Source organism: Spinacia oleracea, chromosome 2 (assembly GCF_020520425.1).
Source record: "Spinacia oleracea cultivar Varoflay chromosome 2, BTI_SOV_V1, whole genome shotgun sequence".
Taxonomy (NCBI): Eukaryota; Viridiplantae; Streptophyta; class Magnoliopsida; order Caryophyllales; family Amaranthaceae; genus Spinacia; species Spinacia oleracea.
The window spans coordinates 46,321,199-46,382,146 of record NC_079488.1 but is presented as its reverse complement, the minus strand read 5'-3'; the positions used below and the strand labels follow the sequence as shown (position 1 = coordinate 46,382,146).

General features: G+C 37.6%; 2 protein-coding genes across 2 annotated transcripts; both read right to left on the bottom strand.

The window, feature by feature from the left end:
- Positions 1-15,454: 15,454 nt before the first annotated feature.
- Positions 15,455-16,526, bottom strand: LOC110785018 (uncharacterized). Its single transcript, XM_056835896.1, has 3 exons — positions 16,483-16,526; positions 15,784-16,300; positions 15,455-15,688 (listed from the first exon to the last, which is right to left on the bottom strand). The coding sequence occupies exons 1-3, from the start codon at positions 16,524-16,526 to the stop codon at positions 15,455-15,457; spliced, it is 795 nt and encodes a 264-aa protein (XP_056691874.1).
- Positions 16,527-22,659: 6,133 nt separating this feature from the next.
- LOC130467393 (uncharacterized) lies at positions 22,660-23,091 on the bottom strand. Its single transcript, XM_056835895.1, has one exon. It carries the CDS (start codon positions 23,089-23,091, stop codon positions 22,660-22,662), a length of 432 nt encoding a protein of 143 aa, XP_056691873.1.
- Between the last annotated feature and the right edge of the window lie 37,857 nt (positions 23,092-60,948).

Here is a 60,948-nt window from a genome sequence, read left to right as displayed (position 1 = left end):
CTTGGATTTTGGATTGAATAGTCCTAACTTGATTCATTGTGTCCTCTATCACTTGGGGACCTAGTACAATGGTTTCACTGATGTCACTCCAACATAAGGGACTTATACATTTTCGCCCATACAAGGCTTCGAATGGTGCCATTCCAATACTGGCATGATAGCTATTATTGTATGAAAACTCGATCATATCTAGGCTATCTTCCCATCCACCTTGAAAATCTATCACACAAGCTCTTAGCATATCCTCTAAGGTTTAGATAGTCCTTTCGGTTTGTCCATCCGCGGCTGGATGGAATGTTGTACTCATTTTCAATGTCGTACCAAAGTTCTTCTGTACACTTTTCCAGAAATTCGAAAGGAACCTAGAATCTGTAATACCCCATATTTTTAGGCATTTTATTAATCATTTTATGCATTTTTTAATACATATTTGATATTAAATTATTTTGGAGGGAAAAATATTCAAATATTTTGGAGGGAAAATATTCAAATGTCTTAGAGGGAATATTATTTTCAAAACTGAATTTAAATTATTATTTTGGATTTTATTAATTCCTAACTCTATAGGAATCAATTTTGGAGAAAAAGAGTTTTAATCAACTTAAAATTATTTTATTAATCCAAAAATTATGTTTAGTATTTTATAAAATCAGTTTTATATTATATGATATTTATGAGAATATATTTCGGATTTATTTTGGAAAAATAAGATAATTCTATTTAAAATTGGATTTAAAGAGTTTTACCAATTCAAAATTCCCTAAAAATCCGAATTCTTTGAGATAAATTATGAAACTTTTAGGATAAATCTTAATTAATTATTCAAGACTCTGTTTAAAATTTCGTGATTTTATCTTTTGTATTTCTATTTTAAACAATTTTACTCTAAACCGAATATCACCAAAATCATGACTAGATTCAGAATCCTATCACAGCTTGAACACCAATCACGGCCATACCCCTTAGGGTTCCATTTTAACCCTAAAACTAATCCTATACCTATAAATACCCCCTACTTCATTCATCATTCCTCACACCAAAAGTTGAGATCTTTACCAAGCCCGCTCTTAAACTTTTTCTCTCTCTTTGGCTCTAAACCTTCTTACCTAATACCCTTATACAATCACCACGACACCCCCGTCGTGCACTCCTTGCCGCCGACGTCTACCTTTTGGTGGCGTGACTTCAACACCCCCAATTGTTTTCAAAGCCTTATTTTTTTACGGTTAGTTTTTACCATGTAAACTCTTCTAAATTAATGTCGTAATTTTTAAAAGAGTATTTTTAAACCATGAGTTCGAAATTTTGATTCATAATGCTGTTATTATGAATGCATAACTCATGAATTAAATTTAAATCCATTAGATTTATTTTTATTAATTTAATTGTTTAATCATGAATTAATTAGGGTTTTATTTATTAATTGTTAGGAACTCGTGAGTGATCCGTAGCAGGATCAAACTAATATTTGTGTGAGGTGTTATTTAATCAAGGTACGTGTATGTGGCTAGATTGTTATAGATTTAAATCTATGTATGGTTTGATTATTAACTTAGAATTATTAATTGTTTTCAAATTGAAAATTGTGAATTAGTGATTTTGAATTGTTTCTTAATTTGTGAAAATTGTTTGAGGATTTTTGAAAGGTTAAATATTTTTCTTGATTTTAATATGATGATGGATTTTTTCAAGTTGTGTTTGAAATAGTTTGTTTGGTTTTGATGAGTTATAAATCTTTATTTCAAAATACATTGTTTTCTTTAAAAATACGTTTGATTAAATAAAAGGAGGATTGTTGGTTTATCATATGGTTGGAATTTGATAGTCTTTCATGACATTATTATACTTTTATAAAGTATCAATGTGGAATGGATTTCATGGAACTTTTATGTTCATACGCATCACTTGTTGTGTAAGTCGAGGGTCACTTGTTGACTATTACTTGGTTAGCACCCCAATGTAAAGATTTGTGATGGAATACTAGCTTGGGGGGTGTGCACATTTAGGAAGGAAGGGGAGATAAGAAGAGGTGTTTTGATTTCCATATTCTAATTGGAATCTATTTTTGGAAAGTTTCTACTTTTGGAATATCGTTAAATTGGGAAAGTTTATATATTTTGAATATTTCTTTTCATGGAATGTTTCTATTTTTGGAAAGTTTCTATTTTGGAAATCTTAATTCTTGGAATGTTTATACGTTTGAAAAGTTACTATTTATGGAATGTTTCTAATTTTGGAAAATGAATCTTCTATGATTTCAATTAAGCAAGTTTGAATTAAATGGTTTGTGAAAGTATGTTCAAATATATATAAATGTTTTACATGTCTTGCATATATTCTTACTTAGCTTTTGCTAACCCGTATTTCCTATTTGTTTTGGCTTGGCCCTGTTCACCTTTCGGTGAGCAGTTTTCAGGAACTTGATGTGATGATGTGACATGCTTGCATACGGGATTAATGGAGAGTTCACTGGTTAGGATTTATTTTTCTAAGTTGGTTTCATTTGAAAGTTCAGATTTTAGTATTTTAATTTCAAGGGTTTATCGAATATACACTATTATTATTTCGATTATTATTATTCAATAAAGAAAAGTATTTGAGTTATTCCGCTGCATTAGTTGAGTTAATTAGCCTTTAACGTAATCACGTGGCAGTAATACTCCTAAGTTTCTCTCCATGTTGGTTTTATTCAAATAAATGTTGGTTTTAAAAAGAGAGAAATTTGGGGGTGTTACAGAATCCCTATCTGATACGATATCCTTTGGAACTCCATGTAGTCTCACTACATATTTGATGTAAGCTTTGGCAAGTTGTTCCATTTTCCAGGTTTCTTTCATTGGTATGAACAATGCCGACTTAGTCAACCTATCCACTACCACACAAATGGTGTCATTTCCACTTTTTGACTTGGGTAAACAAGTGACGAAGTCCATTGAGATACAGTCCCATTTCCAACTCGGAATTTCTAAAGGTTGGACCTTTTCCTGAGGTCTCCTATACTCAATCTTAACCTTCTGACAAGTCAAGCATCTTGCCACAAATTCAGCCACTTCGTTCTTCATTCTTGGCCACCAATAGACCTTTTTCAGATCCTTATACAGCTTATCACCACCCGGGTGAACAGAATATGGTGTATTGTGACCTTCTCTCATTAACTTTTCCTTTAGTTCACTACACTTTTGAGGCACGCACCATCATCCTTTCTACCTCAAACTTCCATCATCGTGGATCTTAAAATCCATCTCTTTTCCTTGCGAAATCTTTTCCTTAATTCGCTCTAGCTTAACATCTCCAGCCTGATTCTCCCTGATTTCATCAAATACAAACGGTTGGATAGTTAAGGTATTCATCATTCCTTCAAGACATTCTCCATTCACTATCTCTAGATTCAAGCGTTGCATGTCCTTGCACAGCTCGTTAACAACTACTAACGCATTCACACTATGACTTGATTTCCTGCTCAAGGCATCTGCAACTACATTGGCTTTTCCCTCATGGTATTGAATATCCAGATCATAATCCTTGATCAATTCCAACCACCTTCGTTGGCGAATATTCAAATCCTTCTGTGTGAAAATGTATTTCAAACTCTTATGATCCGTGAATATCCTGCATTTCACACCATACAGATAGTGTATCCATATCTTTAATGCAAACACTATGGCGGCTAGTTCTAAGTCATGGGTAAGGTAATTGGATTCGTATGGTTTCAACTTCCTTGATGCATACGCAATCACCTTCCCGTTCTGCATCAATACACACCCTAATTAAGCTATTCTTAGAGGCATCATTGTACACATCATAGGTACCACTCTCATCTGATAAGGTTAACACCGGCGCGGTTGTCAATCGCGTCTTCAAAGCTTGGAATGCCTCCTCACACTGGTCATTCCACTCAAACTTCTCTTCCTTCTTCATCAAGGTTGTCATTGGTTTGGCGATTCTAGAAAAATCTTTCACAAAGCGTCTATAATAAACCACTAAACCAAGAAAACTCCGAATATCGGTGAAACTCTTAGGTGTAGGCCACTCACTAACAGCTTTTATCTTTGCAAGATCCATTGCAACTCCTTCCTTAGACACAAAATGTCCTAAAAACGCAACTTTCTCCAGCCAGAATTAACACTTCGAGAATTTGGCGTACAACTGGTTGTCTCTCAGGGTACTCAACACTAACCTTAAGTGTTTAGCATGATCCTCCTCACTCTTGGAGTATACAGAATGTCATCTATGAAAACCACTACAAACTTGTCCAAGAATGCATGAAATACTCGGTTCATTAAGTCCATAAAAATTGCAGGCGCATTGGTTAATCCAAAAGGCATAACCGTGAACTCATAATGACCGTATCTAGTCCAAAATGCATTCTTTGGTATATCGCGCTCTGCGATTCTCAACTGATGATAACCTGACCTCAAATCGATCTTTGAAAAGATTCCTGCTCCTTTCAATTGGTCAAACAGATCATCTATCCTAGGCAAAGGATACTTATTCTTGATTGTGACTTTATTGAGCTCCCTGTAGTCTATACAGAGTCTCATGCTTCCGTCCTTCTTCTTCACAAACAAGACTGGCGCTCCCCAAAGCGATCTCAATCTAGTTGATCTTTACTTAGATCAATAGAGATTGGTATATGTTCTTTATGCCTAAAGTCATACGATACGTTTCGGCGATCCTCATATTATATCATACATGATAAATTCTTTTGCAGAATAATTCCCAGTTGAATTCTATCCATGTAACTTTAGCTCATTCAGTTTCAGTAGATGCTGAATCTAACTACATTCTTTGACATATAATATAGGTTTAAGAATCTCATTTTGACTCTTTGATGTTTAACTTAGTAAATGCTTATACATAGTTCAAACATTCTTTACTTAGATTTATTCATATGGGTCGAATATCTCCAATGGAGTCTTTCGTGTTTGATTTAGTAAATGCCATTACTTAATTTAAAACAATATTATAAGATCTTTGTAAATAGATCTTAATACCTAGTATGTACTAAGTTTCGCCATGTTCCATCATTGATGAATAATTTCAAATCTAAGTCATTAGCATTTGAATGTTATTTCTCAATAGAGAGATATGTGTGTGATACACATAGGACCAATTAAGTTTTACGTACTCCCACTAAACTTCTTATATATCTATAAGAATCATGTACATTTTATGAAACTAAAATACTTATTTGCTTCACTAAAATACAGTTCCAATTCCCAATTGCTTGCTTAAATCTGTACTTAGATTTCATAAGCTAGATTTCCTTTTCAAGCATTTATTTGGATCCACAAATTCTATGACATGCCATGTACATAGTTTATTACAACATTTGATTGAGGAATACGTTTTGTCATCCAATTTCCATATATGCCAATATGCAATCATTGCTTGATTTATAGACTTGAGCGTTACGATTATGCATGAGGTTTCACCACAATCCATGCCATGAATTTGCTTGTAACCTTTAGCAACTAATCTAGCTTTATGCGTGAACACAATTCCATGTTTGATGGTTTTTATCCTTAAAACCAATTTGCAACCAATAGGTGTTAACCTATTCTTGCAAATCAACAAAATTTCAATTTTGTCATCAAAACATTAGTTGTGTTTTATGGCCTTTAACCATCTAAAACATTTGAGTCTATGTATGGCCTCTAACCATTTTAGGGAATCTATATTTTGTCATAGCTTTCTTACAAGTCACAAACTTATTAATCAACATGATAATAGTTTGACTGCAAGTTGTAGGTTTCTTTACTATCTAATAGAAGAATCTCATAGTTTCAATGACCTGAACTCTATGTTTCTTCACTATCTAATAGAAGAATCTCATAGTTTCAGTGACTTGAACTCTATGTCTACTTGGGTATAGAACATCAAACAATAGAATATCAACTGGCACTTTGAGAGTCCTTTGAATATCCTGTTCTCCTTGAAGCACTTGTAAAGTCTTCTAAGAGATGTCTATTCTTTAAAGCCACTTCTAAAGTCCTTAAAGGATAAGTGTTCGGATTTTCTAAAGAACTTCGAAAATCCTCCGGAATGTCCGTTTATGTTTGTTGTTCGCCTCAAAGACTTTCAAGGTCTATTTTCTCCCACTTGTCATTTTGGAAACGAATATCCAAAAGGACATTATTTCGAGCATACAAACATTATGTTTTCAAAAATTCGTGGTAGAAACAATACCCTTGTGTCTCATTTGAATAAATCACAATGAAACATATATCTACACTCGGGTCTTAGTTTGTTGAATAACAAAGACTAAGCTCCCACTGAGTTTAGGATATATATTGTGAAAAGATATTCTGAAATTACTTTTCAATAGCTTTGACGAATTTGGTTTAGTTTGGTGGTAGTTGAGCATTTTTGTTTTAGAATTTATAGGAAAAGTCTTTATGATTCATCATTGATCGAATCAAGTACTAATTGACTTTGATCATTCCAACTTAGATATACCATATCTTATGGTGCTCGATCGTAAAATTATAACACACAATCATTGATGATCATTCTTGACTTAAGTAATCATTAACATGATCTAACCTAGATCTTTTATGATTTCTTGCCAAGTGGGTTTTATACTTCTGAATCTTTGAACTAGCCAAACAGATTCAAACTTATATCACATTTGAGTAAATAAACCTGTATTCACTCCTATGTGAAATAATAAAGTCATAAAATCTTTCTTTAGCTTTGAACTCTATTGTCTAGGAGTCCTAACAATAGTTCATATCTTTTGTTACTTTCAACAAGTAAGACTAACATGTCTTGAATGATCTAGAAATCAATCAACTTTCAAAAGTCTATCAAAATAGAGCTTTAGAACGTTAACTTGTTGATATGGTCTAAGTAACAATGCCAAAGATTTGTGGAACTCAAATCAAGAGATTGAATTGAACTTAGTAAAGTTCTTATTATTTAAAGAGTTGTTTGTTTTTAACTTGTTTGATATGGTCTAAGCATATTGACTCAATCGTAAATGACCATTTCATTCAAATGACAAACAAACATTGTTTTTGTCTTTCTTGAATGTGAGTCTTTATGTGTTTGAAGCAGAAATTTAGGTATGATGATTATGGAACAAAATACACTACTAGAATTAGCATCTTTAACAACAAATTCATAACGACAAACTAAAATATCTGTCGTTAAAACTATTAGTTTCTGCTTATTAACAAGAAGCATGTTGTAGGTCGTTAATGAATAAGCCTAAAACTATAAACATATTGTTTTTTAATTCCAACGTCGTCGTTAATGCGTTCAGCAAAAAATAAAATTTAATAAAAATATAACTTGTCGTCGTTATTCCTACAAACTGGGAAGCGGGATTTGATAGCGGGTGATTTTCACCAAAAACTCAAAAAAAACTCGGAAGATACCAAAACTCAAAAAACCTCAGAAAGATACCAAAACTCAGGACCCTATTCGCAAGCGTCAATACCAAAACTCAGAAAAGTCGAACAATTTCTCCTTCTCAATTTCAATTCCTCCTAAATTGAATTGGGAAAACTGAATCTTCAATCCTTAACCAGATTTGACGATTATTGGATTCGAAGGTTGAAGAATTTTCTTGAATTCGATTGGTATGGTTTCCTTTTCTCTATTGTTTCTTGAGTATGTCTCCTTTTCCTTTTCGAAAATTCTGATTTTCAATTTTGGGTGAATTTTTTTGGCCATGAAATCCCTTATTTCTAAATTTACGGTTTCTTGATTTTTGGTTTAGTTATAGTTGATGACAATTCAATTCAAATAACGTGATTTTTTTTGAATCGCATGCTTAATTTTCATTATCAGTTTGTTTGAGGATGATGATAATGTAAATTCAACTCTCCAGGTTACGCGTTTGGAATTTTGCTGCTCTTGTGTGCCTTCTGCCCGCGTGCCTTCTGGTTTGCTTCAGGTCAAAATTCTTGGCCTTTTACTATCCCAAAAGTAATTCTATTTCTTCTTTTATCTGCCTCTTTTATCGGCAGGTAATCTTGTTTTTCCCGTCAAATTTGTTAACTTTCATTTAAATTTTCGTTCATAATTGCAGAAGATTATGCAGATTATGTAATTAGGATGCTTAATTTGAGTTTAATTTCAGTTAGTACGAGAATCTGATTAATTTCTCTACAGTTCGTCAGGATTTTAAGTGTTTTGCTATCGATTTGAAGTGTTTTGAAGCTTAATTTTTGGTTGCTAATTGTAGAAAATATTGACACTTATCTTTTAGTGTTATTGAAATAGTTTCTTAATTCCATGCTAATGAAATGTGTTAATTATGCAATTATATGGCTGGGAAGATAAGAAATTACATTAAAAATTTCATGGAGAAGCTTCAAATTCTACTGATATTGGTTCTAAATCTGTAAAATCCACATTTCATGGAGTTTCGAATTTTGTTGATTGGTCTACTATTCCCTCTGGCCAAGGTTTGATGTTTCGGGGGGTCGTATTTCTCGGCTTTGAAGGGTGGGAAATAGGTCAAGGTTCCAGTTTACCGGGGTTTAACTGAAGAACTCTGACATATTATTGTCTCTGATCTCTGAGCCATGAATAATTGAATAGGATAGTTTGCAATAAAGCAGTAGAGCTTCTCCTGCCATCTTGAACATGCTTTGTCTCTGATCTCTTAAGAAATTCTGGTACCTCTATTTTTTCGGCTTACCAAAGTGTATGAGAATATTTGTTTTTTTTGGCTAATTGCTATGGATTACGACTAACTTTGAACTAATTTATCTGTCTTTAGTCTTTAGTCTTTACCCGTATGATTATAGGCGAGTTGGTGTGAGTCTATTGTGTGTGTGCGCCTACGTTTATTTAGCTTTGTTGGTGAAGTCTTTGGAAATCGTGTTTGCCATTTCGCTGTCTTTGCACTCTAAATACAGTCAAAACTGGTTTACTACTCGATCATTAGGCCAATTGTGTTATTTGAGTGACCAGTTAAGAAAAAACAACTGTGAATTGGTAATTTTTGTGTAAATGGTATCTTAAATTTTGTATTGAATTCTGCCTGCCTTAGTCTAAGACTCCTAGCCCTCTTCCCTCCTATGCTCAATTAACCAAGTAACAGCTGACCCGGCCCCAAGTACGCAACACTTGAGCCAGTTGTTGTTGTTGCTGCTTCTCTATTTTCATGCTGAATAGTTTTTGTACATTGAATAGTTTTCAAATCTCAGTATTTATTTGCTCGAATTCGTTATATGGCTCATTAATCTGCCCAATCAGAACTCTATACATAGATGTTTAGACTAGAGTTTCATCAAATTCAATTTGTTCAGGAGGTGTTGTGAGGGGAGGGGGCATTATATTGCCTGTTTTCTATTATTCTATATTGTATTTTTCATACTACCTCAAGTTTTTGCCATTTTACACAGAATGGCAGTGTTACAGCCAAAGACTTATTGCCTCTGGATATTAGTATTTTGTGTTGGAGGTTCTTTAATTAAGTGAAATTCCAATCCCCCATTTTTGCACGAATGTAGGCATTGCCTCTAGATATTGGGGAATGGAAAAACCCTTGCTAAAATATGCTCGCCAACTCCTCAACAAGGTTAAAGTAATGTTCCTGTTTCACATCGCATGCCCCATCCTTGTGTCCATATAGTCTAGTTTCATGTCTTAAACTCAGTGTGGGAGGTTGGAAAAAGAGGCTTGTAGTTATGATTATTGACTTGGCAAAGGTCAGTCTTTGATTATTGACTTTATAAATGACTACTGTAATTCTGTAAATAATACTCCTACTATGATTATAGGTTTGTAGTTATGTCATTGATTAGGGTAATTTTCTGTGTAAGCATGATAAGACCTAGGTTATTTCTTTGCCATGTTCTTGAATTGAACTAAAATAAGTGCTCTCATGTTCAATTTACAACTAAATTAAGTTTATTTAAGTTCAGATAAGCAAAAATTAGTTGAATACTTCGTAAAACACACCCTTAACAAGTAAAATTGAGTTTTAGTCAGTAGAAACAAATTAGCTAATGGACAGGACCAATACAACATGGAATCAATAAATTAATTCATCTGTAAAAATTAAGCTCAATTAGTTTGAATTAGTAAAAAGCAGTAAGAGTTTTTGAAGTTAAGCTAAATTAGGTGAAAAGAACAAAACCTGAGTATATTTGATTTTAAGATGATTATACTATTTGTTTCATACTAGTTTTAAAATCTCGAAACTACAACTGAAGATGACAATGATACCGAATAGCCCCGGTTTTGGCTTTTTGGTTATTCTGATTCATGTTTGTAATTGTGTAATATGTTGAAACAGGAGTGCAAGCAAGTTGAGAAAGGCCAAACCTTCTATGATTTTCAGTTCAAAACAAGACTTATCAAGTCCACAATTGTGCATTTTCAGGTAAATTTATGCCTTCTTTTTCGTTCTTGACATCAGGATAAAGCACATAAGTATTATGTAATCCTAGTTAGTGTTAGGGAAAACATGTACAATTGTAGCAGCACTGTGCCTCAACGATTTATGTTAAAGTAGCCCTTTTGTTTGAATCGTCTTTGGGGCCAGTTACAATCTGTTTTTTTTTTTTTTGGTTTATTGGATTGATACACTACTAAAAGCTTATAAATGGAAAATTTGGCGTCTAGTTTGCTCGTTGAGACATCTGGTTATTGCTATGGTATGCCTGAGAATGTTGTGAAAAGAGTTCTAGAGGTGTCTGGTTTCAGCAGAAGCAGTCTTCCATTTCAATACCTGGGTGTTCCTATTAGCTCAAAGAGAATTTCAGCTGCACAGTGTGGGGTGTTAGTTGAAAAAATGACAGCTAGAATAAGAATCTGGAGTTCAAGAAATCTCTCCTACACTGCAAGGGTTCAGTTGATCAATTCTGTTCTTATGAGTCTTCATATGTATTGGGCTCAGATTTACATCCTCCCTAAGTGTGTGCTGCAGGAAATTACTAAGATTTGTAGATCCTTTCTTTGGAGTGGGAAACCATTCAGTCAGAAACCTAGTAATGTAGGCTGGGATAGTACTTGTATGGATAAAAGTGTGGGTGGTTTGGGGTTCAGGAATGTGTTTCTGTGGAATGTGGCAAACATAGGGAAGTATGTGTGGTCCCTTGCTACTAATCAGTTCAATGTCTGGACAAAATGGGTGACATCTGTGTATTTAAAAGATGGGGTTTGGTGGGACTACCAGCCTAGTGGTTCCGCTAGCTGGTACTGGAAGAAGGTTTGTGCCACTAAAGAGAAGTTGAAGCTGCATTTCTCCTATGCTGAATTGTGTTCAATGCAACAGTATTCTGTCAAGCAAGTTTATGACAAATTGGTTGGTAGTAAACCAAAAGTACACTGGGATAAAATGGTGTGGAATCGTTTGAGTACTCCAAAACACAGATTTATTTGTTGGCTTGCTGTTCAACAGAGGTTGCAAACTACAGCTAGATTGGCTAGTATTGGGGTCAGTTCTTCTTCTGATTGCTTGCTGTATGGGAAAGGGATTGAGAATCATGATAATTTATTTTTCTCATGTCCTTTTAGTAGTAGATGTCTGGCTGAGTTGAAGATTTGGTTGGGCATTCAGCTACCTGTTTGTAACTTGCAACAGATTATCAAGAAGATAGGGTGCAGTAAGCACTCAAAATTCAGAAAACAGGTGATATTTGCTGGCAGCTTCTGTTTACATCATCTGGAAGAGTAGAAATGATAGTTTTTGGAATGGAGTTGTTCCAACTGTGCAACATTCTGTGTCTAGGCTGAAGCAAATTGTTAGAAGTAGAATTCATATGGTTATGCCAAAGTCTGTAAGTAGAAGGGATAGTCAATGGTTTTTTACTTTGTAATTAGTGGGTTTGGTGTCTGCTTGCTCTAGTCCAAAATGGTCCAACCTAGTTGGTTTGTTTTGCTAGAGTTAGCTTAAGTTGTATCTTGTTTTGAGCTAATATATTCCTTACTTACTTAGCAAAAAAAAAAAAAAAGAATTGTTAGGCGGCAATGCACAAATTAACCAACTTCATTTTGCATCACATGGTTATATAATTATCCAATGTTGTATCTGGTGGCAATAAGCCACAGGGTTGTATTTACTCTATCTTTTTGTGCATATAAGTGAAGATTTAATTTACTGCTGCTTCAAACTAAATTTGCAACTGTTTGAACTTGGCCATTCTGGTTTGTAGGAGTATAAATCAAGCCGGATTCTTTTCTGCTTCATTTCAGAAACCATCTTCTCAACTTGGTCAGGTAAATATTCGGTTGTCTTTAAGTGTGTCAGGTAACCTCACAAAATAATCTTCCGCACTCGAAACTCCATGAACTTTGGCAATTAGGTCTAGTTGGATAGTTGTGTCACTGCTGGTTATTCTGAACCTCTCTATTCCTTTACTCATCCATTCATAGACCTAAGATACCAAAATTTCATTTAGTTACAGTTAGCCTATCAAAGTTTCTAAACATTTGAATAAATTTTATAATTTTTCAGTTACAGTACTTGTTGAAGGACATTTGTTACTAGATATGACTTGTAGTTTTCTAGATCTTACTCTATGACTTCGGCGTTGCTTTGTGCTTTTTTTTGGTGGACAAAAAGATATGGTACAAAGAATTTTCTTGTATTTAAAGCAGGTTCAAAAGCCTTTGCGACTGGTGAACTAGTCATGATATGTTGGATTTTTTTTGACATAAACTACCTACTCCGTAGTAGATATGCACTTGGGGAAACAACTACCTTTTCTTTTTGTTTTATTTTTCCCAAAAAACTAACCTAAAAACTCAGAAACTTTGAGTAGCACTACTTAACAGATTTTAGCTAACATTTCCATTTCGGTAAGAACCCTAAGTCTCCGGTTTAGGTGGAATGCTAAAATTGCATTTGTTTAGATATGTAAGTGTAGGATGGTAGGATGATTTAACACGATTCAATTAAATTGTAAGCAACCTGAATCCCCAAAACAGAGTAGTATGAATGAACCTTAAATACGAAACCCTAATTCTAGCAATTAGGTAAATCTAAAATACGTCTAAACCCTAACTTCACAATCGCAATGCTTAACCAGTTGTCATAAGGTGTTAGAGTTATTTAACTTCTTTTTCCAATTCTTCTTTTTAGCATAGGGATCATTATCGTAAGAAATATTTTTCATAGTACGACTTTATGTATTGTTTTGAGGGCATCTTGTCCACTAGTTCTCTCTTCTCTATCTCTGTTATGTTTTTTCACCTATCTGAGTTAATGGCGTTAAGGTTCTTGTTTTTTAACTAGTTCTCTCTTCTCTCTTTCTGTTCTGTTTTTTCACCTATCTGAGTTAATGGCGTTAAGGTTCTTGTCTTTAATAAGTAAGACCTCCTTTTTCATTCTGATCTTTACTCCATGCCATCAAAGTCACCAAACTCCCTCTCCTCTCTACCTCCACCCAACTAGCAGTTCTTTCTCTCGAATATTCCCCTAAGCTTTCTCGGGCAGCGTGCTGTCTCACTTCCTCAGCTAAATAACATATGTAAAGAGGCTACACTTGTACTAATTTTCAATATAGTGAAGCCTGGTACTTCTACAATAGTATTTTTTTCAAATGTGTTTAAACTGATTATCTGTTGTTTTGTGCCTTATGTACCCATAAATAACAAAAATGCTAATAACAAAGTTGATCTGAAGTTTTACTTGAATAGCTAGTACCTCACCTTTCCCCTTGCATGTCTATGTTCTCGTTGTTTATTCTTGCACTCCCCACGTGTGCCCAGTAGTACCCTAGGCTACCTGTTTGTCGGGAGTAACGCTGCTAGGGTGAGGCTATGATATAGGGGGGGGGGGATGAGTAAATAGAAAAGTGCAATGATTGTCTGACGGGAAGATTGACACTTTGGTACATTAGAGAATTGAGAGAGGTGTGTGTTGTCTGTGTAGAAACAATATTAGCTCAGAGCTTTAAATTAGAATGTTTATTCAAGCCAAAAGTCATGTGGGTTTGAATTTGGAAGTCCAATTCTGGACCCAATGCAAATGTAGACAAATATTAATCTTCTTCCTAATTAGCTTCTACGCAAATCACATTATACCAAGCTAACAACCTACTTCTGTATACTCGACCTATTACTCTGGTGATGTGGAATAAGCTAACTGACTAAGTTTATGTGGAAGCTGCCTGTGATGAGCTGAGTGCAGTGACTTAACAGTTATCAGAGATTGTTATTTCAAATGGTTTATACTTTATACTGAACTGAACTTATTTTTGCTAAACTGATTTAGGTTTTAGAGGTTTTGCAGATTTGGATACAGATTGCACAAATTTCTTGTTCTTTTGTTTTTTTCCGATGATGATGATGATGAAACTTCTTTTACATTAGGATGTCTTCACTAATGAAAGCATGGACATTTACAACCAACATGTCCTTGGCCATATGAGAGAGTTATGGACAAACTAGAGGTCAGACTTGTTAAGGAATAATGTCACTAAAAAGGGAATCAACTTAGAAGCTGCATACAAAGGTGAGCCACCTAGTGGACTTGGCGATAAGGATTGGAAGTGGCTTATAAAGGAGGTTTATTCTGACGAAAAGTTAAGGTAAATTAACTTAACTACATGATATGATTTTTTTCTTATATATGCAATGATGATAATATTTAAATAAATTACAGGAAAGGAGTGCAAGGAACTCTGAAAATAGGCGCAGTTATACAAAAGAGCTAATGCGTCAGAACAGGGAGCAAGCCTACTAGACAAGTCATTTGGGATGAATTGGTGAGAAAGATGATTAAAGTATTATTTTGTGTTTTTTGAGATATATGTGGATAAAGTATATTTGACTATTGGTGCTTTGTTGTTTTATGGAAGGGAGCGAATAAGGGGAAAAAACCAACTTTGGTAGATGTATTCCACGCAACTCGCAAGAAAGGCACTAACCTCCCAAATGCAGAAGCGACACAAAAGTACGTATGTCTTTTCTCACCTATGTTAGCTTTATGGTGAAATAAACTACGTTTTCATTAGAATAAACTTTGCAAACTGCTAATAGTTAGATATAATGTGATTATTGATTTCCAAGCTTTGCATACTGCTAAATGGAATGAGTAGTTATCTAACAATGCTGCCTTCTTTCTTTCTGGTTGGTATTCAAAGTTTCATTTAGTTTTTTATTATCTTTCTCATCATTCATGTTATACGAAACCGGTAAACGAGTTGATTTTTTTACCTAAAGTTCAGTAACAGTTAGCTTACAGATATGAATACATGAGCAAAATGAAATTAGTCGGGCGCTAGAGTTGCATTGACCTGAAAGAATAAATCCAGTTCTTGTTCTTGACCATGTACATAGCTCACTACCACTAATCCCCTTATCTAAATAGTGGAATTACATTCAGCTTACAACATGTATTTACACAACAAAAACAATTGAGCAGAAGTTAGTAAAAGCAGGATTAAACCTATTATCTGCTCATCTATTTCCCAGTATTGGCTGCTGTTATGCGACTTTGCAATAAAGAAACCTTAATAGGTCTAATCATCCCAACTGCAACATATCAGTTATTGCTTAATATGTCTAATAGAGACTTCTGTTCAGATATTAAGTGCTGAATTTCAAGTTTAGCCTCTACCAATTCTTTTTCCTTCACTTCCAGAACATTGTTGTTTTCTTCAAATTCACTGTTCTTCAAATTCAGCTCCTCTCGAAGAGTAAACACTTCACTGGTTACTTTTTGCAAAGAATAATTCTCCTCATCCAATTCCCCCAGTAGATTCATCAATAGACCCCTCTTCAATGATAGATCAAGCTCAAATTCCTTATTCAGAACCTCTGCAACTCTGAGCTTTCCTCTTTGACTTTCTATTTCTAGTTGGGCAGCAATACGGACTGTGATGCAGCAATCTCCTGTTCTCTTTCCTTCAATAGAAATTTCATATCTTTTACATGTCTTTCCTGTGAAATCAACTTCATATTAGCCTGTCTTAACTCCTCCTCCAATTTCTCCTGCTTGGAAGAAGCTGCTGCAATTTCCTTCTCTCGACGCTCTAATTCCTCCTTTGCTTGATTCAATTCAGCATGTTCCAACATCACCATTCTTTCTGCTTCTTGTAGATCCTCCTCCTTCTTCCTCAAGGCTGTTAGAGCAGCCTCAATACCAGACTCGAGATTTTCAAGGTTAAAGTCTAGATCAACATCTTGAAAAAAATGAGAATTCCCATTCAAGTGTTCTTTTAACTTCTGTGTCTGTGCAGACAACCGCTCCAGGAAAGCTGTTGCAGGTTCAAGTGTCCCATTGTTGTTGATGCTGGATATCCTATCTCCTAAGATTGAATTGATGCCATGAAGACCACAACACTTTGTCGTTGTTACAAATGATAATGACCTGTGACTTTCACGGACCCTAAGAGAGCAAATCTGCAGAGATGAATAATAACAAAATATTTAGGAGAACGACACTGAGTTTATTCCACAAATGTCAAAGCACAAACTTAGCGAGAAAATTAGACGGATCAGAATCATATATTCAGTGGTGTAGCAAGGTAAATTTTTGTTTTGTTATACAACGAGACAACTTATAAGAACAGGTTGGTAAATAATGATCCTAAAATTTTGTCACTCAGACTCATCAAAAGTAATGAACTAAACTAAAAGAATTTTGTTGGATCTTGAAATGTAACTAGTAGATTAGAACTTTGACAATATTCCTTTAATAAGAGCCACCCGTGTATGATACTAATTGAGATGGTTACATATGTTGTAGGAGGAAATTCAGAAAATAATGGAAGAAGAACCAATACTTTCCCATGTACAGGTACTTTTTCATCATTTATATGTTTTTCGGTTTTATTTTTACTTTTCCATGCCATGATATTTAACTTTTTTGCTTCTTTATATAGGTAGCACAAAAGGTGTTTAAGTCGAAGTCTCGTGATTGGGTTTTGGGTTTTGGAGGAGGAATAACACTTAAAGAATTATCAGGACCACAACCTAGTAGGGCGAAACTTCAATCTAAGTTGAATGAGGCAAACAAACAAAATCATGTTCTTACCAATCGCGTGGATACGGTACAGGAAGAATACAATGCACTTAAGAGTCGCATGAGTTCAGTTGAAGAAGAGCTTAATGCATTTAAAGAAGTGTTCTTACAACGCTTTTCAAAATATGGCACTTCAAGACAGAATACTTCAACTAGTTAGATTTTTATTTTGTTCTTTTAGATTGAACAAGAATTACTTATCCTTATTAGAATTTAAAGACAAGGGGATGTGATTTTTCATTTAACATAACTTGAAATTCTATTGTCAAAAATATTTTGAGTAATGAAATTTTAATTTTTTTAATTGATTTATAGTTATCTATATTGTTGGACATGGAAAATGTAGGTGCTTTGAAAAGCGCAAATAATATTATTATGATTGCAATATTAACGACAGAATAGTTGGTCGTTATTGCCAAAAATTCAAATTTTTGGCCCGTTGGAAAGGACATTTTACAAGGGATATGTTGGTCGTTATTGCTTAATTGATCATAGTGAATAAGCATTTAACGACGGATTATCGGTTCGTCGTTAACAATTAAAGACGGATTATTGTTTCGTCGTTAACTTTTAACGATGAAGTTTTAACTTTGTCGTTAATTATTAACGACGAATTATGATTTCATCGTTAAAAGTTAACTACGAAAAAATAATCCGTCGTTAATTGTTAACGACGAACCAATAATCCGTCGTTAATACTTAACGACGTAACGGTAATTCGTCGTTAAGAAACATTAATTATTAACGACGAACATCGTCGTTAAAGCCAATAACGACGGAACTTGTTACAACGAACATCATGGCCGTCGTTAAAGGTTTTAACGACGAAAATTAAGGCTTTTAACGACGAAATTGTTCGTCGTTAAACGTCGTTTTTCTAGTAGTGATAGCCATTAAGTTCCTGCCTTGAAAGGACTTAAAACAAACTAGATGACCCTACAACTAATGTAGCATTGCCATGCTTCATTTCCAAATTGTAGATCATTAGTGTAGCCTAGCTTCCATTGTTTGAGTTATTACCGAAGTAAGAACCTCAAGCGGTATATGATACCAAGGAAGTTTGATTGCTAGGTTACTTCTCTTTAAACATAAACTTATAGGTAGAAACGGAGTTGTAAATTCCTTTCATTTGTTCCTTGTTTTCCTATTTCTTCTACCATTTCTTATGGTCTTAAGAATTGACTACTCTAGTGTTGACTTTTATACTTTGTTAGACATGTCACTCCAACAAGGTTCTTACCATTTTATTTATGTTGAATATTCTGTTTCAACTAGATGATCTTACTAGAAGCTTCTAAAGTTCTCTAAGAATCGATCTATTCGAATGTCTAGGGACTAGACTCATTCGAGAATGAAATGGACAAAGATATTAGGTTGTTAACCATTGGTAAAGCTGAGCGTTTAAACTCAATGCTTTATGATCCCAAAACTACATTGTATTTTGAATTCACAAGCACCAATTGGTTTTCCATTCGACTTTGATACTCGAAAACAACCATAAAAGTCAATATAAGAAACGTACATTTAAATTGCTCATTTTCTCTCACTTCCGTGAATCGTTCTTGGATTCACTACCAATCGAGGAAATTTACTGTTACCCTTCTAAAAGGATTTACTGCAGCGCAAGACATTTAATTATAAACAATAATTAAAACATACATTGAAGCATGCAAAGTCTAAACATTTATCATGAGTAATAACTTAAGAATTAAAGCAATTATGAAATTTAAACAAGTTATTGGCATTTTATTCGAATTTATTGTTCCGGCAGGTGTGAATAAAATGATTCCAAGACCCTAAAATTATTGAAGAATTAAGCACATTATGTATTTAGACTAAATTCTAAAATATTTTAGGTAAGCAAATCCTTTTCTAATAGTCTAGAAACTACTCTTGGTTGATAGGTACGTCTAAGAACTTATTAATTAAACCTATCCCGTTTTCCACGACATAAAAGGACTCCTTACCTATATCGTTGAGTTTTACCAAAACTAACATGTACTCACAATTATTTGTGTACCTTACCCCGTTAGGATCAATAAGTAACACCTCGCTATGGCGGAAAACTATTACTAAGATTGATGTAAAGGTTATCCAAGTAAGTGTTATTTTGGCATGGCACCTTTTAACTCAATTTTTAAAGTTTGCAACTTAAGGCTCTTACTATGTTGGTTAGATTTTAAGTGAACTAAAATCCTTAAACATGCAACATAATCAAGCCACAATCTCATGCATAATTAAGACATATTTAAAGCAATAAATAACTTAAAGCATGCATAAGATATAAATGTGATCTAGTATGGCCCGACTTCATCTTGAAGCTTCAACTTGAAACTCCGTCTTGAAAATGGATTGGAAACTCCGTCTTGAATTTCACCACGGGAGGCGCCATTTTCTTCAAATAGGATATGCTAAAATTGAAACTAATTACAACTATGTATTTAAAGCAATAAAACTTTGGTAATTTAGACCAATTTTACATTCAAATTAATGGTACGCAGACCATATTTTCTATCCTATTTGGGCATACTAGTCACTTTCCATAACCTGCAAAACAGTACATTTACAATATACCATTCACCCATTCATTTATCAATGAATGGCCCACATAACTGGTTAGTAGAACATATTATGCATCACATAAATATTTGCAGCAATTAATCAAGACTTCCAATAATCTACAAATTATTCAATCCTTATTAATTATAATCGAGTTGTTTTAACCTTAAAGGAATGTAGACCTAATCAAGAATTTATGACTAAAACGCTCTCACTAAAACCAAGAAATTTACATGCTTTACTAATTTTAAACATAAAATTGTATTTCCTAGTCTAACAGGAAACTTACAAAATTAATTAAAATTTAAAGCTCATAAATTGTATTCGTTGAATAAAATAATTAATTTAAATTTAATCAAGGTTTCAAATTTAGTAAAATAATTAGTATAAATAAAATTTATAATAATTAAATTATTCAAAATTAAATTCCGAGAAAAAAAATTAAATTACGAATTTTAAATTTAATTAAAATCGTTTTCCAATCGAAAATCAAAATCAAAATTAAAACGAACCAATCGGGCCAAGACAAGGCCATGAGCTCGCGCCCATGCCTCGTCGAGTCCTACTAGTGGCCACGCCCAATGGGCTGCCACTCGACTGATCGTACCGCAAAGGTCGAGCGACCACGCGCAAACGCAGCAAGCCCAGCAAGCCACGCTTGCGCGCAGCCCACTCGCCTACTGCCGAGGCACGCTGCTGGGCAACGTAGCTGGACGAGCCAGCCATCGCTGCCCGCGCGCACGATGCTTTGTGCTCGTTGCCTTGCCTTCTCGCCCACCCCGCCCACTGCTCGCAACACGTAGCGCTAGGCAGGGCTGCTGCCTTGCGCGCACGTGCCACACCCCGTGCTCGCTGCATGCCCGCACTATACAACACCCCTTAAGGGTAACACTAAGCATCCATTGCTTCGTGCGTGCAAGATTCGTGAACGGATTTTATAAAAATCAAAACTTTTATAATTAAATTTATATAAGGATTAATAAATCATATTAATTTCTTAAATTATGGGCGAAAAATCGAAAATTTATTATTCAAATTAATTTCCAATTATATGGATTCAAATCTAGGTCATAAAATTTTAAAAATTTTTAATTTTAACAAATTTTATGGTGGTTTTTAATCATAGGATCCTAATTAAATTGCTAATTAATTATGAAAATCAAATCAAATTCTAAATTATTCGAATTTCAACAAATTAATTACAATTACAAATTAGGTTGTATAATTAACAAGCTTAGGCATTAAAATTGTTAAACATATACAGTAGGTCAATCATAAATTCAATATTTACAAACAAGAATAGCAAATATTTAATTTAACATCCAAAAAATTATAAATTTTGCGTTCGAAAAACTAAAACCTCCGAGAAGTCATAGTTAGGCTTCGAATTTGGGAATTATGGGTTCCATATCAAATATTTGATTTTAGTCAAAATTTTAAAACGCCGTTTACATGCGAAATTCACTATAAAATTATACAATTCCGACCATTATTGACTAAACTGCCGAAAATCCTGCGGACATATAATTAAATAATCGCACGAATTTGCAATTAATTACAAAAATCGAAATTAATCACCCTTTAATTCATTGCAAATTTATAAAATTTAACCTTGTTAACTATAATTGATTATGGAATTAATTAAAGGCTCGTGATACCACTGTTAGGTTATGAAAAATATAAAACATATATTTCATGCGGAAAAACCATAAAGCCAGGAATCAAAATTAATTGCCACATAACAATTAGCATAATTTAGGATGCATACATTCGAAGCGTGCCTTCCATAGCTTCTCCCGGACCGAACAAGAACAAGTTTAGGACTCCAAGTGTAGTCCCTCCGTAGATAGTCCACAGCACGTTCGGATCCGCCTTATATTCAATTAACTAGAATTTAGCCTAAGGTATTATGTTATTCGTTTATAATTATTTGGCAAATTATTAACCTTTAGTTTTTAACTTAAACTATATGAATACTTGAATTGATGTATTATAAATTGTGATTGCCATCACCTATTTATAGGGTAGGATTATCGGAACTAGAAACCTACTAGGATTCAACTTATCTAATTCTATTAGAATTAGATTCAAATTAAATCTATTATTTTTAGTGTTTTGCATAACAACTAATTCTAGTAGTTTCAGGAAAATATTCTAATCGGATAAATCCTAAACACCTAAGGATTCGAAACACGCACGAACACAACGGCACGCACGAACAGCCCGCAAGGGGCCAGCCCGCGCGCGCGCTGGGTTGGCTCGGCCCAGCAGCTGGTACGCGGCCCACGAAGGGCGCGCCAGCCTGTTGGCCTTGCCGCTTGCTGGGCCTGGCCTTGCTTGCTTGCTTTGCTGGGCCTTGCATGCTTGGCGGGCAGCTAGCTCGCCTGCTGCGCTTGCGCGGGCTTCACTAGGCGCGGGCCTAGCTTCGTGCTGGGCCTTGCGTCTAGCAAGCTCGTCCGATGTTTATTTCGTATGTCGCGCTTCCGATTAATTTTCCGATTCCGGAATTCATTTCCGATTCGAACAATATTTAATATTTCCTATTCCGGAATTAATTTCCGTTTCGAACAAATATTTAATATTTCCGATTCCGGAATTTATTTCCGATTCCGATAATATTTCCGATTCCGACAATATTTCCGTTTCCGGCAATATTTCCGATTCCGGTAATATTTCCATTTTCGATAATATTTTCCGATACGTACCATGTTTTCGTTTCCGGCAACATCTACGACTTGGATAATATTTATATTTCCGATACGATCCATATTTCCGTTTCCGGCAATATCATCGTTTCCGGTGTATTCATAATTTGCCTTTTGATGATTTCAGCTCCCACTGGAACCGAGATCCGTCTATTCCGAATATCCATAAATTGAGTATTTAATTTAGTTAAATACTTGATCCGTTCACGTACTATTTGTGTGACCCTACGGGTTCAGTCAAGAGTAAGTTGTGGATTAATATTATTAATTCCACTTGAACTGAAGCGGCCTCTAGCTAGGCATACAGTTCACTTGATCTCACTGAATTATTAACTTGTATAATTAATTAATACTGAACCGCATTTATTAGACTTAGCATTGAATTCATACTTGGACCAAGGGCATTATTTCCTTCATATTATTTCCTCCATTCCGGTTCTGGTTATTCCGGTTGTTGTTCTAGCGGTTGCCTTGGATGGGTTTCCCATTCTTGGCCCAACACTCAAATTCTCTATGGCCTAGTTTCTCACAGAACCTACAAACAACTGGGTTTCCATTACAGTCCTGTCCTGGGTGATTATTATGGCAACGTCTACACTCATAGACTCTCGTTCCATTCCCTGCAGATTGGTTCTTATTCCCATTGTTGTTGTGGAAATTGTTTCTGTTTCCACCATGATTTCCCTTAATCTGGAAGTGATTATTCCCTTTGTTCTTCTTAAAGTTTCCCTGATTTTTTTGGCCACCACCTTGATTTTGGTTACCAACATCCTTCCTCTTTTCACCAACTCCATTTCTCCTTTGCTGCGGACCATACAGATGGGCAGCTTTCCCGTACAGGGTGTCAAGAGAGGTAAAGGTCTCTCCAGCAAGCATCATTTGCAAATACATAGTTAATCACTCTCAAATCTCTGAGCTCTAAGCTCCTCGATCCGTTGCACCACTTAAGGTGAAAACCTAGATAGCTCTATGAACTTGGAATAGTTTTCAGTTACATACATCCCTTCCATCCTTAGCTCGATGAACTCTTGGGCTTTCTGCTTTTTCAAATACGGTGGATAAAACTTGTTTCTCAAGGCAACTTTGAATAATTCTCATCCAAATCCAGGTGTAGCTCTTAAAGAATTCTCACACCTTTGCCACCACAAATTAGCTTCTCCCCTAAGGTAATACACATCACTATTAACCCTAAGGTCTTATGGGTAATTCACAACTAGTATAAGCTTATCGAACTCTCTTATCCAGTTCTCAAGTACAGTTGGGTCTACTTCCCCTTGGTACAAAGGAGGCTTACTCTGGGCCACCTTAAACATTTCACCGGCTGGATCAAGTCCTTGAGTATTTCTATTCTGTGCTAAGTTCTTCACTACTTCAGCTAGTTGCCTAACCACATCGGCAATCCCTTGGGTAGTCATGTCCCTTCTCCTGAATAATAAAAAAGGCTAACTTCAACAACTGGGTTGGACACTACCTTACTAAAGCATTGCACTAACAAGTCACACAATAGCACAAATTATGCACCAAAATTTCGGACCCTTAAGGCAAGATTGGCGCCTATTCTTGGGCCAATTTTCTCTTAATTCGCGTCACAAAGTTTAAGTGGTGAAGAATTGAACCACCTTGCAAGTACGATTTCATTGAAGAAATACATGAAATTCCTTTGAGATAATCGCTCAAAGAAAACTTAAAACTTAGAGTTAGAGGTAATAAAAAGAATTCTAAACTTTTATTGCTTCAATGAGAGAATAATACATCATTTGGATAGTACTTTATTCGAGAAACCACAAAACGAATTTCTAAAACCATAAATAGTAGCTTGCTACTTTATTACTCCACTAAAATAAGTATTAGCTATTACATTAGAAAATTTTAAATGCTAGAGTCATCTTGACGATCATTCCTTTCATTGTAGTACTCTGGAGTGAAGTCTTGATCATTAGGATCGTCAAAGTCTTCTTTCGGATCAGAATCATACTCCATATCCTCATTATTCTGTTGTAGCTCACTGTTCACTTCATCATATGTTCCAGGTGTAGACACCTACTTTTGTCCCCATTCCCGAAAGGGAAGGTTCGATGATGAAAGCGTAAATCTCCACTTGACAACGCATCTCCTATAAAATAACGAATCTCGATCACCCCTTTTCATTTCACCTGAAACCTGCTATTTATAGAAACCTGCTATTTATGGAAACCTGCTAAAAATAGTAACTTCCGTAATGGGTAGTTGTTAAAAGTGGCAAGTCATAAAAGTTAGAAACCTGTCAGAATTAGGTGTTGCACTCCAACATAAATCCTAAATGAGATAGAAATTGCGAGAGAATCCTATTCCTAATACGATTCGAAAATAAGAGTTACGTATTAATTAAAATCCTAACGAGCCTAGAGTTCGTAACGGGCGCAGACGCATCCCGTCACAAGGTTAATACACATTAAAAGACTCAATTAAATCTCAAATACTCCAGATTCTAGGAATCCGAATCTGACTAAGAAAAACAGCCCAGATCCTATTTTCAACGCCTGGCTCTAGGCGCCGAAATCTTCGGCGCCCAGGCCTGGGCGCTGAAAATACCTGGTACGTGTTTTTTCCTAATTCCTCGTGGATTAGAGTTCTACAATTCTATCTTTCCACGAACTCTTTTCTATAAATAGGGCCCTAAGTTCGACGTGAAAAAAGAACAACACACAATTATGATTCTGAGTATTGACTCCAAACCCCTAAGCCTAAGCCTCACGCTGCAAAACTGTTCACGCGTTCTGTCGCAATCGATCCATAAATCGAACAGAACGTATCCTGTCCCATAATTTGAGATTCGTTAAATAAAAGGAGAAATAACAAAGTCAAAGTGGTTAGTTTTCTGAGAACCGTGACGCACCTCTCAAGGGTGCGTCATAATGTGTCCCTTTTCCATGGTTTAATTGCTTTCCTCGCCCTTTTATGAACTGTTAAACTAACTAAAATTTGATTGTTCTATCACGCTTAATAAATATGATATTTTTGGGAAATTGGATTATCATGCTAGGTCCCTTAAAACAATCTAAATCAGATAATCGCACTCGATCTAGTACTATATGTTGCATATTGATAAAATCAACTCAGATTAGTTTAATAGTTAACGCATGTCCCTTCAATTATTTATGCTGAGCTAGTAAGGATATCCTGCCTCTGGAGTTATCGAAGAGCGAGTACTCCTCTCGGTAGTTACAGTCCCCCGAACCCTCAATCTCTACCCTGCGGGTGTACGTTGAGCGATCCCCATGATATATGCGTTTTATATAGAATTTTTACCCCTGTCCCTTAGTACTTTTATGTATCAAACGTGCTCTTAGGAGCCGTTTCTAGTACTAATGTGTGTTATTGAGTGTGCCTTGAGTTTCAGGTTTGATTATGAGAAATTGGTCGTTTTAGACCCGTTTCATTGTTGATCAAGGCCACTATATGAGTCCGAGAAGTTCAGGACCTCCATCGTCGACTTTCGGGAGCCTTAGATGCTTATGGTTGAGCCCCGGGAGTTAGACTTGGTGATACGGGCGAGATACATTGAAGATTGCAAATCGCCCTGGAAGCTGAGGGCGAAATGCAACCATCGGGCGGAATTATAAGCAAGCCAAGTTCATCAACGCGCGCCCGATCGGGCGCAGCTCGCCCGATCCGGATCGGGCAGTCAATCTGGAGGCTTTGTGGAGATTTCGCAATCCGCCCGATCGGGCGGATTTTGGCCCGATCGGGCGACGCCAACCTCCAGCAGTTTTTCGCGTTTTTAATTCCGTTTTTAGGCCTTATTTTGGCAAAACTATATAAGCAAACTTGTTTTATTTTTGAGGAGGATTTTATTTTCCAGCACTAAACCCTTAGTTTATTTTTCTAAGTTTTATTACCTCTCTACATTAATTAAAACACTTAGTTCGATTTATATAAAAACACAAGCTTTCAATTTCCATTGTTCGAGAATTAGGTACTGCTTCTTACTTTAATTTATTCTATTGCTTTGATCATGTTTTCCATTATGTTAATCGCTTTGTTATTAGTTATCATGAGTGAGTAGTTTAATTTCTAGGGTTTAGGGGATCCATGAATGCATGATTGGGATTATATGTGGACTTGATTATTTGATTGATTGATTATAATTTCTATAGCTTATTATCATTGCTCGTCAATTCTGTTCGGCCGGACTATTTTGATTTGAGTTTGATTAACCTTAGATTATGCGCCGAGAGGTATAAATCTGATGTTTTTGGTCTGTGGCTATTAGATAGGAATTATTTCTAGTACGTAGCGAGAGCCCGCTAGTTGTTCTATCCTAAGGAATTCATAAGATTCGAGAGATGCATGTTTTCCTAGTTATGATTGTTAATTAATTGATATTGTCCGTTGTCCAATCCCGGTCTGCATTTGTGGTGAACCGCTGCCCTAGATTCCCTTAATATTGTTATATTCCAGTTTGATTATTTGCCTTAGCTTAATATACAAACCAATCCAATTCTTTGTTACCAGTAGTCTAGATTAGTTAATTAATAGTAGAAAGAACATTGTTTCCCTGTGGATACGATCCCTGCTTCCCTTGCTATATTTTTAGTTGGTGAACGTTAGGTTTATCTTTGATAGGAGTGCGATTTAGCCTGTCACCCCACCACCAGGGATCACAAGGGAACCTACGGCCGTCGTGGTCAAACATAATTGCACTCCCTTTATGTCACGATAACAGGGTTTTGTCAGTTTTTATCATTGTCGTTAAAAACTGAATGGCGACTCCTATATTACTAGTCAATTGGGTGTAAACTCACAGGAAATCCAATTACACTTGATTTGACAAAAAGAAGCGTCACACCCACGAGGGACGAGGTCACGCATTAGCCTCGTGCTTTTTCGTCCCCCTCACAGTGGGGACTCCACTGGGGATAGTGAAGGAAATACTCGTGCTTGTAGGTAATCAAAATAGCCGAAGGGTGAAACGATCCTACCCCGCGTTTATTTCCCCATCAAGTTGGGACGACCTGAAAATCAGCATATTAATGTGAACGGGCAGAACCGCATAAAGAATCTTGGCTCCCTTGGTGTTTCATTTCGGGAGTTGGGACTAAGGATACCCATCGCCAACCGGGGGGTGCATACGCTTCGAATGTTGTCCACTCGGCACTTTCGCTAGTAGTACACCCGTCCCAAACCCAATCGCTCGCCCATTAGGTCCCTCTCGCCTGCATGCCCCCTTGGCTTGCACTTGCGGGTTGGCCTCTTGAGCGAAATTCGTCTGCTGAAGACACTACCTCGACCGGGGCATGTGTTGGATCTACGATAGAAGCGGTACCAAGCCAGGCGCAAATAACTACCCATAGAAGCCTATCATAAACTACATGACATATTATTATTGCCTCATGATGGAATGTTAGTTATGTGTAGTGAAATATATGATTGTGTGTGACAAACTATCCTAGAAAAACCAACGACCTTAAAAATTTCCCAAACCTTCATAAACCAATTTTCCAAAGAGTATACCGAAATACGTGTTCCGCAAACCCGAACGATCGCCACAAAAATAAGCGACGCTCGGGATGGCCTGTAACGAATCCCACAAACGCTGCACAACGCGTAAAGGACGTTATTAGGCAAGCACGCAAAATCGAAGTCGCATAAACAAAAGTAGACGCAAACAGAAAACGAGAACCAGCCAGGGACGCATTTTCAACGCCCCTGGCTGGGCGCCAGAATATCTCACGCCCGATGCTGGGCGCTGAAGTTGCTGCTTGGCCATCTGATCAGGCGCAGCAGCCTCAGTGCCCGCGAAAAAGAAAACACGTAGCAAAAAAACTGTTCGTAAAAAAAAAAATTGCTGCAAGGGCGTATGAAAAGGCACTCGATTCTAAAAGCGACTAAAAAATAAAAATAAATAACTCTTTGTGTCGTTGTTAGGCCTCCTACGGCGACAATGCTTGGCACCAAAACCGAGCATGCAAATTAAACGACCTTGAATGTCACATGGGCGAAGTATTCAAAAAATATAATGCTCGAATAAAGTCTTCAAGAGAAAAATAAATGTTCAAATAAAAAATAAATAAATCCGAGTCTAGACTAGGCTATGCCAAAGTACAGTCTAAATCATAAGCCTTAGTTGTCTTATCCATAGAATCGGTCCTAATACTTGGTGTCGTTCTGCAAGTTAAAAGGTTAAACCATATTGAGTCTCCCTTCCTAACATTTAAATCAATAAGCACCCATATGTAATTGTCATCCATTGCTAAGAATCCACGGCCTCAATACTCTCTCTCACCAATAAAAAGAATATATTATAGTATTTGCAAAATGGAAACGGTCACATTCTGAAAATCATTCCCCATAGTCGCACAACCCCAAAAGTGAACCTAAAGTGTCAATACCATTAGCAAAAGTTAATGGCCTCAAGGCTTATAATCACATTGGGTCACGACTATCATAGTCCTCTCGAGTCACTCGCTCCTTGAAATACTACTAAGTACGGACTAAAAGATTTTCCATGAATGCAACATGACCAACCATGAAAATACCCAAATCGGCATACCATAAGGCTACCATTGGGGTAAAGCAATACACACTAAGAGAAAAGCCGCACTAATGATTCTAGTCTTGCAAAAATAAAAATTCGATCTCCCCAATTAACTACCTTGCCAACATTAAGCAAAATGGCGCATGACAAATGAACACCCAAGGGTTAAAATCTAAAGTGTCAACCAACGAAAGTTATGGTCCAATTAGCCTAAGTCTGAGAGTCGCTTGGTCAAGTATTATAGGCTTACGCCACGTCATTATTTTGAGTCTAGGCCACCTCCTTGTATTCATACACGCGTTATAATCAGAAAAGTTAATGAAAGTTCGAGTCTAAATCACAACTTCCAATTAAATCCCGAAAACTGGAATCTGAAAAGAAGCAAAAAAAAATTATTTTCGATGTAATTCTTTCGTTAATTTTCAATAAGGTAAAAATAACATTTTGAATCTACGCTATTTGCACATTTTAAGAAACGACTAAATACGCTTGCAAAGTAAGACAATTTAAAAGGTCCACCCTAGGCCTACTAAAATTAAAGGTCCACCCTAGGCCCACTAAAATTAAAGGTCCACTATAGGCCTACCAAACGAGGCTCACTCACTCTCGCCTCGTGACTCAAAGACCACAACCATCTACCTTTTAGCCCAAACAAAAAAATTGATTGAAGGATTTATGTTGGGGAGAAATCCCAAGCAAAAAGGAAAAAGAGAAAGAGAAAAGGGAGAGCGAAAAGAGCCATGAAATACTTAGCTCGTACCTCCCAAAGTGCGAAATCTACCTAAGTAAACGAAGGAAAAGAATTGAGTCAACCAATCCAAATCATAAAATTCTACGATGTCTACCCTTTCCAATCCTTATGCTCTTAGACGCCTTCGCTCTGGGGTCCCTGTTCAGCTCGTTTAACCCATCCATGCTCTCATTGCCATAACCCAAGAAACCATTACCTCGACTCTTGTTCTTGAACTTGTTGTCAACTGCAAACCATGCACGGCCATTGACACGTGCGTAATACCCATTATTTCCAAAGCCCAAACCTGTTCTTACACCACCATTGGCATAATGACCATATAACTTGTGTGGATACATCCTGTTGATATACCCTTGAGCCGTCCCCATGCAACTCATCGGCCTTGGTTGATGTAAACTCATGACTCTAGCTTGAGGCTGCAAATTATGAGTCCAAGCAGATATAATCCTCATGCTTGACCAATACCTATACAACTTATCCCAACTCATTCAACCCATCTTTGAAGCTGTCTTGAGTCACGAATAAAAAAGAAGACAAATGAAAAGTACATTCTACGCTCAACCTAAGAAAAAAAAAATGTGAATAATAAAAAAAGGAACTTTGCAAAGCGCCTCTAAAGTTAGTCTAAAAAGAAAAAGAAGCATTTAGCGCACCAAAAAAGATCCGCCCAGAAATCATTTTCAGCGCCCAGAGCTGGGCGCCGAAATCTTTAGCGCCCCAGCCTGGGCGCTGAATCTCTCTGCCTGCCAAACTTTATCCAGTGTGCTCGTCATTTTATCCGCACATGCACGGAAAAATAACGAACACTTGGAGGGGTACAACATGTATTCAGATATACGTACCACCAAAGAAATACGTGTACTCAAATCAAAAAAAATATAAAACAAATTTTTGGCTTACGCAAGGCAGCAAATTAAAATAATAATAGACTTCACTTATTCTACCGTTTCAAATAAAATGTTTCCACCTCAGAACATACTTATCGAATTCGGCATTCTAAGAAACCATTTTCTAGGCTAAGAACTACGCAAGACCTGATTCCAAATTAAATCTATTTAAGGCGGATACGTAGGCAATCCATGATTCGGTCCAACCAATATTAAATCCTATAGAAAAACAAGAATAAAAATAGAAGTCCCTTATTGAAATTTAATTACTTGCAATCCAAGTCGAAAGAAAAATTGAAAGCACGAAGAAGAATCTAAGTCATCAAGATGCCAAAATGAGCACACATCGAAAAATAATAAGGGCACGTACCCTTGCCAGAAGGAGCATTCACACGCCTAGGCACTTAGCCAAGACTCAAAAAGATCGCTTTGCCTCAATTGAATGGGGGCTAGCACAAGCGTCCATGACCTCTAAAGTACTCGACTTGACCCTCCCTAAAGCGAACTAACTCACTTAAAGACTTTCTTTCACCAATAGACATAGTCGTTCGCTTAAAGACTTTCTTTAACCACTAGACATAGTCGTTCGCTTAAAGACCTTCTTTCACCACTAGACACAGTCATAATCGCCAACAAGTAGTAAAGGCAGTAAGCTTGCAATAAAGAGGATTGTTCTACGGCGTCGCCCCATCGTTCCTTCGAGCTCAGGGCACCCGTTCATGGTAACTCAAATGCTCGCGAATCCCCTTTAATAAAAAATCAGACATTGTCAATAGGACTTGGCACTTAACCAAGGCTCACTCTACTCAGACATATGACACGGGCATCTAAAATCGAAATCTGAAACATCATTAATGGGAAGACATAACAGCAACTGGGGGCTAAAAAATTGAAATGAAAGAGCTAGGGAAAGAACTAAGAATACCTTGACCTTTTGTACAGACATACACCAAGTAAATCTAAGTCAATTTGAAAACGGTTTATATTCCCGCAATTCTGGAAAAGATGGCCTTAAAAGCCTAAAGCATATGCCAAACGGGCACAAGTATATCTTGACGCCTGCACCCTGGCTTCCAGCAAATCCTTAGACAGCATTCCAAAAATCGTAACAGTATTTTGATTCATTCATGTAATCCTGTACGAACCCTTCTATAAGTCAACTTGCTTAGGACACCTCGGACTGTACACAGTAGGATTCGGATTTTAAATAATTTCCAAATAATTTTCAAAGACTTCTTCGAACATAATAAAGAGCCGTTGGTTTAATCTAAGAAAGCGTTTATCCCGATGTTGCAAGTGAGTCAAAAAGATTTCTAAATATGATTATGGGTAAAGAAAGGCACCTAACTTTTGGTCAAGGCACACTTCCACATGTTACTACCTTGACCATGGCGATGTCGCATAATACGACATTTACAAGAGAAGTAGCAGGTCACTACTCGAACGTACCTCGCACTAAACGAGTCTGGTTCAAACTATTCATGATCCATGTCACCATGAATGCATAAAGACGTATGCAAAGCATTATAGCACCAAGCCAATCCCGTAGCTACAATTGGGGGCTTGAGAAAAACACTCTAAAAATGCTCGAAATGACGAATTCCTCGCAAAGTCTCGACGCTAATGCTATACATATGTTATAGGGGCTCAATCATAAGCTTTAATCGTATAAAACGAGCCTTAGAATGGCTACAACCCCTCCCAAATTCTAAGCACTACTTAGAATATATAAAGTCACCCCACTAACAAGGGTAACTGAAAATCGCGAGTCACCAAAACTCCGATCAAACTACTGCACATAACGCTCGCCCTACAAGCGCCCGTTACACAGTCTACCTCGTTCCAAAGCAAAAGCGAAAGAAAAATCAAGGATAAGAACTGTCAAAATATACCCAGAAATCATTTTCAACGCCCAGAGCTGGGCGCCGATATCTTTAACGCCCCAACCTGGGCGCTGAATCCTTCTGCTAGCCAAGTTTTGCCCAGATATAAAAATAAGAAAGAAACACCTATGAATCCTCGCATCGAACGAAGTAATAAGCCGTGCAAACCCACGCAGAAGGTGCTACACTTGTTCGAGCACCTGAACGAGGCGTAATGAAGTACTCCAATGCAAAAAATAATAATGATACCCCAACACCTGGAGAAATGTTCTAAGACACCTGTTAGGCCACACGTCGCACCATAAGTTAAACCGTCCCACGGTACAAGTCTAAAAAAGGAGAGTAAGGCATATTGCACTAATGCGAGCACGACCAAAGAGCATGTGTAAAAGAGGCAAAGATTACTTATCGCCCAAATTCAAAAGGCAAGCCACACGACTTCTACATTAAGGATTAAAGGTAGCAAAACATCACCTACCATGGAAGGGATAGCTCGCACCTACACGAGCGGAACCCCAAGGCATCTTTCTCAAAAGAACCTACAAAAATCGTACGCCAAAAGGAAGCATCCCAACATGCATACTTGGGGGCTCCAAGCTACGAAACAACCAGAGCAAAATAAAAAAATCTCGAAGCAAATGTTTGAACAATCGAAAGGGTACGATGTTTGAGCCCACTTCATGAATGGGCCTGAACCCTATCAAGCTTCTAAGCAAACTATTCAAAATCAGTCATTGCTCAAAAAAAAATGATTCAAGCAAACTGATTAATGGACCGCACACAACGGCCATTCTATGAACGCTCGTTCGCACATACATATCATCATTCTAAGTATCGAACATTCACGAACGCGTTCAAAAGGAAAAATATACAACAACAAGAGCGGTCAAAGTCTTACGCTCAAGGTATGTTCCTCGGGCCATATAGACTCGCCCAACTATCGCAATAACTGTACGCCTTAAGAGAAACAGTTTCTTAAAATAATCGCCCCAAAGCGACAAGCACCGTAGTCCACCAATCGGCTACGGCTTCTCAAGAAAATCATCACGTTCTAAAAACAAAGAAAAAACAAAAGAAAAGAGCATACATAGAACTTCCAAGTGAAATAAACGAATGAACAAGAGGCCAACTGTGTCATCAAAAGACCAGCCCAAACAACACTTTCAACGCCCCACCTGGGCGTGAGTTATTTCAACGCCCAGGCCTGGGCGCCCAAAATGAACCCAGGCTCAAAAAAGGCCCTAACTTCTAGTGGGCCCTGCCGCATCCATTCGACTCGAAAATTGCCAATTTCCTTACTGAAAGTCGCACCTCACGACTTTGTCAAGAGTAGCACACCACTACAAAGATCGCTCGCACTTACGAGTACAATCCCAAACATGATCAAGGACATCACAAATTGCGTATCCCCAAGGAACCCCTTTGACAAAAAATGACCGTCAAGCACGAATTCTTGGGGGCTCGAAAGAAAATATATATTTCAAAAGAGAGTATGAAAAGTTAAAACAATATTCCCAGACTACGCTGTATGAAGTCCCGTGTTTGGATGTCTCAAAAAATAAAACCGGATTACGACCTCGAGACAAAGGTCGCCGTTGATACTTATACATAGTCCCCTAATCAAGGACCCAGGTAGTGGCAAAATTGAGCCATAAAGACTAGCTCAAAACCATGAAAAAGACCACAAGACAATGGTCCGTCTAAGCACGTTGCCAACCCACATTCAGGTTACAACTAAATCCGAGCATCCCTCGAAAGAATTCGCTCCTACAAGAATGAATAAAAAGAAGTTCTCAAAAGAAATCACAAAGAACAAAAGAAATAGGAACTTGCCCATCTTCAGTTGGCAAGATCGTGTCACGAACCACGCGAGTTCCCAAATCGAAAAAACGAATTCAGGGACGTCCACCCTCAGCGGACAGGGCTCGCCCACCCTCAGCGGGCGGGGTCTGCGTCACTAACTGCGCAGGTCCTCAGTTTTCGAAAAAGAATCTTCAAAAAAAAAATATGTTTACAGGCTCGCCATCTTTAGCCGGCGGGGTCGGCGTCACTAACCGCGCAGGTCCTTAGTCGCTGCAGCGATAACTTTTTTTGGTTTTCCGTTTTTCCCAAAAACGATGTGAGTAGCTTTTGGTTTTCCGTTTTCCAAAAAAAAGCGATGTGAGTAGCTTTCCCTTTTTCAAAAAATTAAAGGATTGGTTTTCCGTTTTTCCCAAAAACGACGTGAGTAGCTTTTGGTTTTCCGTTTTTTCCAAAAAAGAACGATGTGAGTAGCTTTTGGTTTTCCGTTTTTCCAAAAAAGCGATGAGAGTAGTTTCCCTTTTCCAAAATTTAAAAGATTGGTTTTCCGTTTTTTCCAAAAAAGAACGATGTGCTGGATTTTCCTTCGTTTTACGTCCCATAAAAACAAGGGGGTTTTCTCGTTTAGCTAACCCTGAAAATGAGAATCTTTAAAAACATTTTTACCTAGTGATTGGGCTTGGCCAGGCCCAATTACACTTTATAACTTTGATTTCGAAAATATCTGTAGCTACTCCCAATGACAAAGTGAGGGAGTTCCTACGCCTCTTTAGATACTTCCAATGACAAAGTGAGGGAGTATTCTATACTATCCGTTGACAAATCCCAATGACACGTGAGGGATATGTCGACACTTCAAGTGATGACCCTTAAGTCAAATGTTATCACTCGGGGGCTCGTGAGACCCTCGCAAAAACAGGCCACCATGACTTGTGTGACGCACTCCGTCTAATACTTTGACCATCGTCTTACTCCAAGACTCAGTCAAAGTGGGGGCTAACTGTAGACACCTACTTTTATCCCCATTCCCGAAAGGGAAGGTTCGATGATGAAAGCGTAAATCTCCACTTGACAACGCATCTCCTATAAAATAACGAATCTCGATCACCCCTTTTCATTTCACCTGAAACCTGCTATTTATAGAAACCTGCTATTTATGGAAACCTGCTAAAAATAGTAACTGCCGTAATGGGTAGTTGTTAAAAGTGGCAAGTCATAAAAGATAGAAACCTGTCAGAATTAGGTGTTGCACTCCAACATAAATCCTAAATGAGATAGAAATTGCGAGAGAATCCTAATCCTAATACGATTCGAAAATAAGAGTTACGTATTAATTAAAATCCTAACGAGCCTAGAGTTCGTAACGGGCCCAGACGCATCCCGTCACAAGGTTAATACGTGTTAAAAGACTCAATTAAATCTCAAATACTCCGGATTCTAGGAATCCGAATCTGACTAAGAAAAACAGCCCAGATTCTATTTTCAACGCCTGGCTCTGGGCGCCGAAATCTTCGGCGCCCAGGCCTGGGCGCTGAAAATACCTGGTACGTGTTTTTTCCTAATTCCTCGTGGATTAGAGTTCTACAATTCTATCTTTCCACGAACTCTTTTCTATAAATAGGGCCCTAAGTTCGACGTGAAAAAAGAACAACACACAATTATGATTCTGAGTATTGACTCCAAACCCCTAAGCCTAAGCCTCACGCTGCAAAACTGATCACGCGTTCTGTCGCAATCGATCCATAAATCGAACAGAACGTATCCTGTCCCATAATTTGAGATTCGTTAAATAAAAGGGAGAAATAGCAAAGTCAAAGTGGTTAGTTTTCTGAGAACCGTGACGCACCTCTCAAGGGTGCGTCATAATGTGTCCCTTTTCCATGGTTTAATTGCTTTCCTCGCCCTTTTATGAACTGTTAAACTAACTAAAATTTGATTGTTCTATCATGCTTAATAAATATGATATTTTTGGGAAATTGGATTATCATGCTAGGTCCCTTAAAACAATCTAAATCAGATAATCGCGCTCGATCTAGTACTATATGTTGCATATTGATAAAATCAACTCAGATTAGTTTAATAGTTAACGCATGTCCCTTCAATTATTTATGCTGAGCTAGTAAGGATATCCTGCCTCTGGAGTTATCGAAGAGCCAGTACTCCTCTCGGTAGTTACAGTCCCCCGAACCCTCAATCTCTACCCTGCGGTTGTACGTTGAGCGATCCCCACCACCAGGGATCACAAGGGAACCTACGGCCGTCGTGGTCAAACATAATTGCACTCCCTTTATGTCACGATAACCGGGTTTTGTCAGTTTTTCTCATTGTCGTTAAAAACTGAATGGCGACTCCTATATTACTAGTCAATTGGGTGTAAACTCACAGGAAATCCAATTACACTTGATTTGACAAAAAGAAGCGTCACACCCACGAGGGACGAGGTCACGCATTAGCCTCGTGCTTTTTCGACCCCCTCACACCAGGCTCAACTTCAGTGTCGCTAGAAATCTCAATAGTGGGTTCAGGAATGATAGGATTGGGGTTTTCAATCTCAACAATATCATCATCACTATCCTCATTCATAACGGTTTCCGTATCACTACTAAACTCTCTGTGGTTGATACTTTCCACCATCTTACCGTCCTCAAAACATTGCTCTGCCATCTCTAGAATAGTGGTCATAATCTCCATGTTATACCTCCACCTACCATCTGGAGTCCATACTTGAAGTAATTAGGAAGGCCACTATTAGTGTGCATATCATGGAATTGTTGCTTCAGACTTAATATGGGTTCCTATGGGGAAAACAGTGAATAACCATCTCGTCCATGACATCATTTTTCCTTAGTTCATGCAGTTTCTTGACCGTAGAAAAATAGTTGCAGGCAAACTCAATCTTCTGTACGTAAATGTACGGGGTCTCACAATCTAGCTTCTCTAGGTGTCCTAGGTTAGCGAACTTTGAAAGCAACATCTTAGTCATGAAAGTACACCACTAAAAGTCTTACTAATACGTTCCAAAACAAAGTAAGTTCATGGAGCCATACAATTTCAATGCACAAGTACATGCTTAATCATGAATCGTGATGCAATTAATCACATAAAGCAACATAAAACATGATCAAACTTAAATAATAAGCATACAATTAGTACTTAACACTTAGCACTTAATCACATGCATACTCATATTAAATGCATACTTAATCTAAATATACCCTTCTTAATCTACCCTTTCTCACTTAGAAATAAGAATAATTTTCGAAATTAAATAAATAACTTCAAATATAAGCGAAATTATTAAAATTAAAATCGAAAATTAAAATAATTAATCGAATAATTTAATTAATTAATTCGATTATTTTCTGAAAATAAATAAATAATTAAATAAATAATTCAAAAAAAATAAACTTTTTTTTTGAAAATTTCGGAAAAAGAATCCGAAAAGAAAAGAAATTCGGGATTTTCAAAAATTTAATTCGAATTTGTTCGAATTTAATAAATTTGAGAAATCAATAAGTTTTCAAATAACTTAAAATATTTGGTATTTGGCTTTTCAAAATATTGAGTACTCAAAAATTACATTTTGACTTTCGGAAAACAATTTTCGAAAATCATAAAGTCCGCAAATCCTACTCAAATAGTATGAATTACTATCAAGTAGTTTTTAAAATTGTAGATTAAGGATTTACCACTTTGCACTATTAATTAATGCAAAGCAGCTCTCAAACTAGAGCTCTGCAAATACCACTTTGTAACACCCTGATAATTCCTTATATTTATAATTACCTTTTACCGACTAATATAAAAAAATTACCAAGATATTACCGCCACCGTGATAACGGCTAAGGCTATTTACCAGAATTACGCAGCGGAAATAACTAACTTTAAACACATATTAAATAGTTAATGGTCATAAAACAATTTGGAACCATCAAGGCCCGAACCAACATTAAATAGTTTAGAAAATCCATGAACTAAGGTTTAAAACCATATTATAGTAATAATGATAGTCATGACTATAAATCAAAATAGAGTTTATAAATACGAGAGATGAAATAGTCACTCGACACTATTCCCAAGATAACTTCTCCCGCAAGTTATCTATACCAACCTGCTTATTGAAAACTACTCCACAACATTGCAAGTGCAATGATGAATCATCATAGGGTCATTAAGGCGAATGCCATGACCGAAAGACATGAAGCACAAATTCAGCAAAAGCTGAGTACGAAAAAGCTAGAATGAAATCCTAGTCTAACATGCTTCACTCAACAATAAAGATAATCCACATGCAAAAGTCATTTAATTAAACAATTAAAATGATGGAGACACACTCGAGACTTGACACGACTCTCAACTCATAGATTAATAAGAATTTGCTTCGAACGGGTAAAATATAATAACAAAGACCAATGAGGAAAACTGAGGGTATTGGGAGCCCACCAAGCACCAAAAAAATAAAGTCGGGCTTTCTACCGACAGTCGGACCATACCGACGGAACATCTTGTACGTTCCCCATTGTTCATAAAATTCCTGCGTATATACCTTGCGTATGAACAATGGGGGGGAGTCGCGTCGGAATTCCGTCGGTATGGTCCGACGGAACAATGGGGGGAGTCGCGTCTGAGTACGAGTCTCTCCGACGCGACTCCCCCCATTGTTCATACTCAAGGTATATACGTTCCAAGAGTTTTGAAGCTCATTCGGGTTACACTTTACGTTCATTAGTATGTTATGTTCAAGATTAAACCCAAAGACATAACTTCCAAGCAATTCAACAATTACACAATTAAATAATTAAACAATAATTCTTCATTTTAATCCTTTAGGACTGGTGATTAAACATAGGACTCAAGTGAAATTAATCCATTGTTCCTTCTCAAAAACACTGTTTGAGATAACCCGACATTTCCTGTTAACAAGCGGGGTGTGCCCTTAGCATGAATAGTCCTTAGTTCAATTCACATAAACTTCTTAAATGTATTCTACACGGTGGTAGAATAAACAATGCACTGAGGCAATATTCAATAGGCTCACTGTATGCTAGACACTCCGTACAATAGCATAATCATAATAACTTGCATGCGAAACACTCATACATGCATATCAACTTAAAAAACATGCTTGACATAATTCAACGATTATCAAAGTCCATACCATGATAGTTCACTAGAATCTATAAAGCATTAATCAATCCATAACATCTCATTCACGTGGAATACATAGATTCAATAACAATTCTCAACATGATTGTTCACACATCAAACATGAATTCTCACCACTTAAGTTCACATGATTCACAATCAATACACATCATAAAGTCCTCATGGGATAGGTGGTCACCCTAGTCATGTACGTACCTGGAATACCTTAGTACGAGGGCCACTGTGCGAATCACGACTCAAGCTAGAAATCAACTCCTATAAATACAAAAGAGAAACTTAATTATTATCCATGTTTACTAAATTTCCAGCAACTATTAAGAATCTAAAACCTTTTTTTGTTTAGAAATTAATCGTTATTCGTTAATTTAATAGTCTCAAATACTCAACTCAAGTCCTAGCACAAAAACATTTACTTTTTGCCTTAAAATCATTAAAAATCAACACTTTAAGCTTTATAATAAATCTGAAAATTTATGTTGATTCCTACAACACTTTAAGCATTATAATAAATCTGAAAATTTAAGCTTAATATAGTTGAAAATTTAAGTTAATAAATCGTCATTAAATTATGTGAATCAATCGCTTGAACAATTGGAATTAAAATCCTATGGATAGGTCATTAATAAAAGGATAATTTGGTATTTACTACCTTAAGAATATCCCATTTTTGTAATTACTACCTTATAAATTTTTTATTTCATATTACTACCTTAAAGTTCCAATTTTTTTTGTTTACTACCATTTGACAGTTTCCGTCCAAAAACTCGTTAAATGGGGCCTACTTACGACTTTAATTTTTATTTCCCTCATTTATTTCAATTTCTTTCATGATTTCTTTAGAACTCAAGAATACAGAAGCACAATTTCTCTCTTCTCTTTCAATGTTCATTTCTTCAACCTCTTAATTTTCTCTCTCATCTTATAAATATTTAATTAATTCTCAAACAAGCACATGATCACTATTTTAACTCTTTCCTCTTTGTTTTCTGTAAACCCATTAATTCTAAAACATTTTCCTTAGTTTTGAAGACAACAATACATAGTACTTCGTATAAATCTTTGAATAAATGAATTTTGCAATAAGTAGGACTCCAAATTAATACTCTGTATTATTGGTTCGAATCTAAAATTTCACAGTTCTCATCGTCCTCTTTGTTCGATTCCACCTCCAGGCACCAATCAACCACCAAACGCCACCACCATCTCCGTTAATTTTCATCGCTTTTGTGGCTGAAAAAGATACCTCAAACCACCTTATTTTGTTGGTTGTGGGTTCATCTTCGCCTTCCTTTTTTTTCCCCTTCTCTTTCTCTCTCCAATTTTACTCATTAGTTCCTCTATCCTTATCTGGAATATTTCGTCGAGCAGGTGACGTACATTGCCGGTAAACGGAGAAATCTTGAGACCACCCACTTAGAAACGACGCGTTTCAGATCGACCCGGTCAAGAACTACGTTGTTACAAGCTTGCAACCTTCTGGGAGGTGACAAATGATAAAGGAGGATTTTCAGTTTGAAGAACAAAAACCCCCAAAATTGGATTTAAACCCTATTTGAAGAACAAAAACATTCAATTGTTACCCTTTCTGAGCAGATTTATCTTTGACATAAACACAAAATGGACGATTGACAACAAAACATATAAACTAATTACAAGATTGGAAGTGATTGGAAATTCAGGGAAATTATGGGGAAATTATGGGGAAATATGAGCCAAAACGTGGTTGGGTGGAACAATATAAGGAGGGAAAAAAAATTAGTTGTTAGTGGGTAATAATTAACGAAATGTTAGACGAAAACTGTCAAGTGGTAGTAAACAAAAAAAAATGAAACTTTAAGGTAGTAATTATAAAATAAAAATTTCATAAGGTAGTAATTACAAAAGTGGTATATTTTTAAGGTAGTAAATACCAAATTATCCTTAATAAAACATGTTTTGACCTTAAAAATTGACACTATATTTAATCATTAAATCTGAAAATAATAGTTCTTATAATTAAATATAAATCCCATCAATTCAAATACGAAAACATTAAAACACGGTGTTCATAACCGTTTCCAGCTATTTAAATAATCCAAAACAATTAAATAATCATAATTAAATAATTGAAAAACGAAATTTGGAAAAGTTAAAAAGTATACGGAGTTTGATTAACAACAACAACACACACACAACACGGGTGTGTTGCGTGTGAGCAACGGCACGAGTAACAATAGCAGCACGAGGCAACAACACTCGGTGCGCTGCGGGCAGGGCGAAAGGGCGCGTAGCTGGGCACGGGTGCTCTGCACAACGCAGAGACATCGCACAAAGATGTGCGCGTGCTGCAGTGAGAGGGACGAGAGAGGTGTGTGAGGGAGTGTGCGTGAGGCACGAGCAAGACAGCACTCGGCAGGGGCGGGGGTACAGGGCAGTGCGCACACAGTTGGGCGAGGCAAGCTCGTTGCTTGTGGCCGAAGGCAAAGGCACGAGAGGAGAGAGAAAGTGCCGCAAGGAGAGAGAGAGAGAGAGAGAGAGAGAGAGAGAGAGAGAGAGAGAGAGAGAGAGAGAGAGAGAGAGAGAGAATTCAGAAATTTAATGTGGGGATTTAATGAGGGGAAGGGTTGTATTTATAGCTTTTCCTTCCCTCATGGGCTAGGTTTTAGGGTTTTGAGTTAGGCTTGCTTACGAGCTTAATTAAAGTTAATTTCTTGCAAGCATTGTTGGGTTTGAGAATGAAATTTGACTGGGCTTAGATTATAATTAAATTCGTTTTCAAAATACGACCCAACAATTCCCGAATAAATAAATTCGTTTAATTTATTTAATAAAAATCCGATTTTTTAAAAAAATTAATAATTAAATTATTTAAAATAAAATACATTTAATTCTTATTAAAAGAAATTAAATTCGTAAAAATCTTTATAAATACAATAAAAATATATTTAAAAATTACGAAAATACGAGGTATTACACGCGGTGCATGGGCGATGCGGCGTGGCTGCTTGGGCGAGGCGTGGGCTTCGGCCTACGGCCTTGCCTTGGCACTTTGGGCCGTTTTTTTATGTTTCGGTTGAAAACGATTTTAATTAAATTTAATTTCATAATTTAATTTTTTCTCGTAATTTATTTTTGATTAATTTAATTATTATAAATTATTTTAATAAAATTAAATCCTTGATAAAATTTAATTAATTAATTTTAATCAATTGAAAATAAAATTAAGGGATTTAAATAGTATTTTATATGAGCTTTAAATTTTAATTAAATTTGTAAGTTTCCGGTTGGACTAGGAAATACAATTTTATGTTTAAGATTTGTAAAGCATGTAAATTCTTGGTTTTAGTGGGAGCTTTTAGTCATAAAGCTCTTGATTAGGTCTACATTCCTTTAAGGTTAAAACAAATCGATTAGAAATAATAAGGTTGAATAATTTGTAGATTGTTGGAACATTTGATTAGTTGCTGCAAATGTTTATGTGATGCATGATTTTTTTCTACTAACTTGCTATGTGGGCCATTCATTGATAAATGAATGGGTGAATGGTATATTGTAAATGTACTGTTTTGCAGGTTATGGAAAGTGACTAGTATGGCCCAAATAGGATAGAAAATATGGTCTGCATACCATTAATTTGAATGTAAAATTGGTCTAATATACCAAAGTTTTTCTTTTAAATATGGTATGCGTATCATCTAATAGTTGTAATTAGTTTTAATTATAGCATATCCTATTTGAAGAAAATGGCGCCTCCCATGGTGAAATTCAAGACGGAGTTTCCAATCCATTTTCAAAGACGGAGTTTGAAGTTGAAGCTTCAAGATGAAAGCGCGCCATACTAGATCAAATTTAAATCTTATGCATGCTTTAATTTATTTATTGCTTTAAATATGTCTTAATTATGCATGAGATTATGGCTTGATTATGTTGCATGATTAAGGATTTTAGTTCACTTAAAATCTAACCAACATAGTAAAAGCCTTAAGTTCCAAACTTTAAAAATTGAGTTAAAAGGTGTCATGCCAAAATAACACTTACTTGGATAACCTTTACATCAATCTAAGTAATAATTTTCCGCCATAGCGAGGTGTAACTTGTTGATTCTAAAGGGGTAAGGTACACAAATAATTGTGAGCACATGTTAGTTTTGGTGAAACTCAACGATATAAGTAAGGAGTCCTTTTATGTCGTAACAAATGAGATAGGTTTACCTAATAAATTCTTATACATACCTATCAACCAAGAGTAGTTTCTAGACTATTAGCAAAGGATTTGCGCACCTAAAATATTTTATAATTGAGTCAGAATACATAATGTGCTTAATTCTTCAATGATTTAAGGATCCTGGATTCATTTTATTCACACCTGTCGGAACACAAAACTCGAATAAAATGCTTAATAAATATAGAATTATGCATGAATGCTAGAATTTAAGTTTATTAAGAGAAAATGTGAATGGTTATTTATTTTTTTATTCTTTTCAGTTGTAGTTTTAACTATGAAAAACAACAATTCATTCAACATCCGATCAATTCTCGAAAAGGAGAAGTTGAGCGGGAAAAACTTCCTTGACTGGCAAAGGAACTTGCAAATAGTTCTTATGATCGAAGAAAAGGAGTATGTCCTGGAAGAGGCGATGCCCGAAGCCGCGGGCGAAGGGGTTACTCCGGGAGCCCTCAATCGTTGAATTGATGCCAATAAGGATGTGAAATGTCTAATGCTTGCAACCATCAGTGCAGATCTACAGAAAACGTCCATCAACTCAGATGCTTTCACAATCATCAGTGAGTTAAAGAACATGTTCCAAGATCTGGCTCGAGTCGAAAGATTCGAGACCCATAGGCAAGTTCTTGACACCAAGCTCAAGAAAGGGGAGCCCGTAAGTCCACAAGTTCTCAAGATGAATGGATTAATTGAGAATATGAGTCGGCTGGATCAACAGTTCTCTCAAGAAATGGTTGTAGACACCATCTTCCATTTTCTTCATAGAGGGTATGATCAGTTCAAGCTGAACTACATCATGAATAGTCTGGACAAAACGCTCACTAAGATTCATGGTATGCTGAAGACCGCTGAAAAGACGCTCAAATGTGATAAGCAAGATGGTGCTTATGGTGCGTGGGGGCAAGTTCAAGAAATCTGGTAAGAAGAGGAATGCTACAAAAGGTGGCAAGAAACCCAGCCCAACTAAGCAAACTGGCGGCACCAAGTCTGAAAAGAAGAAGGTAAGCCAACCCACTTCTGAATCTGAATGCTTCTACTGTAAGAAGAAGGGGCATTGTAAGAGAGATTGCTTGAAGCTTAAGGAAGATCAGAAGAACGGAACTGTAGTTCCATCTTCAGGTATTTTCGTTATAGACTGTATACTTCCAAATTAAACTTCTTGGGTATTAGATACTGGTTGTGGCTCACACTTATGTTCCAATTCACAGGGACTAAGAAGAAGTAGAAGGTTATTGTAGGGGGTTTTTTTTTTCCGTACTCTTTTTTTGTAATTTCCCCTACGAAAGGCTTTGCATGTTTTTGGATTTCGAAGGAGTCGCCACCAAACAATTTTAAGGGTCCCGTTTGGAAAGACCAAAGTTGACTCTTTAGTGGACAAGGCATTGAATCTTAGAAACGGCAAGGGAACGAGATGCTTATTCCGCGAGCTTTAAAAATTGTATTCGAGTACATGGCAAAGAGAATTTTCGAATAACCCTAGCCATGACACTATGTGGGTTTGAGCTTTGGATTTAGCACATAGAATTTCTATTTGTATTGTGACCACTTCGCTTTAAAGTTAATTTGAAGGAACCTAAGGCCGGTTTGTCCAAGAAATTATCTTTGTTAAGCGTGATGTAACTTTGTATTTTGTTGGATTTAGCATGTGAGGTGATTAAAGCAATAAACAAGTAAAGCAACATCACAATGAGTAAAGGAATTATTGAAAGTGCGTACAAAACCACATCATCTCAAAGTGAGATGAGTAAAGAAATGCGGAATTGAAATGCAGCTGTTCTTGTGTGGACCTGGTCCATGTTAATATTAGTGTGGACCCGAAATTTACACGTGCCAAACACTTACACATGCTGCTCATCCTTTCCTTCTCTCCCAACCCAAAATAAACTCATTCCGCGAGGCATTGAATCTTAGAAACGGCAAGGGAACGAGATGCTTATTCCGCGAGCTTTAAAAATTGTATTCGAGTACATGGCAAAGAGCATTTTCGAATAACCCTAGTCATGACACTATGTGGGTTTGAGCTTTGGATTTAGCACATAGAATTTCTACTTGTATTGTGACCACTTCGCTTTAAAGTTAATTTGAAGGAACCTAAGGCCGGTTTGTCCAAGAAATTATCTTTGTTAAGCGTGATGTAACTTTTTATTTTGTTGGATTTAGCATGTGAGGTGATTAAAGCAATAAACAAGTAAAGCAACATCACAATGAGTAAAGGAATTATTGAAAGTGCCTACAAAACCACATCATCTCAAAGTGAGATGAGTAAAGAAATGCGGAATTGAAATGCAGCTGTTCTTGTGTGGACCTGGTCCATGTTAATATTAGTGTGGACCCGAAATTTACACGTGCCAAACACTTACACATGCTGCTCATCCTTTCCTTCTCTCCCAACCCAAACTAAACTCATTCACACACACATACTGATCCGCTCATATTCTCACATTCCCTGCTAAAAAACCTTCTCTTTCTCTCTCTTCCTTCCAAAATCTCAATTCCCAATTAACGAAAACTTAGCAAATTTCATGAAGAAAATGGGAAAACAAGCGTCTGTAATCGATATCAACAAAGCCAATGATGATTATGAATCAAGAAAAAACGATAATGAAGGTAATATAAATCGAATCGAAAACCTAAATTTGTTGTAATTGTACTAAGAATTCTATTAAAGTTGTTGTTGATTCTCCATTTTCTTCAATATCTAGAACCTGCATATGTAAGTACATCAATTTTGAAATGTTATTTTGTTCTTATGAAGGCCATGTTTGAGAAGTTGGTTTTTTTCCAAGTTCGTTATTTGGGTTTGGTTTTTGATGTTAGGGTTTTAATTTATTTATATATTGTTGTTATTTAGGTATTCTTAAGGGGATTGTTGTTAATTTGTTTTAGTATATTTAGTTTTCTGCTCATTTCCTTGTTTGTGGTTGTTTCGGGGACATTATTTCTTTGAATCTCTGTAATTTCTTTGATTTTTTTTGAGGTTGTAACTTCTGATTTTTAGGCATTTAATTTGATTCTCATTTTCAATGGTGGAAATTACAGATTATAAAGTGATATTTTGCAGAGTGTATTGTTTTGCATAGTGATGCATAGTATAAGATAGTTTCCCTTTTTCAATATATAGTTACCTTTTATACTTGTTGATATAGTTCAACACTACTTAGGTGATCATGTTTATATAGGGGTAAAGAGGCGAGAGCAAGGGCACTAAATCAAACCCGAAACCTGAATCGGACAGAGGGACTATATGGAGTCTATTTTTGGGTAGGTTTCAGTGCGAGCTTGTGAGATGTTAGAGGTCTCGATCTGATTAGAGTCCAAGAGGCAAAGGAATGTTTGAGTACTTCTAGAATTGGGGTGCAAAATGTTGCTAGTGCTGTGGGCATGAGGGGGGAAGCACGTTGGACACGGCCAGCAGAGCAGGTTATAAGGTTAATGTTGATGCATGGGGGTGGTGTTTGTTGAGGCAGGAAATAGCATAGTTGGAAATGGCACTGTAGAGTGGTGCTCAATCTGTTATAGTGGAGTCAGATTGTTTGTAGGTGGTCTTAAATTTGAGGGGAAAGGAACACGATAACTCTTACCTTGTCTTGATTACTCGCCACATTGGCCGGTGAAGTTCAATCATGGAAGTTGATGTTGAAGTCGTTGAACGATACCCACTGATTGTGATACATCTGATATTAGAGACCTTTCACGGTGTCTATAAGCCTATTAGCTCAATTGGTCGAGCACTGTGTCCTTGAATGTTGAATGACACAGAGGATGTAGGTTCAAATCCTACATAGGCTATTGATTTTACAAGATATTAATACATAAACACCCTTTTTAATAAAAGTAACCTTATTCTTTCTATAGTCACCATTTTTACATATATAGTGACCCTTAAACAAGATATAAGCACCTTATTCTCTATAGTCACCATTTTTACATATATAGTGACCCTTAAACAAGATATAAGCACCTTATTCTTTTCATAGTGACCCTTTAAAGTATACACTATTTTGAATCAAATAACACTTATTCTTCCCATAGTGACCTTCTTCCTTTCATAGTGACTCTTTAACAAATAAACACCATTTTGAATCGTAAGTAAACTTTTTTTGTAGTGACTATTTTACATATATAGTGACCCTCTACTTCGCATAGTGACCTTAAACCATGTAAACACCCATTTTGAACCTTAAATCCTCATAGAGTGACCCTTGATTAATATATTTTGCAAGACACGAAATTAACTTAGTAGAGAAGGTGGAATACACGAGGTCAGTAGGTGGGCATGCATTTTTCATAGGCTAACACATAGTGACCCCTATTTGAATATAATCACCTTCTTTTAACCTATAATGATCTTTGGTTAAATAAAATCTGTTATAGTTACTCTTCTGTTACATACAGTGACCTTTATTTATATGTAGTCCACCAATAAATTATGCTCTTAAAGTTCACTTTCTAACATACAATTATCTATTGATAGCCTATGTAGGATTTGAACCTACACCATTGTGCAATTGCACATAGCTCTACCAATTGAGCTAATAGACTTCACATGTATTACATGTTAAACCAAAATTGCTTAACAACAAAACGAATGCATAAACAAACATAAAAAGTGAAAATAATCAAACTAATTAAACAATAATCACGGGCAGGTTACCCATGCCAAAGTATGCTGACAATACCAGTAAAGTAATGTCGTAGTATTTACATTTTGGAATTACCTCTTGGAGTTGATTCATATTTCATTCAGTTGATTTTAACTTAACATGTTTGATCCTTCACTGGTTTTTATGGCAACCAGGCCGCTCAGTTGCGATCAGAGCAACTTGCTAATGTTAGTCAACAGTTTGTTAGTCTAGACAACAACATGGTAATGGAAGAACATGTTGTGAAAGATGATCATGGTTACTTAGCACCACCTGGCTTCATATCTTGGGACAGACAAGCAAACCCTGTTGTATACACAAGACAAGTCCCTCTAACTAATAAGTCTGCTGCACCTGCTGAGGACGATTCCCGAAAATTTGCAGCTGCTGCAGTAGCAGCTAAGCTTAATGCTTCTACTGCTTCCGTTGAGATGCTGAGTCACGTCCTTACTTCTCTGGTATTAGGTGTTGTCGTAACTTTACAGATACTGATCCCCACCATTCTGATAAGGATTATGCTTCCATACGCTCTAGGCTGACTTAAACTCAAAGAGGTAACGGAATATAGTCTTGTTTGGATCACTCCATACGAGAAAATCTCTAGCTATTTGATGATGAGAGACTGTAGACAAGCTTCCCTAACTCAGAAAAGTAACCTTAACAAGAAAACAAAGGAGTCAATCTATTAAAGCATATATAGTGACCCTTTTGGTTGAATAGGCACCCTTCAAACTGAGGTTTTGTTTCAGATTTTAAAACTGTAGACATAGTAACTTTAATTTGTAGCATAATAACCTCTACGAACAAGAAACTTTAATAATAATTATAATCAAATCATTTTACATATAGTAACTAAAAGTTTAGCATAGTGACCGTTTTTGCACAATTAGGGATCGAATAGCTACCCAATATTTATAAACTAGTTATAATTTCATCAATTCAATCTACACATGGATACTAAAATGGTAGCATTTTAATATCTTATCACAATAAAACTACAAAATTGTAAACTCAAACATAACAAAATGCAGTAAAATATCAAAGTCATTATTATATATCTAAACCCCTAATTTTGTAAATAAGTAAATCAAACCCTAAATTGCAGCCAAAACATGAAATCAAAGGAAAAAAGAACATAAAACAAACATCATTAAAATCAACTAAAACATAAATAGGAACATATAAACATAAATATATTGATAATAACACATGAGTTTGAAATTTTAACTGAAGTTAGTGAATTTAACTAAAAAGTTTTAAAACTAAGAAAATAAGATGAAAACCGACCTCAATTTTTCTGCAAACCTCTGAAAATTTTGAAATACGGGAGGGCCTCTTCGAGCTCAAAGTTAGTGCCTCCTCTAGCTTTCGGCGGCATTGCAGGGGCAGAGGCTAGCTGCCCTCACCAACATTGAAAATAGAGAGACAAATTAAATTTGAAATTGAAGTTGAGGAGAGAGAAATTGCATAAGCAAATGTGAGGAGATAGAAAAGAAAGCCTTTTGTAAAATCTGGAAAGAGGAGAAAGTTTTGGGGAAAGCATTAAAACCCTTCGCACGTACGAGATGAAAAGGAAAGGGTGGAAGCTTCCTCTTTCAGACTTGGTCCACAGTAATTTTGAGTGGACCGGGTTCATTTAAAAATTTTACATTGAAATGACAATAATAAAGGTGTGAAATTCAAGTGCAATATTGAAAGGCATTATTGAAATTGCGTTATTGTAGTGCATTACTGAAAAGGTGCGATATTGAAATTGAACTATTGTATTTGAGATCCGAACGCCAAATGACTACTTAATAATAAGTGCGTCCGACACGGATTCAAGTCTAAAAATCTCAAATTTAGGACAAGTTGCTCATCCAAAAGTGTCTTAGATTTTGGTTATAGAAATTGAACTTGAAACATTGAATCTTGAATATTGAACTTAGGAGTCTTGAATCTCAAAGATTAGACCTTTTAATGCTAAAAAGGTTTCACCTTTGATATGCTCCATAATTTGAAGATGATTATAGTTTAAGGAAGTGATTACAAACAAGCTTAAACATCATAGAATCTTGAAAATGAAACTTGTACTTAAACATTGAAATGTGGAGTCTTGAATGTCAAAGATTAGACCTTTAAATGTTAAAAAGGCCTCACCTTTGATTTGCTCCATAACTTGAAAATAATTCTAGTTTAAGGAAGTGATTACAAACAACCTTAAACATCATGGAATCCATAACTTTGTACTTGAATCATAGAAAGTGTTGGTTTTGTAAAAATATGTGATTGTTGTAAGTGACACTTTTGAGAGCAAAAGTGTCAACTTTACTAGTCATTTTGGAAGAAAAATTGAATCTTGCATGGTTTAGTTGAAATGGTGTCTTTGGAAAATAATTTGGAGAGGGTTTCAAGTATGAAACCTCCCCAAAGATGACACCTTTGTATGATTTTCCTAGTTACCAAAAGGTATGAACCCTAAATGGTAACATCATAGGATTTTTGTATTAGATAGAAGACATAGTAGATTTAGGTAGGGATTTGGAATTACCTAGTTAGGGTTAGGTTGGAATTCCTTTTAGAGCTCCCAATTGCTTGAAACATGAAATTGTATAGGAATTTGAAGATTGAAAGTTGATTTTTGTGTTTGATTTTTGAGATTGAATTTCAGAATTACGACGTTCTGATTATAATCGGGTTCCCAAAATGCTTAGAAATCATGGTTTAAATAGAAAATTAGATGGCTAAACGCCAAGTGCCAGCTGCGCCCAGCGTAGAGGCTGGCGTCTGGCGCCGCTGACGTGGCACAGGAAACGCCAAAGCAAGGACGATGACACCGTCCATGCATTTGGCTTTTGTGAACGTACCTTTGTACGAAATGTACGAACTTTGGCACGTAGCATTTGCTTAATGGTTAAGGCTTTGATTTTGCGACTAAAAAGTAGTCGTTTTCGGGTTTTTGAATTCGGTTTTACGGGACGAGGCCCGGCTTGCTCGGTTTTGTGGGTCGGACCCAAATTTGAATTGCTTAGTGTTATTTTGACTGGAAAAGGCCTTGTAAAACCAATGGAGAGGTCCATTGGTGAGATTGTGTTTGGATTTTGAAATAGATTTTGGGAAATTGATTTTTGTACCGAGTTCCGTAATGGGAACGAGCTCGGGAATTGAACTTTGGATCTTGGACTTTGGAATCATGTTTTATCAATCGAGACTTCCGCACGGAGTTTCACCAACCACCTAACAAGGATAATAGTATCGTCATCATCCCATAGGGGAGACACAATTTAGGTGTCTACCGAAGCCCCCACTTTGACTGAGCGTCCGGTTAGGAAAGCGATAGTCAAAATTTTCGAATACGGACGGTGAATGGTCAAGATGTTCTGCAATCAAGACCATCCTTTTTACGCCGGTACCTGCACAAGATAGGCGTTAGAAGAAAAAGGATAGAGTCAACCTCCGCGCGGTTGTGACGACTCTGATTTGTTCTTGTACTGTTTTTCCGCCTTTGGTTCAGAACGGAGCTTGGCATCGAAAATTTTGAATTTTGTATTTTGAATTTTGATTTTTGAATTTTGAATTTTGAATACACGGAGTTGATCCTCTGGGGATGTGTCCACTGGGGGAAGAGTTTTTTATTGACTCTTAAGTTCTCGAAATTTCGGCTGACTTTCCTAGAGCTTGGGTCCGTTTGGAGTCGAACGCTTGAATTCTTGTATTTTTCGGACTTTTTCATTCTTGAAATATTTATCTGTTGATGTTGGAGGAACAGATGTATACCAGTATTTTCGGAAGGTAGCATGATTTAATGTTTGATGTCTGGTGCAGAAAACCGTAGCAGCAAAGAACGCTCAATCAGCACGGAGGACTGCACGGAGAAGATTTCGCGCATGCAGAGGAGCTGCGCCCAGCGCAGGGGTCGGCATTTGGCGCGAGGCTGGGTTATAAATACCCCCCCCCCCTGCCGTGCCATTAGAGAAGCACTTCACTTGCTTTTCTTGCTTTCTCTCTCAAAGGTCGACTACTCTCCCCATGATCTTGTTGTTCTTGCCTTGTCCATGTAAGTATTTCATGTTTTGTTAATGAAATAACTTCTAGGTTTGCATGTAGTTTCGATTTTTGTACTTGAAATGTTTATTGATATGATGCTTGTATGGTAGTAAGCTTCTTGAACCTTGTAGGAGAAAATTGTTTGGTAGCCACTTGAACTTGAACTGTTGGAACTTGTAGAATTTTGAACTTTTCTTTGAATTTTGTACTGGGAATTCGTAGATAGTGACCCCACTGGTGATCTTGTTGGGTCTTGGTAAAAGAGTAGGCTTGGATGGCCTAGATGTTGTTGTAGAATTTTGAATGCTGGCTTCGGCATGGATAGCATAGGAATCGGTGTAGAACTTGAATACGTGCTTTGGCATGGATAGCCTAGGCGTTGATGTAGAACTTGAATACCTGCTTCGGCACGGATAGCCTAGGCGTTGGTGTAGAATTCTCCTTTAAAGTAGAGGTCCCTGGTTAAACTTGTATTTCCATTGGGGATTTTTTTTGAACTTTGATTTTTGTACAGGCTAGTATAAGATAGCCCCCCAGGCTTGAATGTTGATTTTTCGTATTTTGAATGCTTTAGCATGCCTTGTCATACTCGGAGGAAGCTCATCGAACGCTCGACAGTCCGAGTGGCTATAGAGGACGCTTCAGATAATGAAGCGGCGGCGACGGACGTGCCGGCGCCGGGCATGGTACCATGGGCAGTACCCACCTTCGAGGGCACCGGCTGGCGGCCCTCGGATCTTGCATTTCTACCAGAGTTTCATCTGTCACAGCGGCCACACGCTTCTTTGGTGAGTTTTGTACTGTGTTTTGAACTTGTTCCTTGAACTTGTATAGATCTTGAATTGATCCACCCATCTTGTAGGCTGACGGGGAGGCGATACGCACCTTCTGGTCTTTGAGGGTTCTTTGTATTGTTTACCCGACTGTCTACGACGACACGGAGACTCGAGCGGTCTGGACGGAAACGGGTTTGGTTCCTTTCTGGAATGTTTTGGGAGGCGTCCAAGGGAAGACGGGCGTCAAAGCCCGGCTACAGGCCCTGCTAGAGTGGTGGTGGGATACCACCAACAATTTTCATATGGTCTGGGGGGAGATCACCAACCCCTTTTGAGTTTTCCACGGTCACATGCCTCCCTTTTTCCGAGAGGGAGGTGACTTTTGATCCCAACTTGAAATGGCATTTGAATGGTGTCAGGGATTTGATTTACTCTATTGTTAATTTGACTACGGAGGACACCCGTGCTCCTGTGACGGTGATTATGAGTGGGATCCGCAGGACGGACATATCTGCAGAGTAGAGGGTTAGGCTCTTCCTCTTGGCCCTAGCTTGTGAGTAGAGTGATGGCCCCGGGTAGGAGTAGCCGTGTGCTGGTTGGCTTCTTGGGGTCTTTAAGCGACTTGAGGGTTGTTTCAGACCTCAACCGGGGTGGTCTGGAATACAGCCACCTTTTGTATGAAATGAAGAATGCCTCCCGGCCTACGTCGGAGAGCAAGGCGAGTGTTGCTGCTCTGTGGAGTGTGCTGGAGGTATTTGGGACTCCTTGTATTTTGTATTTTGTACTTGTATGTTTGTATCTTGAATTTTGTATGCATAGAATTTGACTGATGCCTTTACTTGATTTTTTTTTTGAAGATTAGGGCATACGAGCATTTTCCGACCTTGGCGCCAGCTCGCCCTAGGGGTGCGGCTTATCCGTTTTCTGCCTCTTGGGAAGGAGCGGTGCGTAGTGATGTGTCTTTTGCGACCTTCCGCAGAGCTTTGCGGTTTTTGCCTGTTGGACAGGTATGCCTTTGTACTTTTCCGGGTCTTTGTATTTGTCGTATTTGTATACTTGTCTGAGATGTCTGTCCTGTAGGTGGTTTGGCGTCCTTTTGACGGTGCGCCTACACCTGCTTCGGCCATGCAGGCCTATTATTTGTCTGGGCGGTGGGTCCTACTCCCTGGGGTGTATCGCCATATGTGGTATCTGGGGGAGCGGGTGTCTCTTCAACATAGTACGAGAGGCAGGCTTGTACATAAGGATCCTCCGGAGACCATGTTGGCGAAGATTGAGGATGTTGCTCAGCTCTATTCGGATGCCATGGAGGCTGGAGGCGAGTCCATTTGTCTCCCTTGGGAGAATTTAGTAGATATGAGGGGCAGTCATGATGGCCTTTTGGTGAGGCTCGCTCCGCCTGTACGCTTTGTGCTGCCGGTGAGTTTTTGGATTTAAATCTTGTATTCTTGTATTCTTGTATCCTTGGATCATTGTATGAGTGCTTGTAGGGGGAGGAGATCGACCTAGAGGATATTCCTTATGCTGACAGGGTCATCCGCTATGGTGACTCGGACGAAGAGCAGGTGGAGGTTACTATTCCGGTGGCTTCTCCTCCACATCGGAAGGCGTACGATGCCGTACCAGAGTATTATGCAGCTGTAAGTACCCTTGTATTTTCTTGAAATTGATTGTAATCTTGTATCTGGAAATTAATTTTGAATCTTGTATGCAGGTGCCTCGGGTGAGAGTGTGTCGCTGGATGCTTGTGATTGACTCCCTGAAGAAGCATTGCGTCAATCAGACCAAGAAGCTTACTGACCGGGATAGAGAGGTGCATTATGTGACTGTGAGGTTTTGTATTCTTGAAACTTGTACATGGATGTCTGATTCTTGAATTTTGAATTTTGTATAGGAGCGTCGTCGAGGTCGCAGGGATTCCGTGAACAAGGGTTCCCCGGTGGATACTTCGAGAGAGCAGGCCGAGCAGAGCTTAGGTCTGGGCCAGGGTCCTAGTACAGGTGGTCGTCAGAGGCATTCGGATGTTGATAGGGGAGCTGTTCCCTTTACATATGCTGAGCCTACCAAGCATTCGGTTGGAGGTATGGGCAGCCAGATACCTTTTACGCCTCCCCCTGGTGCTTATTTCGGAGCTAGTAGCTCTCAGCCTTAGAGTGCAGAGTCTTGGGCTTATTGGTATGAGGTGGAGCAGATGCGCTAGGCCCATGATTTTGAGATGCAGTGCCGGTTCATGGCGATTCCGCAGCCTTATCAGTATCCTTCCGATCAGCAGGGAACTCAGCGGCCCCCCGGTACCCTTCGCATTTCGGAGTAGGAGCCTGTTACCCTTGGGATGGAGCTAGACCGGGATCTGGAGCGGTACATGGGCCGGAGTAGGAACAAGGAGCCCGTGGTTGACATTTTGGCTGATGATGACTCGGATTGATCCTGCATGGTAGCGAGTTCCGGCTTGCCTCGATTGGATTTTTGTATGGGGAATTTTGTATGGATTTTTGTAGCTTGTATTTGGATTTGTATTTGTATGGTTTGTACTTGCATTTTGTATGGTTTGGAATTTTGGATTTTGTATGTGTCTTTGCAGGGTTTGAATTGAATTTCGCATGTGTTGCGTGTGTTTTTGAAATTTGTAGCTATATGTATGTATGCAAAATGAAAAAAAAAATTTAAAAATAATAATTTACCCATTTTTTCGGGTGTACATACCCACTATAAGCCCCCACTTTGACTGAGGTTTTTTGGTTAGGAAAAGCGCAAGTCAAAGTATATTCAACTCTTGCTCATGCACATGCAGACTCTAGAGAAAAAAAAAATTGCCCATTTTTTCGGGTGTACATACCCACTATAAGCCCCCACTTTGACTGAGGTTTTTTGGTTAGAAAAAGCGCAAGTCAAAGTATATTCAACTCTTGCTTATGCATATGCAGACTCGACTTAGGACGCCGATCTAGAACTAGAATGCTTGAATTTTGAACAGATTAACCCGAAATCGACCCGGAGTGCTGATTCGGACTGCTAGAATTTGCGCGGCTTGCGGCTTTTGGAATCTTCAGCATGCATTATTGGAGCTGCACTAGCTGTCCAAAGCTATAAAGAGTGCTTACTTGGAATCATAAAGGGGACGTTGAGCTTGTCCTTGTTGCAGGCCCTGCGGCGCCCAGCGCAGGTGGTCCTTTCGAGTACCACGTAAGTGCTGGTTTTTGTATAAATAGGGAGCTTTCCGGATCACATTCTCGCACCAATCCTTCCCTTCTCTGATTCGCATTCTTCTTCTTCACAAAATGAAAGAAAATGGCGATATCTTTTGAAAACGCCTTGAACTCTTGGCTTGGTTCGCTAGGCAAATTGGAGAAAAGGGAGCTTGATGACATGCATCTTTGGAAACTTGGGATTTCATTCACCACGTTTTCGAAACTTGACATGCATTTCATTCACCACGTCTCTTTCCGGTTTGTGAAACTTGACATGCATTTCATTCTTGCTGCTTTGGAAGCTTGGGATTCGATTCACCACGTTTTCTGCTTTGGAAACAACGAGGTATGTACCCTCCCTGAAGAGTTCAGTGCTATAATGGGGTGGCCCCTAATGATAGAGCCTTGCATGCCTAGTGTCGAAGAACACTTTTTCTTAGCTTTTGAAAGGTATTAGGGCTTGAAGCCCCCACTTTTGAGTGCTGTTGTATTTGGTCGAGGGGTGGATTTGTCCCTCCTTGTCACTTACTTTGCTGGGTTTGACGTCCCCAAGGTTTTCCGCTTGAGGGCCTTGAGTTTTTGTATCTTCGCTCGCTTCCTCTTTTCGAAGCAGGGGTTTGGCAATGGGGATGCCTCCCTAATAGAGATTGTGGAGAAGTTTGCTAGTGGTAGGGACCCAATGCCGCTTGTGATTGGCGAAACATTGTTGGGCCTTGACATGCTGAAGTCGGACCCCTCTTCCATGCCGTCGGGAAGTCCGGTATTACTCCAAGTAAGGATCTGGAGCTTTCTTGTATTTTGAAAATTGTGCTTGTATTTTGAATTTTGAATTGCTCTTCCTGTATTTTCTCCAAGGTCTGGCTTATGGAGAGACTTATGTTGGTGGCACCACCGGAGAACATGGAAAGCTATAATAGGAATGGATTCACCGTGCGGCCCATGATGTATGCCCGGCTTTCATTGGATGAGTGGCGCTGCGCACTCTAGGAGGTTGAATCTTGTATCAGGTGGATAGTTCCTTGGTGGGGAATTTCTTCTATGAGACATGCACCTGGCTCTACTGCTTTGAGGGTGCCTAGCCTCACAATGTTAGTCTTCTACCCTCCTGCTCGAGTGATGAGACAATATATATGGCTTGAAGCAAGAAATCCCGGATTGTACGTGCTGAGGAGCATCCGAAACCTGTTGTACTGAATGATAATCGACTTGAAGTTTGGAGGCGGTATTGGGTTTCCAAACCATTCTTGAATATTCAGTTCCCACCTAAGCCTGCTACTGTCTGCGGGGTATATTGTATTGATGAAAGGTTCAAGCCAAAAGGACGTTTCTCTCTCCGGACCAGCGGGAGCCCGAGGTTCTAGAGCTAGACGCCCTGCATCAACTGATCGATTATGAAGAAGGTGACGGGAGTGAGGCCCGTCCGGTGCTTGACCGTTCTGGGTCCAAAGGAGGTTCGTCGTCCTCCCGTCTCGAAAGACTAGCAAGTTCCTACTCCCGCCGCTTGGGCAAGGGGAAGATTGATGAATGATTGCAGGAAGAGCCAGGGGATAGTACTCAAGGTGCTAAGACTCAAGAGCATAGTCGCCCAACTCCAGATCTTTGTAGGCTTAATGTGTTTGAAGTTGTATTAGTAGGAAGTGTGTTTAAGAATGTGTTTAGAAAATGTGTTTAGGAATTGTGTTTAGTGTAAGTCAAAAGGCTTTGAACTTTGCTTCACTTGATTCCAACCTTGTACTTTGAATTAGCTTCGTAGGCTTTAGCGCCAATTAAAACTTATTGTGTTAAATTCCGCTTGAACATGCTTTGTTTTTTAATCGCACATTTGGAATAAAAACAACAACAACAACAATTGAATTTAGAATTTTGATTTGATTTTTAGGATACCCTTAATTGAGGAAAATTTGAATTTTTTTTTGTATTAAAGTGGCCGGGCCTCGGAATAAGGTTGCCTACGTGTCCCGTTAAGGAATCAGGCCAAACGTAGTTCTAACTTACAGAACTTTTTGAATTTGACTTTGAATTTTGAATCTAGGACTTAGACATAGAACTTCTTGAGCTGATCGAGGTTCGTCAAAGAACGAAACTCTATCCCATCGACATCTGTTAATTCGACTACTCCCCCGGAGAGGATTTTCTTGACAATGTATGGCCCTGCCCAGTTGGGTCTGAATTTTCCCCTTGGGTCCATGATGCTCTTGCGAAGGGCTTTTAGGACAAGCTCGCCTTCCTTGATGTTTCGGGTTCTGACCCTCTTGTTGAAATGTCTGGCCACTCGGCGCTGATAGACTTGTACATGGTGGGCGGCTTGAAGCCGACGCTCATCGAGCATGACTAGCTTGTTATATCGTGCTTGTATCCACGCAGCTTCTGGGGTTTTTCTTTCGAGGAATATCCTTAGAGAAGGTATCTCCAGCTCAATAGGTTGTACTGCTTCCATTCCATTGACCAATGAAAATGGGGTTGCGCCCGTTGAAGTGCGGATTGAAGTTCGATACCCCCACAATGCAAAGTGTAACTTTTGGGGCCAGTCTTTGCAATTGATTGTCATTTTCATGATGGTGGCTTTGACATTCTTGATTGTTGCTTCGACTGCCCCATTAATATGCGGGCGATAAGGCGAAGAACGGTGATGTTGAATTTTGTACTCGGTGAATAGATCTTCACATTCTCCTTTAAAATGGGTTCCCTGATCACTAATGAACTCGTGAGGAACGCCGTATCTGCATAGGATGTTTTCTTGTATGAACTGGGCCACTTGCTTGGAACCCAACACTTTGAATGACCTGGCCTCGACCCACTTAGTTAAATAGTCGATTGCGACCAGTATGAACTCATGACCCCCGGTGCCTGTTGGAGTAACTTTGCCGATGACGTCGATACTCCAAGCTGAGAATGGCCATGGTGATGATTGAGAATGTAGCAAGGATGGGGGAATGTGCTTCAGGTTCGCACACTTTTGGCAGGTAGGACATTTCTTGACGAAGAAGTAACAATCCTGTTCGAGGGTGGTCCAGTAATACAGAGCCCTGATGACTTTGAGGGCCAACATCTTCCTATTCATGTGGGTACCATAGACTCCGGCATGCACGATGTCCATGACTCTTTGTGCTTCGTGCTTGTCAACACATCGGAAATTGGGGCCGCTAGGGGACCTCTTGTATAGAACGCCGCCTTCTATGACGAAATTGGCTGCTTGCAGGCGTAAAGCTCTTTGACTCTTACTTGAAAAGTGCGGGGGATACTCAGAGTTTTGTAGGTACCTTTGGATGTCTGTAAACCAAGGCTCATCTTTGTCACGCTCGATGTCGTCAATAGCATGGACATATGCTGCTTCTTGACGCGTTTCAGTTGTAAGTGGCATTTCAGCCATGCCATTTGGAATGTTGATCATTGATGTCAGCTTTACTAGTGTCACTACTACAAAATAGGCTTATAGCAACGGCAATAAACCGTTACCATAGACCAATTAACCGTTGTAATAGGCCTATAGCAATGGTTTAAAAACCGTTACCAATAGGGGGCGTTGCTATAAGTATATGGCAACAGTTTCCCGGATTTAGGCAACAGTTATGATAAACCGTTGCCATAAATAACTATGTCAACGCTTTTTATAGGCAACACTTTTAACCTGTGGCAACAGTTATTCAACAACTTAAGCCAACATTTACACATTTAAGGCAACAATTTCGCCAACTTAAGGCAACACTTATTAGTTTGTTGTTGGTAGAAATATAAAACTATGACAACGCTTTCTTATACTTATGGTAACAACATCCAATTGTATTTTATAGCAACGCTTGCTATTGAGTGTATAGCAAAGCTTTTGGTTTTGATAATGGTAACACTTACCAATGAGTTTATTACAACGTTTCATTTGAGTTTAAGGAAACGCTTTCAATTGGTCTAAAGCTACGTTCTCAAATGGATTTAGTTATCCATATACATATAATAAATATGAGCTGCGTATAATAAGATTTTCATAAAAAATAAGTTCAAAAACTGTATACAATTCAAATAACTTAATTACATAAGCATAATATCTAGTAAAAAGGTCAGAATAGTAAAAACATATATATACAAGTTACAAAACTACATTCATTAAAAAAAATCATGCAATCACGGTTCTATAACTCTATTTCTTAAAACCTATCTACTATTATGTGCCAAAAACCCTGTAAATCTTCACATATTTAAAGTAGCTTGTAATTCTTGCATACATGCACCATCCTGCACAACAAACAAATCAAGTTTAACATTTTCATTAGAAATTTATTATCCAAATCTTAAGAAAAAAGAAGCTGAAAATGAATGATTAAAGCTAAACCTTAAGATTAATGGGTAAATGACAACTTTTTCCAATACCCAATTATTCATGTAAATTTATCAAGACTCCCATTGTAGATGCAAAAGGTCAGAAATAGTAACAGCTTCATAGCATAGGAAACCTGATGACTCACTTGAGAAGAGAGTGTTCAAAAAGGATCAAATAATTAAGAATAAAGACTGTTATCTATGTGAAATATGGAGGTTCATGGAGCTATTATCGCCTAGTTCAGCTAGCTGGATTATAAAGTACTTGTGCAAAGTAAAAACATATATTCAAGTATTCAATACCTCGGAACGCAAAACTGTGATGCATGGCTAGGTATTCATTACCACAAAAGAAGTCTCCTAAGACTTAAATGGATCAAAAGAAGATTCGAGGAAAGTATTATTCAAAGGAAGGTTGCACTAGCTACAATAGCAGCTCTAATTTACAAAATTTGGCAATGCAAAGTTATTGGTTGAGTAAAGTGAATATTGTAGAGAAAATAGTAAAGGATGTTTTACTATACTGTATGTATAGGTTGTAAAGCTAGTTTATATCCCACTATTAACTCAAACCTCTTTAATTCCAATCTCCATCAT

Excerpts from the sequence above, each read along its gene's own strand:
- LOC110785018 (XM_056835896.1), bottom strand. The coding sequence starts at position 16,526 with ATGAGTCTGAGTGACAAAATTTTAGGATCATTATTTACCAACCT. Across the intron at positions 16,301-16,482 it reads GGATCATTATTTACCAACCT|GGTCCGTGAAAGTCACAGGT; the intron begins GTTCTTATAAGT and ends TTGCTCTCTTAG. Across the intron at positions 15,689-15,783 it reads AGATTGCTGCATCACAGTCC|AGGGGTCTATTGATGAATCT; the intron begins GTATTGCTGCCC and ends CTATCATTGAAG.
- LOC130467393 (XM_056835895.1), bottom strand. The coding sequence starts at position 23,091 with ATGTATTTGCAAATGATGCTTGCTGGAGAGACCTTTACCTCTCTTGAC.